Raw genomic sequence first — 72,089 nt, 5'->3', positions numbered from 1 at the left:
GGATGGGATTTTGTTTCTAGTGTCAAACTTTTGCTCTCAAATGCCTCAACAAAAGTCTATGTCAATGGTCTTATGACAAAACCCTTCTTTCTCAAAAGGTTAATAAAGTAAGAGTGTCCTCTTCCTCCCCTACTTTTTGCCATAGCAGCTGATTCACTAGGGTGGTTGTTGCTGATAGATCAAGTGGAAAAAGGAGAGCTCAAAGGTATAGAGCTCCCATCTGCTAAACACTAGATCACCTAGCAATTTGCTAATGACACAACACTAACTCCCAAAAGCACTACCTAGAATGTCTCAACTGTCCCAAAATGTTTGGATGTATTCTGCAATGCTTTAGGTTTTGTGATTAATCACACCAAATAGTGTACACCCTTTATGGGAAACAACATGCCACTCTTGCTCAGCTTGGCTATCACAATGTCCCCAAGGGCACTGTCTTTAGACTTTTGGGGATTCCCATGGGCTTTGAAGTCTCCATAGCAGGAAGAAGAATGGTCCTCAATCATTGCATTTGTCCTATTGCCATCTTCTACCTATTTTATTGGTGTTCTTCTATAATTGATCTTGACAGCTTTACCAAGCTATGCAGGTCCTTTCTGTGGGGTGGAAACAATAATATTAGAAAGATATCCAAAGCCAGATGGGAATTTTGTATCAAGCCAAAAGAGGAAGGGGGCTGGGAGTAGTGGACATCCAAGCCTTTACTCATAAACTAGTGGCAACTTGGATTATCAAAGTAATTTTGAATCTTAGTAAGGATTGGGCACAACATCTGTTAAGGAATCTCCCCTCTGTCAGACCCATAAGGGCTCCCAAATGGAAGGGATATCTCAAGCTTTCTACCTTGTGCAATCTAGAGCCTTGCTCAACCAAAGAAAGTCCCCTCTAGAAATCCATGTGGAAGGCCTTTTAGTCCATCAAAATAAACATTATATTTTTTGGCAAAGGAGCCTTAATGACTCTAGAATCAATTTGGGTTTCAACTATTATCAAAACTCCCTTCCTTTTGACCAGGATTTTAATAAGGCCAGCTTGTTATTCCAGAAGGGACTTCAAAGCTCAAGTCAAATCTGGGTCACAGGGATTTCAGATGGAAGACATGGCAGGAAATCAAAAGGGAATTTAGACTACAAACAAATCAAGGCCAACATCTAGTTATGAGCATGATTAAGAGGTGGGATGGGGATAGTGTTTGTAAGGGGGACACTATTCTAGTGTACTAGAAAATTCAGCTAGATCAACTCCCTGCATCTTCTACCTATACCGACTCCAAAGCAAGACATCAAGGAAATCTATAGAGTCTTAAACAAGAGATGGAACACCTCTGATAGCCAACTCAATGGAAAAGAAGATTTAGAAACATCTGGGATAAGAGGATACCTAAAAAGTTCTATTTCCTCCTTTAGTTAATACTACACAAAGTAGTTTGGACAAACAACAGGTCTCTTAGCATAGGCAAAGGTGATGGACATTGCAAAAGATATCCAACACATAAAGAGGATATCTTCCACCTATTTGTTTCTTGCCTAGCTACTAGAATGGTCTAGCAGGTAGCCTAGATACAACTAGGGAACCTATCAACTGGAAAGCAACCCTCCTAGGAGATGCCAAGAAAACTAAGCAAAACACTTGGATACTTGTTAGAGCACATGCATCGTTGCAATATTTGGATCTCCAAAAACAACTTGCAGTTTAACAACATTCTCATTAATGCAGAGGAAGTCTTTTGCAATTAGCTTAATAATTTAGTTCTAAGGATGGCTTGCCTTCATGAAAATTTTGTTTAACCAATAGGACTAACTTACTGTTGTCATGAAGAGGCATAGGAACAGTTGGACCTTGACAGAATGAACTATAGTGAAGCCTCTACTTCTAGCTCATCAAGGAGAGGGAAGAACATGAGAAGAAGCATTTTGATTGTATCTACTTCTAGATTGTAGGACAGAGCAGCAAACAACTTTTGATGTAATACCCTTCTTGGGTTTTTGCTGATATCTCGCCTTTGAGAATTTATGTGAAAGACAATGTACAAATCCTTTTATATATAATACAAATTACCTTTTCTACCCAATAAAAGGAGAAAAGAATTATTGTTAGACCTTCCTAAATGATAATAAGTAGCCTCTATGGGGTAATATAGCATCTCATATTCTCACCAAATACAACCAAGCCATTTGATTGAATTTTGCCATCTTTATTGATTTGTCTAGTAAGTCTAGAAGTTGAGAAGTAGCCAAACACCTCACCTTCCATAGAATTCAACTCCATCCACTGATTAGAGGGCTTCCATTTAGTATGTGAAAATAGCTCATTCCATAATATCATCAAATGAGAAAGGAGAGGTGAAGCCGGTACTTGAACCTATTGGGAACCATTCACTACATCCCGTGATGCAATATCAATCTTTATCTTATCGAGGTCTTACCATGCAATGTCTTGACCTCCTCTATGCATGATTTAGCCATTGCCACCCATGGCTCTTGAGATCCACATAGATCGTGGTGTAAAGGTCATATTGGAGCAGCCATATGGAGCATGTAGGCCACCCCTTTGCTCCTCTTTGGAGTAGTAACATGTTCCTAAGAAATCCATGTCTATCCTGATTTATTGCCTACTTTTGCCATATTAGAAATCTAGTGGGCAACTACATCTAATGCAAAGCTTTGGTGGACCATGGCAATAAAGGCTTAAAAAAAGAGATCATTCTAATCATAATGGATTGTGCCACTTTTAGCCAAACTTTCATAGGCCAACCCATAGATTTCTAGAACACAATCATGTCATTAGTCCTTGTAGAAGTCCATTCCCACAAAGCTTGTGAATCAATGTCCATGCTGATTGGATAGCCTAAGTGAGGTGTGATACAACCCCTTTGTATGACTTGCCCAATCCATCCCAATCCCAACAAATCACTCTTGGTATAGCTTATCAGAGTTGATTTTTGTAGATTAATGCATAAGCTTTAAGCAAGTGCAAAAGTATCTAGATAGCCATAGCCTTTTGAACATTATCTCTTTGAGCCTTAAGGAAAAGAAAATAATCATCTACCAAGGACTAGCTGATCATGTGCTGTCAACTGGGAATTGTAAGCCATATAACTTCACCATCCTCTATACTAGCTTGTCCAACCAAGATAATATTGGATACATAACAATGGCAAATAAGAGGGGGCTAAGCTGGAATCTCTGGCTAAAACCTTGTCAAATGAATAGGTTGAGTCACCCCACCATTAACCATAAGCTACGCCATTGTGTGTTCAGTAATAGTGTAAACCAAAGAAGACATGTGTAATCCAAATCCCATAGTCTACATAAGCTGTGAAAAAAAGACTAGCTAAAGTGATCATAAGGCCTTTCAATCTCCAATTGAGCCATAACCACGTCTTGCCCCACTATGAAGCTCGTGCATAATCAATTCCAATTTGTACATTTAGTATTTTATGCATAATATTTTGACCTTTAATAAAACCATATTGCTTGTGATGAATCACAATAGAAAGAAACTATTGCAACTTATTGGCCAAGGCCATTAGAATGATCTTATAGATGGCCACTGTCAATTTGATCGGGCTGCATTAATGCAGAGTAAGTGGGGATGGAACTTTGGCCAATAAATGTATAAGCTTGATATGCCAACTTGCAAGCATGATACCGATATACCACACGACTTGAATATTTCATACCACACGTCTTCAATGCCAAAACCAACCGTAAATTGAAACATCATCTGGGGATCAAATGATACAAGAGTTCTCTTTTGCACCTATGCACCACAATATATGCAAGCACAAAGCTATGATCTCTCTCTCCCTCATGAAGTGTGATATACTCAATAGGCAAGAAGAGATGCTAAAGAAGAAGAAAAGTCATGAGAGAGATTCCAAACAATAATAAGAGATGAGGCTAGATGATTGCAACATGGTTATACATTTTTCAAAAGTGCTTCTGAGGCATCTCATTCTTCTTTTTTTCTCCTCTTTTTCAAACTCATATGCCTCCTACATTTATATATAGAAGGAGTCCATACACTTTGACAATGAACCTTTACCAAAAGTAGGCCTCTTGTCTAAGATTACCACATCCAAAAGTGGGCACTTCTAGAAAGAACTAGCTGCCAAGACCTACATAAGGCTAGAGCTTTCAAGAAAGATCTAGCTATCTAAATAAGGCAACCAAGAGATCATATTCTTAATCTTATCCATTTTCCCAATATCTACATAATATCCCCAAACATGCAATAGCATGGTTTGGAAGCAATATCCTATAATAGTTCTTACACCAAGGACCAAATGCCCAATAGCAAATATTCCATACAGACTACTTAACCGACCAATCCATACCTTTAGGTTGGGCCTTGTGGATTTCTCACCTCTCCCAATGGTGAACATCAGATTAGGCACATGATTTCACACCCACACAGGGGAAATTTCTTTTACTTGGTTAGGTTGGACCTTCCACTAACCCCAATCCTCTTTGATGAGGGTTATCATTAGCTAGAACATTCAGGTATTGGGTGGGATCTATGCATTCCACAAGAAGAAGGACTAGCTTTGGCCATTGGTCACTCATGCATTGGTTGATATCCTTATTGCCAAAGAACACAAACTCATGGATAAGCAATGCACCAAGATAGGCAAGCTTTTACTTAGGCATACCTTTTTCTCTATAAGATCACTTCCAATATTTGATTTGATCCTTCCATTATTTTTACACATGGAATTTTGCTTTCAACTAGGGCTTAGAGGATTACCCTTCTTTTTGGGGTTCTACATTGGGCTTGTGTGTTTTTTGAGGGAGATTTGCAAAGGCAATTTTTCCATAGGCCAATTCTTTGATGAGGATTTGCAATTGGTTGCTTCTTTGGAGGGAGATTTGCAATTGGTTTCCAAAAGATAATTCTTGGAGGGACTGTGCCTTTTTTAAGGGAGATTTGTAGTTGGGTGCCATAAGCTAGCCTTGGATAGTAGGAAGGGACTTTAAATAGGGTTGTTATAGGCTAGTTCTTAGATAGCAAGAAGGGACTTTAAAATAGCTTGTTGATAAGAGGGAGGGAAAGGAAGGTGGAATCCTTCCTTCTAAAAGAGATGCATGGGAACAAATATTTTTAAGGATCAGAAGTAGAGATATTGACTTGAGGATAGTTCCAAATCAATGATGCAAGTCTTTGATACTCTTATCTAACAAGAGATTCAAGAAGACCACCCATGGTAGTCCCATGGTAAGATTAGTCTAGCAAGAGATTCAAAAGGAACGTCCACACAAGGATCAATCTACTTTACATTGACGATTGGGCACATTCATACTAGCAGGTACCAGCATGTTTTATCGTCTTCCAATTGTCTTCAAGGATGTTGTATGAATAGCCTCATCTCCTGTAGTATAAATACTTAACTTCTTATATCTACATGACAAGGATATTTGGAGCAGCTAGGATTTTAGAGATAGAGTCTAGGAGATGAGGATTGATAGACTACTATATATTTCTACTCCTCTTTACTCAATTGGATTGTCCACCCCAACTAAATGCAAAGCTTAGCATACATCTTTAGCTAGTTGAATTGTCCACCACAACTAGATGCAAAGCTTAACATAAATTCAAAGAGCACATGGCTAGCATGCAATATCAAAGAATAGGACAATTTGGATGATCGCTTCATGATATAGGAAGTCAAGAGATCAGTTCTTACTTTTTGGAAAGGAAAATGCCTAGGTGGTGATGAATCATTCTTACCTTTTCCATTTCTCATTGGGATATAGTAGGAGCTAGATACTACCACTTCATCTTTGTAAGAGATTTACCATTTACTACTTTGAGATCCTACTTTGCTACTATCACTACAAATTCTATCGTATGTCACTCTTTCATACTTTCTATTGTAGAGACTTTGCCTCAAATGTGTGTCGAAAGCCTTTTTGCAAAGGTGTTTGGCTTCTAGAGAGCAACCCCTATAGCGTGAAATCAAGGATGAAGTTGAGTGTGATGTTTTTTCTCCAAAGTTTGGCTAAGGTTAAAGGAGTGCTTCTTTTTGGACACGTGGCCTTTCAATAAGGTTGAAGGAGTGCTTTTTTTAAACATGTGGCCTTTAAATTTTATGTCCTTTAATGACAAATTTGTAGGGTTTTCTTTTTCCAAGTCACTTAAAGTGTTGACTACCGATTACAATCATTTTTTAGAGAAGAGAAGAATAGAATCTTATAAAGAAGCTTTATTTTTTTTCAATTTTTTCTTGAGCCCATACTATTTTAGTGTGTTCATACACTTAAGTTGTAAACCTATTGTGGTTATAATTGTTGCTAAAAGGATAGACACTACCAAGACATCTATAACCTTGTAAGACCTCCACACCATGGCAAAAGAACCATCTATGTGGACAAATTTACTGGCATTGGTTTTCACACATTACAAGTTTCCATTGGTAAATGCAACAAGGGCCTTAAGGCCAATAACAAAGATGACATTGATGATAGTGAGAAGGTGCAATTTATCATTGTGCTTCACCTCATGAAGGACATCATTCATCATGTGTATGATCTCATGTAGCAAGGAGAAGTAGGAAGCTCTTGATAACTTATATGGAGCTAAATGTAAAAAAGCCACAGTTTTAGTTTTCATGTCTACTATAAATGCTCATGGTTTTCACCCTTCCCTCTCTTTAACGTGGCTTGGCAGGTACCTAAAAGTGCATCATTAGATTTGAATGGTGCATACAAATTCTTTATGTAGAAATTATTACATAAATGTCTCTCAATGTGTTATAGAACCACCAAATTGATTGATGTTGAATAAAGATGTATGATGCATAATGCTTCAATAGAGGTGTCAAACATTTTCTATTTGCCTACCCAATTGATAGGTCGCTTTAGATTAAGGTTGAGAAAGCCAAGTTGAATCACGGTTTCTCATTTGTATGGGCCAATGGTGTATTCACTATTTAGCATGCTAGGAATAAGTTTAGTTTTTGCGAGAACATAAGTTGTCCCTCATTACCCCCTTCAAATTAGCCTTTGGGGTAGAGGCAGTAATGCCAATAGAGTATGTAGTGCCTAGCCTCTGTCTTGCCGACTGTAAGGGAAAGACTCACGGAAAATGCGCTAGCCGAAAGGCTAATCGACCTCAAAAAGCTAGAAGAGACAAGGTTGCGAGCACCCTACACTCTCCGAGTAGAAAAGTCCCGATGTAAAAAGTGGTTCGACTGCAACCTCAAGAACAAGGACCTGGGAGAAGGAGACTTGGCACTCATGTACAATGTTCGCAACACCAAATGTAAGCTTATGTACTGAGGTATGGGACCTTACCATGTAGTTGAGATCACCCCCCAAGGGGCATGCCGAATAGCCACCCTTGATGGGACAAAAATGGATGGCTACTTGAATGGAAGTAAATTGAAAAGATACTACAGACCAGTCACTATCCCTACCCTTTAGGCCATGCATAGAGAAAAAGAACTCAAGGTAGAGGTGGCTAGGATGAAGCACCAGGCCATCGAGGAAGCTAGAATCCGTAATGCTAAGATCCGACAGTGTAGACAAATAACCCTTTTTATGTCTCGGTTTGACAACTTACTCACTTGTCGATCTACTGAATTTTCTCACCACTGGACGTGTTTGCTTTGTTCTGTCAGCTTCAGGGAGAAGGTGCACCCTCAGGATGGCTGCTCGGCTTGCCTCCTGTGACTTTTTGAATGTGGCTAGTTGATGCTTTCACTCTAGCAAGACTGATGTCCTTTGTCCCCCACCGCAACTCCCAATTTTCCATCTTTGTCTTAATTGGATTTGGATAAAAAGGTGTGTTTTCCTTCTTAGCTTATATCCGAGCGTGTTGTCTTTGAAAGGAGTCCCTTTACGGTTAACATTTATGGAAAATGTTAATTCTTTCATATATTTTCATTGCATGTTCACTTTCATTTTTCTCGAGAGAAGCATTACCCTCTCTTTTTTCCCATCCGTTCTGATCAGCCTATTTTCATTGCTTTGCGATATGTCTACTTTGCATATATCATGCAATATACTCTTTCATTTTTCCCAGAGAGAACTACCACTCTTGGTGCTCTGATTGGCATAGGGATTGCTGATCCCTCCCTTAGGGACTCTCTTAGCTATATTCCACCAAGGTGGTTGTCACCTGGGGAGACAATTATCTAGGACATCTCCAAGCGATGCGAAAGATTGTGGAGATTTATACAGTGTGGCACTTGCAGGACTTGGCTAATTCTTACGCTGGGCCAGGAGGGAGGTAGCTAGATCCAAAATAGATGAGAGAGTGTACATCAACATCACGTACGATCAGGGGGGTAGTTATGCTCCTGAGGCGAATCCATTGTTTGATATAGAGGTACCAATAGGATCAAGCTTAAGTGGCACTGCTACTGACCTTCGAGTAGGGCTGAACCACCGGGCTGCACCATGGGTAGCTCCAAACCATCAGACTAGCCTTGCATAGCTCTACCCTTCGGTTTCCAATTTTTAGTGGCAAACTTTCAAAACAATTGATTCCCATCTATGAGCTTTAGAGGCTATGCCTGGCAGAGTCTGGTGATTTATAAATAAAAAGAGTAAAACTGGGTGACCTACCAACTTGCTTATCAAAGCCGCCTTCCTCTATCTCACCGACTAAGTAAACAAATTTAGCAATCAGTCAATAATGCCTCAGGACATAGTGCTTCAATTTGGCATGATGATTTAATAGTCATATTAAATTTGGACTAGTTTACGATGATACTTGGTTTCTCAAGTGGTGGTTTCCCATAGTCATAAGTCTAATCATGAAAATTGAGAGAGTTATTCCAGGTGTATTTTGAAAGCGTTTAGCTCAATTCAGTATGAATTAGATTGCAAAGGCTTCTTAGCAATGTTTCAATGCCAAGTTTTACTTAATTTGAAGACAATCCTCCATTATATTAGCATTGATACTTGAACATTGGCTGTAGCTTCTTTGGATCACGGCATCTTGCTTGCCAAACATGTTAACACTAAAATACAAGTCTTTTTAAAAGCTAGAAAAATTGCAATCACCCTGGCCTAGGTAGGAATGCTTTTCAAGGCAAAGCCTTGATCATAGCACGGCTATGCCTATAATGTATAGGAGTTCAGAGAGAAATATGAATGCTGTGCTATGTGTGGGGACAACAAATAAGGCCGTAATGATGGGCCTGAATAGTAAGTTGCATAGCCAATGTAACAAGTGCATAGCTAGGGCCTATAATGCCCTCTCGATCCTCAGTTCTTTATTAAATCAGCCTTAGCAGAGCATGATTGGACTCTTTAGATATTATTTGGTAGCTTGAAGAGCTTGATCGTAAGGAGATGCAATACTCATTCATGATCTATTTTAGATGTAGATGTCTTGCCAAGCTACTTCTCACCTTGATGGTTCCACTTTGTTTGTAGCAAAAGTTGGAGCAAAGAAAGTATTATCAATCGCTTGTGGGGTGATTTTATCGGCATTCGACTACGATTACGACTATTGACATTTAGGTAATATGCTAGTATCTTATCCATTTACAAGACTTATCTTGGCATTAATATTCTCGGCGTTTGTATTCTCGATGTTATCTCGGCACCCAAGGAAGGGACAATTCCCTCGGATTATAATTCTTTGGGGAAGGAAGCGTGCCGCCTCCCCGCCCACACTATGTGTGGTTATAATAATTATATATTACATATTATCACATTTTCGATCTGAATTCTTACAACATTCCTCATTTTTTATGCATTTCGCGATATGAGGGAGCAATGGGATGCAAGATCGAAAGATGATGACATAGTTATTCATATAGTTGTAATAAATTATAATATGGACATCACCAAGTCAAAAAAAAAATTGTAACCCCTGATATTTGCAGGGAGGATTGGGTCCTAAGGGACCCTATGTCATGTCTCATGTCCACATTTTTTGTCATTCACTTTTTTTCTTTAAAATGTTGATAAAATGCTATGATTCAAGTTCAATTTTGAGTTAGTAGGTACATGCCCCATGATGAAAACGCTGCCTACCACACCCTAGTTTTTTAAATTACGAGTAACCTGACCCATCTACGATGGGCTGGCGGCCCGCTTTGCTGGGTCTCAAGGATGGGATCCTTAGGTTCCTTGAAGTTCAAGGAGTATAATTTCAGATTTTAATTTACAAATCTTTGTATTGAATGCATTTCACAAAATTATCAAATTGGATCTTTAGCATTGCCTTTAGTGGGGGAAAATGTTTTTAGTAACATTGTATCTCATCTCTCTCTCTCTCTCTCTCTCTAAATTTGAAAGTTTATAAATCTCAATGTTTGTATGCTTGCAAATTTTCAAACCAAATCCCAATGAAGTCCTAACAATGCCTTTATTTAGAAAAAAAAATTTATACCAATATACTCTCTCTCTATATATATAGTATGTGTGTGTGTACGTGTGCATGTGCATGTGCGTGTGAACTTTTATAAACACAACAAACATACTAACATCTAAATTCAAGCGACATACTTTAACAAAAAATGTGTATACTTCATATGATACATCTGAGAGCAATGTATGAATATGCGAGAATATAATATGTGCATAAGTTTCCCAGAGACAAAACCCCAAAGCCCACATAGTCCCTGTATCCTGAAAAGAACATAGGCCCTTGGGGAACCATACCACAAAATCCTAAGTGTATCCATCCCCCAAAAAGTAGGTCGCAAATATGGACAGATAAACATAGAAATAGAGCCATATATGAGGTCCACCCATAAAGGGGCAACAAAATGAACTATCCTAATCAAAAAAGCTTGCATCTATTTTTAAGTAGTCCCACATGGAAGTCATTCATGGTTGTACTCTAGAGTCTCAAAAATCCATATCACATCTATGCAAGGCAAATAAATCAAGTTAAAGAATTACAATTACCAAACCAAAAGACTTTTGCAACTCACGTGTAGGAGAACGAATAAGGTGTAAGAATACTTATGTGTAGGAGAACAGATAAGATGTAAGAATCGATATATATATATATATATTCTCTGTTTTCCTCCTCAAAGAAAGCATTCCATCCAACAGAGCATGAATTCATCCAGTGGGTTTTGGACATTGGAAATGGGATAAACAGATGCACAAAAGAGGGTGATGTCATAATTCCATTAAAAATGTTTAGATACAAAGTCCATGGAAGGCCTTATTCAATGGGTGTATCAAGGACTTGCAAGGGTTATGGATTATGCACCATATTTTCGAGACCGCGCTATTCTACTGCCTCGAAACCTTGAGGTTGATGCACTCAATAATGCTGCACTGAGGGCAATGGCGGGGGATGAAAAAGAGTATCTAAGTGCAGATTCAGTGATATGCAATAGAGTATCTGAACAGCCTTGATCTTGGAGGTGGATACCCACCTTATCGATTGGTTCTGAAGATGAATGCTCCAATTATTTGTTACAAAATCTGAATCCTCGACAAGGGCTTTGCAATGGGACCCAATTGCATGTGGCTTTCTCACATGTCCGATCATCAAATTCTATTAAGGTATTCCTTCAAGGTGATGCATGTGAGACCAATGCTGATGGTGGAGACATGGTTTCTACCACCAACATTGTATACAAGGAAGTTTTGCAATTGGCAACAACAACAAGCTAAAGTATGCTATTTGTCTTTCAAACCCTCTTGAGACTTTCTTTGGTGACCAAATTCCATTCATATTGTCTTTATCGTATTATAAAGTGCATAGTATATTCTCTAAATATTATGGTTTGGCGATTCCAGTGGTTTTCTCCTTTGTATATGCTTTGACACTGTGTATCTTTATTGCAATATGGTAGGATGGATGAATCATTCACATTCACCACCAACTCAGCGGCGGCTACTTTCAGAGGTACATGTTTGTTTACTAGCTAAATACTTCTATGATCTATTTGATAATATATATTTGTTGACATTTAGAAATATACAGGCCCTAGGTATTGGTCAGCTACGGTGATACCACAACTGCTGATTGACTTGCTAGAGTTTGCATCTTATCTTGGGTGAATAAACTATCCTTTTTGTGGCTTTATTTTTTTTGCAATAAGTGAGATTGATTTCAGCTATAGATTAGTGTGTAAGATTGATATTATTTTTTCTTATAGATTCGTTCCCGATTTGAGTTTTTTGTTGGAACTCCAAGTCCAAGATCATGTCTTTGGGGGGTACATGCATTTAAGATACTATCGTATCCTTACTCAGTGAGTTGCGGGGGCCAATGGACCTCAGAGGATCTCTGTGCACTTTTTGGATTACGAAGAGCACCATTTTAGAGAACTCACATACTTTGTGTTAGATTTAATACCTTAATGTATCTCCATAAATTTGAGTGGCATAATGTAGCATTAACAATCTCCTCTCATCCCGCCTTTGGAACCACTAGCAATACCTGTCTAAAATCTCCTCCTAACAATACCACCAAGAAAGAAAACCTCACCAACATCTGCATATATCCTTGCCAAAATTTAATCAAATGCAACTCGCTGACAATGATTTAGGGCACTTTCTATCCGTTGGCCAATCTGTGCCTCTTTCTCAGCATCAAACATTCTTTTTTCTTCCAATAAATCATTTGTAGCTGACAAATATGATTTGTCGGGTATAGGAAATCCATCAAACTCTACCAACCTTCGTCCAAGCTAATGAAGAATGTGATCCAAGTGTACCAGTGCCTTATTTCTTGCCACTACACGTCGGTCGATTACATTCCCCAAACTTGCTTCCAATGCATGGAATAAATCATCTGAAAGATTGGAGGAGAATCTTTCCCACAAAAGGCCAAGAGACATTGGCTCACAAAAAACCAAAAGTGTGACAAAGAGGTGTCGCAATTGTACACTATTCTGATAAAACACAGCCTTTTGCATACACACAAATCATTCATCACCACTTTCCAACAAACCTTTGGCCACACATGCTGCCTTGAAAGTAAAAAAACTTGCCCATCAAAAGTGTGTAGCTCATCAAAAGGCTTGCAACCCTTGCAAACGTTAAGCAACATATGCATGAAGTAGAGCTCTCCAGTAGACGGAGAAATATTATACATTCGGCTAATGGTATTGCCCTACTTTCTTCTAGTCCACTTTTTACCACCTTTGTTCTAGACTAACTCGCCTGGAAAGTCACCATATAGTAAATTATTTGAGTCATTGTGTAATTGATTATAAGTGAACCATTCTGTGAGAGTAGTCTTTCTGTTCTGGTCTCTATCCACTATGTTTTGCAAATCATCATCATCCCGAAATATAAGGTTATTCATCATTGGCAGATGAACCTGCAACCTTTGGACATCTGGTTTTTCATCGTGCATAGAATACTCATAAATCTGCCAGCACGCTTTTGATGCTAACACATACCGTGCATCTAAGTAGCTACTAATCTCATCGATGCTACCATCACTTGGGTTGTGCATTTGTCCTTGTCCTTCCACATGATTTATCTGCATCCTAATGGTTGCTCTATCATGATCCTTGTATACATATTTATACAAATACTTGACTGTAGTAATTGTTGAGCAAATTTCAACATTGATATGTGCCTTGTATTTCATGGAGAGGAAAGGATTAATGGCACAATCCAATGATTATCTATTGTAGCCCCTTTCACCTGAATCTTTCTATGATCATCTCGACGCACGTAAATAGGATAACCATCATTGCCCACCACAGTTGATTGAGATAACACATGTGGGTAACCGCAACTCATGCAAGTAGCATAGGCATTGAGTGGACCACTGGGTCCATGAAGATTACACTGCCTAACAATCTCATGCAGCTCAAGAAAAAGTGTACTATGGGGTAGCTCTGTGCACACCAATCGATCATAGTGACCAAATCCACAGGTTTGAAGGCACCTTCCAAAATCAAGAGTATATGCGAGTGTGGCAAGCCTCTCTTTTGAAATTCAATCACGCATACGTATCTAGCTACTTTTCCAAACAAATCATGCTTTGTAACTGACTGCATCCAAATGTTTCATATGAAAAGAAGAGGGCCATTGAGCACATGAATGCCCACACAGGAAGAGAGAGTTTCCCTTATCGAATAAGAGTGAGCACAAGGGAGAAAAGAGGGATGACCAGCAGGGTAAGAAGCCCAAACCTACATTGGTCTTATGCCAAATGTCACTGGAGCTATACAGGATGTGGATGCCATGGAGTTATGCAGAGCATGGGGTAAAATCCATGATGACGAGACAGCTTTAATCTTCTTTGATCCATATGTGAGAGCCAATTTTATATCGATGGAGCTGGCTAGAAAACTGGGCATAAGGGTAGATGAGATGGGGCCACTATGTGACGCAGATATGGCTTGCCTAGGGCAAAGTGAGTCAGTTACACTGATCATTGGGAAGCTCTGCATGCACATTCAGAGGTACATGGACACTGAGGAGTTCTACATTATGCCATTGAATGGGTGTGATGTTTTTCTTGGAATACCTTGGCACCACAAGAAGGGAGCACTTTTGGATTCTAGAAACAGAACTCTAACTTTGCTTCACCGAGGGAATAGTTATGTTAAAATGCACGGGTTGTCAAATCTGGCCGATCTTGTGTAGTTTGTCTTGGGCTACTAGTAATAATCCTTCAGATATTTTAGGCCAGTTCAGATTGCAAGTAAATGTGATGAATAAATCAGGTTCTCCCTTTTTCCTCACAATTGCCATTGCATCTTGGTAAAATTGACACATATATCGTGGCCCTCCAGTGAAAGAAGATGGCAACATGACTCTACAGCCTGCAACATTTCCCATTACATTGTGTGCCCCATCAGTGGCATTGACCATGTCCATCAATCCTTAGTAAACCTTTGCACATAAAAAAGCTTGATTGTTGCGTATCCAGACTAACCTGGACTCTTCTATACTATTGTACGCATCAACAATGTATTGTTGCAACAATCTTCCCCTGCGTAGAAGACATGCATTTGTATCAAACCTCACCTATAAACGGTATGCATAGTACTCTCTTTGCGTAACACTTTTCTGACATTGTATCTCATGCAGTGACATGTCATTAGGAGCATCACTATACAAGATGTATATATGCTTGCCATCCTCCCCTCGAGGAAACAACAGAACAAACATGAGTGGCATGTATGATCGATGCAAATTAGATATTCTTTTGATATGCCCATTGCAGGTTAAAATTTGAATGTCCCGATTGAGTCATCCCCTTGCCCTAGCATGATAGTTATAACCTCGCTAGCTGTGGGAGCCAGGTACTTCCTAGAGGTTAAACGTTTCTCACATATCACCATCCTCAACTCTGCATGTGGATTTCATCTTAAAACTTCTCCCACAGCAACCAATGCATTGGCATATGGATTGCATGCATACATCATTCCTTGCAATAACCCCAAAATCCCAAGATCCAAACCAGGCACACCATCTAAATGGTTTTGCAATTCATGCTTCCTATCATATACATACAACTATGCAAATTGTGGGACTCCTTGTCTAGCTCTATCAGGCAATAAATTCCCAACACGATGATATATGCTACCATGCACTCGAAAGGCTTGTATACCTCTATTTTCAAAAAACATTCCATCGATTTGAGCACCCAATGAAATGAAGGCCATCATACTATTATAAGCTCTTATGTTCTGCTTAAATAGTTTACTTCTTGCATCATTGCCATTCAATAAAACTCTCAAATCCTTGGGTGGTTCCTCTAATGGAAATAGTGATACACACCCAACCTTACAACAGTGCTTTCCCACAATCTGATGCACATTTCCTCTCGTCTCTTGCTCCCACAACTGAGCATTGCAAAAACTACAAAAGTGATTCATAGTTCCAAGCGACTAAAGAGTAGGAGCACAAAAGACCATTGGGTATAAAGATGGGTGTCCCACATCATCTCTCAAGGAAAATTGGCGCAAAATAGAAAGGCATCTCTCTGCACTGAAAACCGCACGCATGTTGCTAACAGTGCGTTATCTTGCAACTAAACGTCTGGAAGACCTAGTTGTAACCAGTCGAACTCTTCTTATTACAGTTGGAGTATTTGCTTCATTCCTTTCTCCAAACGTATCTCGTCGCAGATTGCATGCACCATCAGGACAAAATTCCATAGTTTTCTCTATGTTTCTAGTAGCTTGTTTTTTGAACATTGTTCTTTGTCTAGCAAAATCAGGACGTGCCCTACGTGTTGAATGTAACATTTTTCTCCTATGAAGATGTATTGAATGTGAAACATGTTCCACCATCTCCTGTAAACAAACACAACTATGTATATATTTCTCTCTCTCTCTATGTGTGTGTGTGTGTGTGTGTGTGTGTGTGTGTGTGTGTGTGTGTGTGTGTGTGTGTGTGTGTATGTATGTATGTATGTATGTATGTATGTACGTACGTACGTATGTATGTCTATCTATATAACTATCTATCTATTTAACATACATATAGTTGATTCTTTGGATAAATGTGTGAGTGTTTCCTCAGTGTTTCTCCATTCATGTGTGAATGTGGTGCTGCTATATTTGTGTGTCTGTACATTTATATATAGCTATTTATTTTTTAATTTATGTGTGTACATATACAGGTACACACACACATGTTTCCTATGTGTGTATGAATGTGGTGTTGCATGATTTGTAAGTTAATTTTGCATGTGCTCATGTCTGTATTACATGTTGCACCATATATAATATATTTGCATGTGTGTGTGTGTGTGTGTGTGTGTGTGTGTGTGTTGATTATTTGGACATATGATTGAGTGTGTCTCTGAGTATGTGTGAATGTAGTGTTGCTATGTTTTCATGTATGCACATCTCTATCTGCATGAGCTTACATATATGCATCTTGACTCTCACCTACATGATTATAATCTTCTACTCATCCATTTATTTTTTTTGTGTGTGTGTGTGTACCTATATATGTATACATATGTTTATATGCTAATTCTTTGGACAGATGAGTGAGTGCATTTCTATGTGTGTGTGAATGTGGTGTTGCTATATTTGTAAGTTAATGTTTTCATGTCTATATTACATGTGGCACTATATATAATATATTTGCATGTGTGTGTGTGTGTGTGTGTGTATGTGTGGTGTGCGCCCGCACACGCGTGTGTATGTTGATTATTTGGACATATGAGTGAGTGTGCCTCTAAGTACATTTTCATGTGTGCACATCTGTATCTACATGAACTTACATATATGCATCTTGACTCTCACCTATGTGATTATAATCCGGTACTCATACATTTGTTTTATTTGAGACACATATGTATACATTTTTCTATAGAGAATAACTATATTTTAACTTTAAAGTTTTGTTCTTACAAATGAAAAGTGGATACAAAGCTTTGAAATAATTCAATACACCACTCATCCATTCAATTGATTTGAGACATGTAAACCTTTTCATACAGACAAAGCAAAAGTGGATACAAAACTTTGAATATTCCAAGGATGAGGCAACTTCGACCTCCAATGCAATATCAATACATACGTATCAATTCAATTGTCATGGGTTGTAACTTGGTCTAGCTTACGGCTCATCCGTGTCTTCAAAGCTGTCAACCTATTTAAACCAACTTTAAATGTAGACACCTCGCTGTGCAAAAATTTCACTTGTTCCTTTAGGGTATCTACCTGTAGACTACATCCTTTATCACAAACAATCGAACCTATTGAACCTTCTCCACCCCTTCCCAAAAGATCCTGCACATACTTATTTGTGGCCTTTATGCCACTCTCAATTCGGGAAATCCTTGTACTGATAGTGTCAACAGATGTTCCCATGTCCTCTCTCGTTGCTCCACCACCATTCGAATGGATTTCCCTCTATAAGGAGCTGAGATATGTTGTTTTCATTGAATTAGCATGTTCATTATGCTCGCACAACTCTTGAATAGACTTCAAATGCTCTGCGATAGCAACAACATTTTGGCTTGAAGAAGATAGGCAATCAGTTTCATGTTTAGGTGTATGGGTGGAAGGCCGTGCTCTTGTGAATCGTCTCATTGTTCGAAGACTTCGACGTCCACATATTGAGCCCAAACATTTTGCAATAGCAATAGTGTTTTGTTTTGAAGAGCTGTGTGTAGTTGCTTGCTTGGTTGCATAAGTGGAAGGCCCACCCCTTGCAAGTCGTTTAATTGCATGAAGGCTTTTTCGTTCACACATAGATGACACAACGATATTCGGAACGGCCTCTTTAGCATTTGGGACAGTGACCGAAGTCATAGTTGCAACTGCGTCCAAAATAACTTGTGAAAACCTTTGTATGTCAATGCATGTGAGTTTGTGTGTGTGCGTGCATGACTATACTAATAGGTGTGCATCAACTATTTTCTCTTGAGCCTCATATAGAAATACTATGGGTACTATGCATTATGCTAACATATAATTGCTAGGGAAGATAGGTCTAAAAGCATGCTTTAGTTTGCAAAAGAGAGTGCTTGGCCAAGAGTTCCTACAATTAAAACGTGCACGTTTGGTTTTCTAATTGTGTGCGCGTCATTGGTACATGTGTGCACATATATTAAAATGTGTGTCATGACCCCTACCCAAAGAGAAGATTTCTTTAGAAGTTTGCACAAACAAATTCCTTTACAAGCTTTAAAAACAATGTTATCTTTCAGCACATAAAAGAAGCCCAACTATGGACCGTTTTCAAAAAATTTACTTTGATTAACTTTCACCACTCAACTTTCAATGTCACATCTAAGGTCCCCTACCCATGAAGAATCGATTCTCTCAATAAATCCAAGAGATAATTTGAGAAGCCTTTTAAAAAAAATTAACTCTAGAAGCTTTAGAAATCTATTTTGGAAAAAAATCAACATCACCAACCTGATGTGTAGGTGGTGGAGGGGATGTCCCTGTAATGCGAACAGTTGCTGAGATCCACCGATTGGACTAGACTACCTACAATCAAGAAGCCCAACTACGTTTTTAAACATATTGCTTTAAACTCTTTATATCTTTGGAAAAAGTATCCTTAATAGGAACTCCAGCTACAACCATCGTAGTACACACACACACACACACACACACAACAAATTCAAGAGAGAATTTGAGAAGCAGGTAGCCATAGCTATTCGTGCATGTGTAAAGCTACAAAAAAATGATGACTAGCTTTCGGATCGTTACTTTTCCTCATTAGACATATGATCTTTCCAAGTAAAAGAAACTCTAACTACAACCATCATAGTATGTACACACACACACACACACACACACACAGAGAAAGAGAGTGATTGTACTAATAGGCGTGCCTCAACTATTTTATGTTGAGCCTAATATACAAATACTCTTGGCACTATGCATTATGCCAACACATAATCGCCAGGGAAGGAAGGCCCAAAAGCATGCTTCAGTTCGCATAGAGAGTGCCTACAATTGTGTGCATGTCATTGATACACATGTGCAGGCATATTAAAATGTGGGTTGTGAGAGCGCTATCCTTTAAGAAAAGAGTTCTTTAAAAGTTTGCACAATGTTAAATTTCAACACACACATTGACAAAGAGAAAGAGAGTAGCTATTAATCCTTGTTGGGAATTCTTGCACATCTAACATCCAAACTTCTCTTTCACCTTAAAGCCCTTGTGTGTGTGTGTGTGTTGATTGCTCATCCATTCAAAATTGCTTATTTTCAATTAGAATTCTTACAACATTCCTCGTTTTTTATGCATGTTCGCGATACGAGGGAGCAACGGGATGCAAGATCGAAAGATGATGACACCTTTATTCATATAGTTGTAGTAAATTATAATATGGACATCATCAAGTCAAAAATAAATCGCAACCCCTGATATTTGCAGGGAGGATTGGGTCCTAAGGGACCTTGTGTCGTGTCTCATGTCCACATTTTTTGTCATTCGCTTTCTTTCTTTAAAATTTTGATAAAATGCTACGATTGAGGTTCAATTTTGAGTTAGTAGGCATGATGAAAACGCTATCTATCGTCGCAACCTAGTTTTTTAAATTATAAACAAGGTGGCGATATCACTCTGGCCCTGTTCGCCTTCATCACTCACCATCTACTACTGTTGCTCCTGCTGGTCTTCTAATGCTTGTTGTGCAAGGCTAAGGGGGTAGGTACTAAGTACTTCCAATAAAAGAACTTGCTAAAACAAATTTAGTAAGATGTGGGTTAGTTCCTATTTGGGTCAAACATTCCTAACTAAATCATTAACCTAAGACCTAAACCTAGTCGGGATTAACCCAGGCCAAAAATGCGGTCATAAAAGGTGACAAAGATAGAATCCATATGGAGAGGTGAACAGAGGACCACAAGGATTAACCAACAATTCTCCAATTTATAGTCACCAAGAGCTGCAGAAGAGAGTGCAAGATTGATTGTACTTGAACGACATCTGAAAGAAGAACAAATCTGCTCACCAACAGCTAACAATGTCGTTCAAGAAGAACAAGTCTGCTGGAACTACAATCTCTCAGTATGCTCTTGCTTCTCGCGATCACACGAGAGCTTGATTTTGTTTGTTGCACCACCAGGGTGGCGCCGGATCCTTCAGCTCCGCAGCTTCTGTTTCACAAACACCCATGATGATGTTGATTATCATCCGTTCCTCAAGAGGCTGCTACGCTGCTTCATGCTCTCCAGACACCATCATTGAACAATGAAGATTGAAGCTTTGTCAGGAGCAGCTGCGCTCGATGGACACTAGGACAGTGTTCAGGCTTTTGGGCATGACGCATTCGCACAATCGCAGGTGCGAGAAAGGCCTGGCACAGCATATTATGTTGTGCCTCTTGAGCCGAGGAAGAAGAAATTTACTGTACACTGTCCGTGAATTGCACCCGTTATTTCATTACCATTGGTAACAGCGCCTTTGACCCTTGGGATACTCCCCGGGCCGGCCAGAGAGAGACAGAAGGAGAGAGAGAGAGAGAGTAGTGTGTAAGGCACGCGACGCGTTCCCCACGAGAGAGAGAGAGCGCGCGAAAGCGCAAAAATTTACTACCCAAGAACCATTTTACAGTCGTGGACTGATTCGCAACCGTTTGGCCTCTGCCCCAAGCTTTCACCAATCGATTAGTATTTATCATGCTCTAAAGAGCTCGTTCTCTGTTTAAGCATGGCGAGGGCGAAGAGTTCTGTCACAGATCGAACGCCACTTCTTCGTGGTTCACAAAAGGTGCTCTTCCCACCTTGTAGCTCACTCTTTGATAAAAAAAAAAGCCTTCGCTCCGTGCAGTATCCCGGCCCTGCAATTGTTGTTCGTCTGTAGATTTAAATGTTGGTTTGCCAATGCAGACCTGATTGCTCATTGCCCCAAGAATTTTGTGGATGCTATTAGGAAATATAGGAAACCTATAAAGACGTGCCCAAGGCAGTTACAGGCTCAGCTGCGGTTGGCCAACGAAGTCAGCTATGATTTTTATAGAAGATCCGTGGAAGAATTTTATAATGCATATTAATCATTGCAACATTACATGAGGGATGTATTGTTACTCTGTCGTATTCCTTTCTTGGTCGCAAGACAAATTCTAGTTAGTCGGTTCAGAAATGCAAGCAGATCTAGTTTTTCATATTGATTGCAAGCTAGATACTCGTGGATGAGATACCTTTGAGATTCCTTGACATGTGTGAATACAGAGTGCATTTCTAATGGACGTTTAAATAGTATTCCTTGCGGACTCGCAAGTTTTCAAGGACTTGAACCATTGGGTTCAACGTTCTTACTTTCGTTGTGATGCATTGTGTGTCTATTACATCAGTTCTTTTGTTTGCCATATTCTTTAGGATTTGGGGAAAGTAAAAATGTAATTCAAGAGGCAGTTCGAACAGACAAATAGAAGCATAAAAACAGCACTCCAAAAAAGTGGAGGGAGGCTAATTTTGTGAGGTCATTTAATGTCGCTCATGTTTGTTTTGTGCAATTAACAACGAAAACGTAGCATTGCAGAGAGGCTTCTATTGCAAAAAGAAAAGCATAATGCCATTTAACTGCGAAACATCTCATGATGATAAAACTTCTCTAATTTATCATAAATTTACAAGATCTAGAGGCCATCGAATTGAGAAATATCTCATGATGATAAAACTTCTCTAATTTAACATAAATTTACACTGACAAGCAAATGAAAAGATTGCATTTACACAATTTATGCTTATTGTCAAACTGCCAACAAAATAGGAAAAATGGGCCAAATATTGATTCTACCAGCAAACGAAGGGGTTAGGCTGTCCAAGAATGATGAGATTGGTTTGATGGACCAAATGACATTGTTTTGGTTAGCCATATCGAGGTGTGTCACACCACTTCTCCAATTTAGCCCTTATCACATCTCTTGGCATCTATGTCTACCCACATTGATACATTATGCCTTCACTCCTTATTTAAATAGCATGAATGAGTGGCATGAGAGAGAGAGAGAGAGAGAGAGAGAGAGAGAGAGTTTATTAAAGTCTACGAAAGACCGATGAGTCTATGACAACGAGCAGAAGGGTGGAGCTACTAAGCGAGCATCATCACCCACGCTGAGTGCTAAGTCCTAAGAAAATACAGTCATATATCGTCAGTAGTGGCATCATCATCATCCTCATCAGTATGATGCGGTCTCATAATGGTGTAGGTGTCAGGGGGAGGGCGAGGTCGTGTGGATGTATAGCCAGTGATGGAGCGCTGGCGGCTGTCTGTGGGCGCAGTCCTTCTCGATCTCCTGGCAATGACCCTGCTCCTAACCAGAGCTACTGTAGCTCCTGTGGGCTGTGCTCCAGGTTTGAACAGGGATGAGAGGTCACCAAGTGTAATCTGTGTGTCTGTCCGCTGTTGAGTATGGCGTGTCTCAGACTCTTGGTCTCTGCTGTGTCTCCCATCAGGGACTGTATGATCCATACGGTCTGAGTGAAAAAAGCCTGTCTCCGCATCCTGAGTAGGTGCTCTAATTGCCTCATGAAGGAAAGCAGCAAGGCACCCCTGGTATGGGTATGAAAGAAGCCTGGAGAGGGGCCCAAAACCGTCTTAGAAGAGACAGTGATATCAACCACAGATCTCAAAGTACACGGGGCATCTGAATGCGAAGTGCTCCTCTGACTCGACCTCTTGTCGATCACATAGCATGCATATGCGACACTCTCTGGGTATCCCCTCAGTTCGTCTGCTCTTGATACGGAGTCGATGTGATGACACTTGAAACTGCCCAATAGCGATCCTCAGTGAGTGCGGTAGGTGGATCCGCGTGTACTCTGGGGCCATAATGGAAGTTGAAACCCTCCTCCAAGATGTGGAGACAGTGGTCTCTGTAGAAGCTGAGCTTCACTAGAAGCTCCCTCGGCTCCAACCATGTCCTGAAAGTGTGTAGCTGTAAGATGTGTGCAACATGGGCTGGGTCCAACCTTCCCATGGGAGTGTTCGCTGTATTACACAACCAAAAGGCTGGAGCACAAAGAGAACCGGAGTCAGTTGGGCTGATGGTCTGACGTAGAGTACGTAAGTGCGGCAGAGGTTTGTTTTAGAGTGTGGGCTGATGGCCTCTTTTCTCATTGGAAAGAGGCCTTACAAAATGGTCCATTGAGAACAATGCATGTATTAAAATGCAGGGAGTAGAATCAAGTAGGGGGCATGCCCACTGCATCTCATAGATGATGCATGTTACATTTCTCTCTTGTTAAATTGAACCAGGGATTATAATAATTGCTAGTCGTTGATCTAACTTGTTTTATGAACACCCCTTTTCTTGCATGTTGAAGACGGATCTCTGGGGTTCTTGGGCATAATGGAGATGGTGGTATAATGGTGATGGAAGGGGAAGGGTATATATATATAATCGTGTGGTTTACTTAGAGACATCTTTAACAAACACCAAAAAGCAGAGGTTGCATGCGCGTAGGCCAACTAAAAATAGATATGAGGTCATTTTTGACATGTAGAGCTAATTTTGAATCTATTTGGGATCCCAAAAGGAGGTAAGGTCGTGTTGTTTTGGGAGGAGGTTGTTTGTGAGGTCTAAAAGCTGCTTTGGATCACTTCTTGGTGCAAGAGAGTAGTGGGATGGTATTTAATACATGTAGTTTTGTAGATAGGCGAGTGCTGTAGTACCATATTTGAAGTTGCATATCAGTTTTTTTCAAAGAAGTTATAGATAAGATTGAGAGCTGAAACTTTTTCTTTTATAAAGAATCAATCTGAATTTTGTATCAAATGTTATCACTTCTGCATTGAATGCTAGTGGGCTAATAGTTATTACATCTATAGAGAGAGAGAGAGAGAGAGAGAGAGAGAGAGAGAGATCTTCTTTGAGATATTCCTGGCTCTTGTAAACTTCTTGTAAAAGGCCATCTTCTCCTTTGGCTCTCGAATGGGCTCTTCTTAATGGTCACTTCTTTGCATAGTAGATTTGAGGCATCAGTAAAAGGCTATCTTCTACTTTATCTTTCACCAAAGTTTTTCCAACATTACCAGTTCTCTAAGGGTCACTCCTCCTTTGTATAGTGGCTTGTCAATTCTTCTTTGTATAGGAGCTTTGAGGCATCTATTCCCCAAAAATTCAACCTATCAAGTCCTGTAAATGAGCCTTTGTCATAATTCAGTTGCTTCAGTTGCTTGGAGAGAGAGCCTATCCATCTTTGCTGTTGGCATAATCCTAATGCATGCCTCTTTCAGCCAAAGAGCAAGTGAGCGAGAGAGAGCGAGAGAGAGAAAGGGGGGGGGGGGGGGGTGGCTCAAAGTAGATTAGGGATAGACTGTATACTCACATCAAATCTTGAGGTCTGTTATGGGCATCCACCACAGCACATGGAACGGCTGCCTTTGCAGGCAGCTCTGCAGCACTGCAGCCAAGCATTTTAGTAGTCAGCAGATGACAAAGCAGTCAAAAAACACAGAATTAATGCATTGACTTTTTGGCCGACTTGGTCAATGGTCGGCATAGACCAGCTGACTAGGGACGACCAGTCCAAACTAGAGTGGTTCTGAGCCTATAAAAGGCCACAAACCCCTCATTTAGGATGAGCCCAAACGCAGTCTTCAGCCAGCAGTTCAGCACCAGCCACAGCAGGTCCTCAACTTGAACATCAGTAGGGAGACAGAGCAGAGGAGCAGCCTGCCTCTCATTCTCACAGGAAGGGTGTCCCTTCATTCAGTATGTTCTCCACCTATAAGCAACAGTTGTATTGAGCCTTCTGGCCCAGCAATAAGATATTAAATACTCTCTTCAGAGGGAGGGGGGAGGGGTGCTGTTGCAAACCAATCTTGCCTCTCAGACACAATCACAACAAAGCATACGAGTATTGTTTGTCTTTTTCTTTTCAGTTCATGTGTAGAAGATAATAGGTTTGAGAGAGAGAGAGTTAGTCATCTTGCCTATTACATTGGTATCAGAGCTTCAGATTTTTTCTTGAGAGTGTGATGCACAGATCAGGGAAGGTAGGCTGGTTTATGGTACACACACACTCCGGCAAATCGACCATGAGTTCTGGAGAACCTTCCAACCCAGTTGACCCCACTCCTTAGTGAGAGCCTGTTCCATGAAGGTACTGTTCTCATATTTGCATGATTTTGAGAAAAAAAGCAAAGCCAACATACGGTTGGCCTCCATACACTGGTTTATGGTTTTTTTTGCCTAGGTTTAACGTGGTCCCCTTCCGTATATCAATGTTAAATACCCCTGATCCCCGTTACTAATTCAATCAAGCAGTAAAGCTATCACATGATCCATTTATGCAAGGTTTCTTTTCTTTCAGCATTATGAATGTATTTGCATGGGATTACACCGATTTAAAAGGGCCCCCCTTGCATTTATGTCAACATTGAGTAGCCTTCATTTCCAATGCTAAGCCAGCAAATAAGTAGAACTATCGCATGAATTATGCAAAGGCTCTTTCCTTTGTGTATATGGATGTGATTGTATGGGATTATACTGAAGTAAAAGGGGTCCATTCCCATATACGCCAACGTTTGATACCCTTGATCTCCAGTGCTTAAGGTTGTGTACGACCTCTATGCTTGTAGGATCTTCCATATTTCTGGTTAGCTGGTACCTTGTGTGAAGCAATAATCCCAGGATAAAGAATATCAGTGAGACAGGATGTTAACTAATGTTTGCTTGGAATGCTGTGCACAGCTGTGAAACAGCACGCATGTGACAATGCAAGGGTTCTCTCATTTCTCTACTATGGTGTTTTGTGTGTGGCAGCATATTGGCAAATGAATGTGTCATCATTAGAAAGCTTTGTATAGTTACGAATTCTAAGAGAATCTTTGAAGTTATTATCCTTTCTAGTAAATTTCCACAAATTTGATGCTTGCTCAACCAATCTTGTCCTTTGAGCATGTATTGTGAGGGTACTTTCCCGGAGAAAATTTGCTTGAATCTTTGAGGTTCTCATCATCAAATTGATGTGCCCTTTTATACAGAGTGGATGGACTCAAACTGGTTCTACAGATGTTAATGACAAGGTTGTCTCTGACCTTGAGGAGGGTAACGTTCTAAGCGTAAGTTTTTACAACTGATCTATTTCAATGTTATCCATGAATCGCAGGCGCTATGTTTTTTTGAAACATTCATATGTGTAACTGTTCTGTTTGGGGTGGGTTGGCTAGCAGCCAGCAAATGTCGGATTCTCTCGAATTTTGCGACTGGTATCACACTCTCTCTCGGAAATGGGGATGTGTACTTCGAAAACCAGAAACATACTCGACTCTGTAATTTTCTAGTTTTTCCTTCTTGAGTTTTCTGATGAGTACCTATTAACATGCCTAGGGCAATGCCTTCTGGTCTACTTGACAGGCTCGACCTGAGACAGGAATGCTGATTCTTGCTACCATCGCATTGTTTGTTTCTTCTTTATCAAACATATTGCTGGTAAGTGCAGATGTTTTACATTGATGCTTAGCAGTTTTCAATTGAAAAGTTTCCATGATACTAGTAATAAAGGACATATGTGCTGGGGCATTAAATACATGTCACAGCAAGTAAGTGCAACAAAAACAATGATTTTTTATTGCTTATGTTGTCTATCCTCTTCTTTTGGTGTGATTTATATAGCTGACACTACTAAACATTTGGATAAGCACGGCTACATAGATCTATACTCGTTTGAATATCATGGCGAGCTTCTATGGTGCGTCTTCAACCACAAGGCTCTAGCTCAAGTGTTGAATGTTGAAATTTAAGTATTGTCTTGCAGCCAACGTTTGCAGGACAGATAATAGATATTGTGAATGGTCAAAGTCAGACAGAAGATGGAAAGGCTGAAGCAATACGGGATGTTAATAACACAGTTTTTGAGATAGTGATCATAGTAGTCATAGGGTACTCCACTACTATCCCATATCTTGATTTCTTGCTATTGTATCTTGCTGAGAAAAATTAACGTTGGTATTGGGGTTTTCAGGTTTTTTTTAAAATGTCTGCCTTCCTAGATTTTGTGATATGGAGTATTCTGCCTGCAAACATCAAGGAAGGCTCTACTTTTCTATTCTGACGGTTCTAAAGAGGGCTTTTCGAATAGGTCGATAGCTGCAGCCATTCGATCATATTTATTCACTGCTGCTAGTGAGCATGTTGTAGCACGTCTGAGGAAGAATCTATTTAGCCACCTTATCAATCAGGTGAGGTTGCGTTATTTTTCTGCTTTATCATGCTGTTCTCATGAGGTATGATGTTATATGTATGCTTTCCTTCAACTACGGGTATTGAATATAAAATTAACTTCATTATGCAGGAAATAGCTTTTTTTGATGTGACAAAAACAGGGGAGTTACTAAGCCGACTTTCTGAAGACACTCAGATAATAAAAAATGCTGCTACTGTAAATCTTTCAGAAGCCATGCGCAGCTGCGCAACATCATTGATTGGTCTTGGGTTTATGTTTCAAACATCATGGCAATTAACGTGTGAGTGATTTCTACTAAGCCTGTATCTGTTTTCTCATTGAGGGAATCTTTTGATTACTTAAATCTTCTGTGAATTGCTAAGCAAAGATGCAGAGAACAGATTCTTTTCAAAGATTGCAAGTTAACAGTGGAACTCCACGAATACAGGCGCTCAGGGTAGACCACAGCACTGGCTCTCATGGCCTTATGCACAGAACCATTCGACCCTCTACCTCAAAGAGCGGATGATATTCACGAAATCTCTAGCATAAAACTTAGCAGCCTCAATGACATGATGGACCTTTTGGTTTGACCTTCATTCTCAGTAGTGCTGATATTCATTGCAGCATCCAACCTCATAAAAAAAGCCCTCCAAAATGGATCGCTAAATTTGCTATCCTGGTCACTAACAATTCCAGCTTGTGGCCCAGAACATGCTCCATGAATAGGTTTGCTAATTCAAGAGTTTCAAACTCCTCTTTGGTTGGAATAAATCAAGCCATCTTGGTTAACTGATCAACAATTACCCACACAAAGTTGTGTCTTCTTTGTGTCCTAGGTACTCCGACAATAAAATCCATGGAAATACTTTCCCATTTGCTAGATGGGATGTCCAAAGGTTGTAATAGACAGTCTATCTTAAGATATTCAGCTTTCTTGACCCGGTATTTTTTGGCACTTCGATACATAATCTAGACGTCCTTATTTATTCCAGGCCAAAAGAACAACCTTTTCAAAAGTTTGTATGTTTCGAGTTGTCCAGCACTGTGACTATCCTAACACTCAAAAAGAATTTGGCACCGTATGTCATTATTATTCGGGATACTTATTCTACCTTTGTAGAGTAGGTTCACCATGTCTCAATATTATAATTCTTCCATTTGAGTCCTTTCTTGCGAATCTGTGGTGTATCTCCATTGCCATGTAACTCCTGAATGAAAGCTTCTCGATCTTCTCTCAATAATTACTTTCCAAGTTTGAAAAAGTGAGGATCATGTTCACATTTCCTTGTAAGGACGAAGTCATTTTGGAATCGAGTATAGCTCAATTCATCCAGGTTGAATTTTCCCGTTCGGTATGTCAATTGGATATCAAATTCTTGTATTCGGCCCATCTAGTATGATATTTTGCCATTCCCAGTGAATGTGACAAATATGAGAAGTTCCCTCTATCAATTTAAACATCGACGGCAGTAATCATGCTTTTAAAAGTTCTTTTGAGCACATATATATTCAACATCTTCTCTCTAATACTGTGATGCTATAAAAAGGAGAGAAAAAATCATGTAAATTCATCATAACATTGTGAACATAAAAAGATAGGAAGAAATGTTGACCGAGGGTAGAAGATCCAGAGGAATAATTGCGCATGAAGAACAGGAAAACCGCAAGAGGAAAAGGAGGGTACATAGGATGTTACCGAATGCTCAAGTGTGTGTGAAACTATATGTGAGAGCATATGTTTTTACCATATCTACACCCACCGTTGTCCTTAGATGACGTTGGTGGGGTTTTCATAGTAGCTAGTCCTTGCTTTTCGTGATGGAGTTTATGGTTTTCAACCTTGTGAGTGTCTGTCACATGAGATTGAAACTGCACTATGTGTTGTGCTTTTAGGTGATTATCTTCATCTCGATATATGTTTCCACCGTATTAGTGGACATGCAAATTCACTTTGTGAAGTTTTCATCCATGTTGCTGCTTGCTGATATTCTTAAGTTGTGCATTGCGCTATTAGCTAGATTGTCTAAGCATTTTTTGCTTAGAAATGCTTCTTTGGGAGACACCAAAATGAACTCGTATAGTCTCCAGAAGCACTTGCAACTTGAAGGAGGATAATGTGGGCTACTTTTTGATTAGCCTTCTCCTTTAGTGCTTCACCTTCAGAGTGTTGTTTGAAAGTATCCTTTGCTTGCAGCTCACATTTTTTGAATCTTGCAACATGTTCTTAAGGCAACTTTATGATGGAAATCCTAATTGAGGCATTTCTTCTTGCTGCGAAAAACCCCATCTGTTGGAAGCCTTGAGAAAGTACAAATTCAGAAATCCATGAGGCCCTGATGCTGCTTGTTTTGTAGCCCGCCTCTCTTAGGGTCTCAACTCACTGCCAAGACCACTGTGCGGCGCGGAAGCAGGTGCCAATAGCTACAGAAGAGAGGTATACAATTGGCAGATACCTCGATCACCTGCACGCCAAGCCTTGCAAAATTGCTGCTAGAGTTCTCTATACCCTAAATGGCATGCTGAGTATAGATGATATCATGTCAAATACCTATGAGAGGGGTCCGCTGTTCCTCTATAGCCAGGCTGCATCTGGCTACCCAAATGTGCAAGGCAATGATGCCGGGAATCTCATCTCCCAAACATTGTCCTCCGTCAAGGGCTTTGAGTGCCATCAAGTAGGGGAGGCCTCAAGGATGTCCTAACTAGTGACTTGTTCACCATCAATGAGATAGGTTAGCGAGGTCATATTGATGGAGAAAGCATACCTCCCCTCTGTCAACCAAGCCACCATCTCCAAGGTGAAAATCCCACGGATCCTTTGCACCGTAGTCAAGCTCCTAAGGGAGCCCAAGAACGAGGGCTAGCTCCTCAAGGCCCCCATGGGCCAATAGCAAGAAAAAATAGATCTTCTTCGGGTGAAGGTTGGGGTCCAACGCTTGGACCAAATTGTAGTAATGACCTCCGTGGCAATCTAGTAATGATCTCAGTGGAAATTTGCTGCTCCACCCAGTGGCCCTCCTTGGATGGGTCCAAGTTGAGGGTCTCCAATTGTCGTTGTCTGCCGATTTGAGTGGTGTATGAAAAAAACTTCAATTTTGCTATCTGGATGACTGAAACCACCCCTCAAGGTCCCATTGAATCTCTTGAGGTGGACAACCCTCCCATAGCCAAAAGTACCATTGAAAGAAATTATTTGGGGAGGGAGAGTTCTCGGCAAGGCCTTTGGGGAGGACCGATGTCGGAGCTAACCCTTGAGTCAGAAGAAGGGGTGGGAGAGATGCAGATGGAAGAGGGGGTGCTTTGAAGCTTTTGTGGGGGGGGGGGGGGGGGGGAGGGGAATGGAGATTGGCTCCCTCTTCAGGGGAGTGCTCTAAGGTATCTCCTCCTACTATTCCTTGCCTTGAGATTGTGGAGGAGGGGAGGGTAGGTGTTTTCATGTGCTTCTCTCTTCTAACTCTGCTTGTTGCATTCTTCTTAGCATCATGCCTCTTTCTCCGGTTCTGGACTGGGATCCAAGCCATACTTGGGAAGGTAAAACCTGCATCCATAGTGGTGGGTGAGGAGGATGCTGGTTGGGCTTCTGCTACCATGGTCTTGACTCACCGACTTGCCTTGTCCCCCTCCACCAGCAACCTCGAGTAGGCCTTGGCTAGATGGCCACGCTCTCTACAACAATGATATTGTCCTAGGAGCCCCACAACCTCCACCCGTTGGAGCACATCCCCTTTGGAAAGGCTATCCAAAGAAATGTTAGAGGGTAGGGTGGAGGGGTCCATGACTACAAGTTGGACCTTTGGTACCACATCATCCATGAAAATTGAGACTGTTGTTTGGGGGCGATCACAAATTTGGCCCCAATTGAGAAGATGATACTCTTGTTCGCTTGTGGCATGCCTTGAAATCGCAGGGTCACTAGGTACCTCACGATCTTATGACATGTCTCCATGTCATCAACATTGAAGCCATGTAGCAAGGTATGAAATACAGCAAGTGTGATTCTGTTAGAAAATACCCAACAGAGGGTACACGCAGCGGAATACCTATAGTAATGCCCAGGAGCTCACACAATGTGGTGTGGGTGTGGAATCACAAACTTCTTTACTTATGTGCATTCAATAGATGTGCAGACTCATCAATAGACAATTAACCAACCAGATAGAGAAACCACCAAAATATATATATTTCCGTCCAAAACTATGGACACAATACAAGAGAGATCCATAGTCCCACCAATGGTGTGGTCCTCTGATCTTACCACAAGGTCCTTCTCCTATCAGCTGGCTATCTCTAGACTCGAGCCCGCGTGCTCCACCTGGAGCTTCTGTAGACTTTCCGTCCTTTGACCTCAGCTCCTTGCTGCCCTAGAAGACAGCCAAGGTCTCAGCCTCACACTGAGCTAAGGCTGCAGCAACACTGGTACTCCTTCAGCTTCTGGATGTAGGCCCCAAGGGTTGTGCTCTGCTTCTCCTTTCTGCTCTGCTGGAAGCTGTACTGCTGGATGCTGAAATGAGGCAAGAGCCTCTCCTTTTATAGGCCCTGAGGCCTGGCAAAAATACCGACTGGTCAGCCCTATTTTTGCCGACTCAGTCTGGCTGAAAACCGACCTGGTTGGCTGTCCCTACCAGCCCAACCAGGGCCCTATATAAGGGACTTCACTAGGCCCTTTTCAGCCTTTGTTCCATGCAGGGACCCAGCCCTCTTGACCAGCCTAACCAAAGCCTGGTTGGCTGGCTCAACCAGCCCCAACCAGCTCTACTGTTGGCCGACCTGTTTGCTGATCTGTCCCGCCATATTCCTGCGCCATCTTTAGGGTATGCTGCAGGCCATGTGCCTACCCACACACCTTGCCAGATAGCTTGCCATGTAGGCGCCTGTACACCGGGATACCCCGCCATCTCGTGCTGCTCCAGATATGTCTCTTCTAGACCAGATCTATGCCATGTATGCATCGCCATCTGCCATGGTCTCGACGCCATGTATTGCAGCCACTTTGATGCGTCCAGGTACTTTCCTTTTTCTCTCTTGGGCACATCCTGCCCTAGGTCTCCCTCCCCCATGCTCTCCTCATTTGGGGGCTTACAGATGGGGAGGTGACCTTTCCAACACCCCCTCTCACCGACACATCTTGGCCCAATGCCAACACGTCGATGACGATGCTCCAGTAACTCCCTAATCGTAGTCCTCTAGAACCTTTCGGTGTCGAAATCTTTTCGTGGCTTTTCATCCAGTGGCTCTTGCTCCACCAGGTCCGGTTCTGCTTCCGCACACCATCCTGGTACATAGGTCCACCATCTCTGGTAGCACCTCCTGGCACCACCCCCTTTCGTCACATTCCTGCCTTTGAATTCGAGCAACCCAGCCTCCACGATCTTCCAGTTGTCCCCTTCATAATGAGTGAACAACCTGGAGTCTTCCAGGCACCATGCTTTGAGGGTCTGTTTCAACCCGTCCTTCCTTTGGCAAGGTCTGCAACAAAAGTACATCTCCAGATCACCTGGACTGCGAACTTTAAACGCACCTAACTGAACCTGAGTCACCCTCCTTCTCGCAAGGGCATAATCCTCCAGTCGTGGAAGTCGATTCCCTAGAGCTTCTGAATCAGGGTCATCCTTCAGCAAGGTCCCTGCCTTCAGGGTCCCACACCTGTGAGCCTCCTACTTGGGCTCTGACACCATGTTACGAAATACCCAACAGAGGGTACACGCAGTGGAAGACTTATAGAAATGCCCAGGAGCTCACACAGTGTGGTGTGGGTGTGGAATCACAAACTTCTTTACCTATGTGCATTCAATAGATGTGCAGACTCATCAATAGACAATGAACCAACCAGATAGAGAAACTACCAAAATATATATATTTCCGTCCAAAACTATGGACACAATACAAGAGAGACAGATCCAGAGTCCCACCAATGGTGTGGTCCTCTGATCTTACCACAAGGTCCTTCTCCTATCAGCTGGCTATCTCTAGACTCGAGCCCGCGTGCTCCACCTGGAGCTTCTGTAGACTTTCCATCCTTTGACCTCAGCTCCGTGCTGCCCTAGAAGACAGCCAAGGTCTCAGCCTCACACTGAGCTAAGTCTGCAGCAACACTGGTACTCCTTCAGCTTCTGGATGTAGGCCCCAAGGGTTGTGCTCTGCTGCTCCTTTCTGCTCTGCTGGATGCTGAAATGAGGCAAGAGCCTCTCCTTTTATAGGCCCTGAGGCCTGGCAAAAATACCGACTGGTCAGCCCTATTTTGGCCGACTCAGTCTGGCTGAAAACCAACCTGGTTGGCTGTCCCTACCAGCCCAACCAGGGCCTTATATAAGGGACTTCACTAGGCCCTTTTCAGCCTTTGTTCCATGCAGGGACCCAGCCCTCTTGACCAGCCTAACCAAAGCCTGGTTGGCTGGCTCAACCAGCCCCAACCAGCTCTACTGTTGGCCGACCTGTTTGCTGATCTGTCCCGCCATATTCCTGCGCCATCTTTAAGGTATGCTGCAGGCCATGTGCCTACCCACACACCTTGCCAGATAGCTTGCCATGTAGGTGCCTGTACACCGGGATACCCCGCCATCTTGTGCTGCTCCAGATATGTCTCTTCTAGGCCAGATCTGTGCCATGTATGCATCGCCATCTGCCATGGTCTCGACGCCATGTGTTGCAGCCACTTTGATGCGTCCAGGTACTTTCCTTTTTCTCTCTTGGACACATCCTGCCCTAGGTCTCCCTCCCCCACGCTCTCCTCATTTGGGGGCTTACAGATGGGGAGGTGAACTTTCCAACACCCCCTCTCACCGACACATCTCGGCCCAATGCCAACACGTCGATGACGATGCTCCAGTAACTCCCTGGTCGTAGTCCTCTAGAACCTTTCGGTGTCGAAATCTTTTCGTGGCTTTTCATCCAGTGGCTCTTGCTCCACCAGGTCCGGTTCTGCTTCCGCACACCATCCTGGTACACAGGTCCATCTCTGGAAGCACCTCTTGGCACCACCCCCTTCCGTCACATTCCTTCCTTCGAATTCGAGCAACCCAGCCTCCACGATCTTCCAGTTGTCCCCCTCATAATGAGTGAACAACCTGGAGTCTTCCAGGCACCATGCTGTGAGGGTCTGTTTCAACCCGTCCTTCCTTTGGCAAGGTCTGCAACAAAAGTACATCTCCAGATCACTTGGACTGCGAACTTTAAACGCACCTAACTGAACCTGAGTCACCCTCCTTCTCGCAAGGGCACAATCCTCTAGTCGTGGAAGTCGATTCCCTAGAGCTTCTGAATCAGGGTCATCCTTCAGCAAGGTCCTTGCCTTCAGGGTCCCACACCTGTGAGCCTCCTACTTGGGCTCTGACACCATGTTAGAAAATACCCAACAGAGGGTACAGGCAGCGGAAGACTTATAGTAATGCCCAGGAGCTCACACAGTGTGGTGTGGGTATGGAATCACAAACTTCTTTACTTATGTGCATTCAATAGATGTGCAGAATCATCAATAGACAATGAACCAACCAGATAGAGAAACCACCAAAATATATATATTTCCGTCCAAAACTATGGACACAATACAAGAGAGACAGATCCAGAGTCCAACCAATGGTGTGGTCCTCTGATCTTACCACAAGGTCCTTCTCCTATCAGCTGGCTATCTCTAGACTCGAGCCCGCGTGCTCCACTTGGAGCTTCTGTAGACTTTCCGTCCTTTGACCTCAGCTCCGTGCTGCCCTAGAAGACAGCCAAGGTCTCAGCCTCACACTGAGCTAAGTCTGCAGCAACACTGGTACTCCTTCAGCTTTTGGATGTAGGCCCCAAGGGTTGTGCTCTGCTGCTCCTTTTTGCTCTGGTGGATGCTGAAATGAGGCAAGAGCCTCTCCTTTTATAGGCCCTGAGGCCTGGCAAAAATACCGACTGGTCAGCCCTATTTTGGCCGACTCAGTCTGGCTGAAAACCGACCTGGTTGGCTGTCCCTACCAGCCCAACCAGGGCCCTATATAAGGGACTTCACTAGGCCCTTTTCAGCCTTTGTTCCATGCAGGGACCCAGCCCTCTTGACCAGCCTAACCAAAGCCTGGTTGGCTGGCTCAACCAGCCCCAACCAGCTCTACTGTTGGCCGACCTGTTTGCTGATCTGTCCCGCCATATTCCTGCGCCATCTTTAGGGTATGCTGCAGGCCATGTGCCTACCCACACACCTTGCCAGATAGCTTGCCATGTAGGCGCCTGTACACCGGGATACCCCGCCATCTCGTGCTGCTCCAGATATGTCTCTTCCAGGCCAGATCTATGCCATGTATGCATCGCCATCTGCCATGGTCTTGACGCCATGTGTTGCAGCCACTTTGATGCGTCCAAGTACTTTCCTTTTTCTCTCTTGGGCACATCCTGCCCTAGGTCTCCCTCCCCCACGCTCTGCTCATTTGGGGGCTTACAGATGGGGAGGTGACCTTTCCAACAGATCCAAGGTATATGAGGGAATTCTGGTGCCGTCCTAATCTAGGCTCCATTCTCAGACTCGGTGGTTAGTGGGGATTAGGATCACCAGGTACCTATGATTGCTCTATCCTTGAGCTCCTATATTGCATTCTCAATCTGCTTCTTGTCGTCTAGTGTAAGTGTGATGTCAAAAGAGGTGGGCATTGAGGATGCTGCAAATTGAGCTCATCTAACAGACTTGGAGGGGTAACGCTAACATTGAGGTGCGAATTGCTCCACAAAGAAGGAAAGTATGAAAAAAGGAAAGAAGGGAGGGAATGGAAGGCGAGAAAGGAGGGGGAAATTGAAAGAAAGGAGGGATGGGAAAAAGAGGGATAGAGAGGCATGAGTGAAAGGAAAGGGAAAGGGAAGGGAGAAGAGGGAAGGGAGGAGGAAAGGACTGAGGGGTGGGGAAGAGAAGGGAGAGATGAGGGAAAGAGAGGGAGAGGAAAGGAGGAATCTAAGGGAAAGGCGAGGGAAATGATAAGGAAAAGAAAGGCCATGGAGAAAAAGGGTCAAGGCGCCTTTTGCAGTCCTTTCCAGCCTGGAATGGCACTATTGAACAGTCTGTCAAAAACAAAAGAAATCCCAAGCACAATGAGCTGCTGTATGGCCCCTTCATGACACCCATTGAGACAGGGGGATGGGTTGCCATGCGAGCTGTCACCAAGCTTGACGGGGAAGCTGCTTGTGCACCGAAGAGCAGACTACAAGCACCACAAGGGTTGTCGCATTGCTATTTGCTCAGCCAGAATGGGGCTTTGGTCAAGCGGGTGGAGAATCCACAGCAAGGGGTGGCATAATACCTTGAAAACCCCACTAACGGTGGTCCAAAAACCGAGATCTGAGGCATTTCTTTAAGAGAAGCCCTGTGAAAAAGGAATCGTTGCTGAGGTTGTGCTTCTGTTATGAAAGGCCAGTAGCACAAGATGAACCGGCATTGACACATTTATTTGAGTCCATTTTGTTGAATGTTTTGCAATAATCTAAATACATGGTTGACATTTTGAATAGTTGGACATGAGAAGACCCATGTATATGCCGAAATAAACACAGCACTTTTGGAGGATGGAGTCTGATACTGTTTAGCTTGTTAAATCCTTGCTATAATGTGTTATATTTTCCAGTGCTTGCTCTGGCTATAGTCCCTGCTGTCTCCGTTGGCATAAGAGCATTTGGTCGTTACCTCCGAGAGCTTTCACATAGGGCTCAAGCTGCAGCAGCAGTTGCCGTATCAATTGCAGAGGTGTTTTTTTGCCACCAGTGGAGTGAAATTGCCTTTATGTTATGTTGGGAAATATTGTGATTTAATTGCCTTTCAATTCTGGCAGGAATCCTTCGGTGCACTCCGTACAGTCAGATCATTTGCTCAGGAAGAATTTGAATGCTCCCGTTATGGCGGAAAAGTATCAGAGAGTCTAAAGCTCGGGCTTCAGCAAGCTGTATGGATGCATGATTATTTGTGTTTACAGCACTTTTACTTAGTTTCCAAATTTTGTATAGTGTCTGTAGTTTGTTGATGTTTTAGGCACATCTATCAACGGTTGCTGCATTTGGTTATTTTGTGCAGCTTGCAGTTGGATTTTTCACAGGGGGTGTTTCTGCAGCATCGACTCTCTCCATTGTGGCTGTAGTAGTTTATGGAGCTAATTTAACCATTAATGGGAAAATGACAACTGGTTCACTTACTTCTTTCATATTGTACAGCCTAACAGGTTTGTGGCCCATTCAGGTTTAAAGTAGCTTTAGAACTTGACTCTTTGTGTGTGTCTCTCATTCTCTCTCACACTATTGTTTTTCCAGTTGGAATGTCTCTTGCTTCCCTTTCAACCTTATACACGACGGCTATGAAGGCAGCTGGAGCTAGTCGGCGTGTTTTTCAGCTCCTAGATCGTGTTTCAACAATGCCTAAGTCTGGCGACAAGTGCCCACTTGGGTAAGAGCTTTGCAGTTAATACTTTTTTTTCGAGTGGAAAAATGGCAGGGATAGCATCCAAGGTTTGTTGGTTTTGCTGTTGCACAACTTTGAGATTAATAAATGACAACAATAAATATAATTGACAATGGGGTGTCTTAGAGGTATGAGATTGAACTAAGAGATGGCATGGGGATCTTTTATGCGGCATTGAATTGACACCATGAGCTATGATGCCCTATAGGATCCGTCCGTAAACACAGTTCAAAACAGAATCAGCAAAACAATAAGACAATCAATAGGCAACTCACCTCCCAGCCACCCCCGAGCACATTGGCTAGAGATCCGACTCCCACAACCTTATGCCTCTAGCTCAGGTGCCCCATAACAGTAGAACCCATTCCAAGGCAATCTTAGGCACATCATCTTGTACCACTCTTATATTGAAGAGCATCCGAATTTATCAAGCATCACTAGCTAAATATAGCCAATTGCCCTTTGCTATGCCGTCTAGCTTGCTTAGCTTCTCAAAGAGCAAGGTCCTGTCAATGGTTTGCCGTACCCACGAAAAACTTGCAAAAGTTATATTCTAGTCTGCAACATTTTGATAAACACAGTTTTGCGCAAGCATAGATTAGATTCAAAGAGAGAGATTGACGAAGAAAAGAGCTCACTCTTGTACCTTGTTCCTATAGGTACTCCGAATTCTGGTTTGTCGTCGCTAGCCAAAACTCGGGGAAAGAAAGCCAATCTACAGGTTGAAGGAATGTATATGAGGAGGCAACCGAGAAAGAGAGAGAGAGAGAGAGAGAAAGAGAGATAGAGAGAGAGCTTCTTCAAGCCTTTGCTCCTAAACAAAATTGGGAAAATTTTCCTTTTGCAAACTAGCAATTGAATCCCAAGTTGAGTCTTCCTCAAACCTAACTCCAGATTTAACTTATTCCTAAGTTTCCATTCCCTGAAATTGATAACTCTTTCAGGTCATGTGGAATATAGGTCAAGTTCTCAACCACCATTGAGATATAATTTTTCCAATCGGAGGCCTCTTGGAGACATATGGTCGAAGCATATCTTCCAAGGCTAGATTCATACTCTCTGTTTGGCCATCATATTCATGATGATCAACCGAACTCATACTCGGAGTTTCCTATTTCCAAAACACTTCCTGCTAGAAGTGCCCATAGAACTTCGGATCTCTGTCATTGACTATGTCACAAGGAAAACAATATAATCTAAACAATTGCTCAACAAACTGGTAAGCTTGCTCAACAACCTTTACAGTTATCTTGGTAGGTAAAAGCCTTGCAATCTTTGTCAACCTATCCACCACTGCCTAGATAACATCATGCCCTCGACGAGTTTATGAAAATCCGACAATGAAGTCCATGGAAATATTTCCTATTTACGTCCAGGGATATTTAGATGATGCAACAACCCTTCAAACTTTAGGCCGCCTTGTTCACTCCACACTTTTGGCATTTTACCACATAGTTGGTAATCTCAGCCTTCATCTTAGGTGAGTAAAATGCCTGTTTTACTAAGTCATAGGTTTGTTGAGTTTTTGGATGCCCTGTAGTTGGAGAATCATGACATTCATATGAGATCTTTCTCCTAACGTCGGCATCATTAGGAACACAAACCATTCTGAATACATAATTTACTACCCGCCACTTGAGTAGATGGTTAAATCAGGTCAGCTCATATCTCTGTAAAACTCAAAGAGTCTACCTCATTGATGCGACTCAAAGCATCGACTTGTAACCATGCCGATACCTAATCTCCATGTCGAATTCTTGCATCAACTCAACCCCTCAACTCAAGTTTATCATAGATGCACTTGATAGACTCATGGTCTATCAATACAACAAAATTGATATGAGTATCATCTAGCTTTTTACTTTCAAAAGGTATAGTCGGTTCTCTTGGAATAAAGTGAGCCTCACAAATGATAAGCTAGGATTTGGTAAGGCTAATACATGTGATTCTTTCACCTTAAGCTTGAGAGATTGAAAAGCATCATCAAGCTTTTCATTCTAGGAAATGGGACTGTTCGACCGAAGTCCACGCCCTTTAAGGAGGTTTGGTTGTCAAAGAGGAGGTTTGGTTGTCACGGACTTCCTTGAGAAAGATAGTAAATCCTAGGAATGCCCGAGCATTTGAGAAATAGGCCTATCCAAAACCTTTTAAATTCTTTGATGATCAACACTCATGCCCTCTCGGAAAACTTGTGTCAAATATACAGGGAGTTCTTTATGAAAGAACTCACTCTTAGACTCCTTTGCGTACAGCTCTTGCCTTAGTATCTCTAATACAATGTAGAGATACACGACGTGCTCGTCAAGATAGTGACTATGTACAATAGTATTGCCTAAGAATACCAACGGAAATTTCTCCAAATACTCTTGAAAGATATCGTTTATCATCAGCTGAAATGTTACAAGAGTGTCCAAAAGGGAGTACTAGGTTTTTATAATGTAGACATCTTCCTTACCTATGCGTAGCTAGTGATAACTAGAAAGAGAGTAGAAAGAGAGAGCAGTATCTTTACAAAAGGGTCATCCAGTGGCTTTTGAAAGTAAAAAGTTACACCATCCTCAACAGAATTACTTGGCATATGAGAAGGAACTATATGCTATAGTTTATGCTTTGAAGAAATGGAGGCACGATTTGTATGGTGCCAAGTTTGAGATAATTTTTTATCAAAGAAAGTATTAAGTGGATTTGCATTTTGATAGAGCTTAAAGGAAGAAAACCTAGGTGGCTATAGTAATGCAAGAGTTTAATATTCAATTGGCATATCGGAAGGAGATATTTAATGTGGTAGTAGATTCCGTGAGACGAAGGCCAATGGTTAATGAATTGAGTCTTACTAAATTCCAAAGTGGTTTCCTGGAGCCCTTAAAATGAAAATTTGAGTTTGATTTTTAATTTTTTGAAATATGAAAAGCAATTATGAGGGCTCCAACAAATCGATGAGCTTTCATTGAGGAGTCACATGGATATGGCGGCACACTACCGATGGGTGATAAAGGACTCAAGTGAAAAAAATATACTGTTGAAGATGACTACTTGCTCTACAAGGGTAGAGTATGTGTCCGAGATAATAATGATATTAGGCACAAATTCTTTTGAAGTGTCATGATAGTTTGAGTGATGGATACCTGGGAATTCAGAAGACGTACGTGCTCTTGTAAAGACCATACTTTTGGCCTAGGACGTCCAAGATTATATATTGAACTACTAAAAAGAGTTGATAAGATTTAATGCCTTCTTAAGGTAGGAGGTCTCCTATATCCCTTGGAGATCCCCTCTACCAAATGGGAAAGTATCTCTATGGATTTTATTGTTGGATTACCTAGGACATGTATAAGCAAAAGGAGAACTAATTGGAACTTTATTTCTCCATATGTGAATCTGCATTAGACAGTGCCAAGCATTCAGCTATAGGTTTTTAGTCCATTCATGTCAATGTATGGATTTCAACTTAGAGTCCCAATTACAGTGGGACTCGAAAAAGAGAAGAGTCAAGCAACAAAGACTTTCTTGAGAATATGAATCAAATGCTAAAATTAGTTAACTTTAGAAATAGAAAGGCTTACGATAGGTATACAAATCCACACCATAGGAGGTTGGAGTTTGAAGAAATCTATCTAGGGTGCCCGAATCCTCACAATCCCTAAAGACAGGAAAATATTCAAAGTTGCCTCCTAGTTATTGTGGACGGTTCCTAATACTTAAGAGAATTGGAGAGCTTGCTTATAAATTAGCTTACCAAAAGGATGTAGAGTACATCCAGTTTTTTATGTAAGTAGGCTAAACATGAAGGTAAGAGACGATCACAATCTCTTTGGAAATGAAGTCCTAGTTGCACTTATTGAGCCTGCTACTTTACCACATGAACCAAAAAAAAAAAAGATAGACAAGGAAAAAGAACAAGACATACAGTATATCAAGAATGTGTAGGTAAGTGGAAAGATAGACGTGAAGAGAGTTCAGCATGGGAAAGGGTAAGCAATCTCCAGAGGAGGTTTACCAATTTTGTTTTCAAGGACATAAACCATTCTCAAGGCAAAGGGAATGTCACGTCAACCATAACCGTAGAAACGTGCAGCTTGGATATGGTTAGGTGAAAAACCAGAGGGCTCGAAAGCGCTTGTAGATAGTGGGGCTTAGAGGGCTTGGGTCTAGGTTTATTCCTAGGCGAAGGCATTGACGAAGAGGTGCAAAGGGAGCCCATGAGAGGGCTTCCCATGAGAGGGCTTTCCTGATAAGGTCCCTTTTGGGGAACGTGGCACCATGAGAGCAAGTACTGGGCTAGAGGGGGTTTCTAGAGAGAGCTCCACTTGAGAAGAAACTAGACAGAGGGAACTCGAATCAGTGTTCACATACAATATAGAACGGAGCTCAGGGAGACCGGTTGCTAGGTGGAAATAAAGCCTGGAGCCCTCTTAGTTAGCTTAATAGATCTTTAGAATGGATAGTAGCTTCTGCTAGCTTATGTTAGATCTCTAGAGTGGATAGCAACTTTTGTAGCTGTGCCATGAGTTTATGGAGTTGCTGGTTTTTCTGTTCGAGGGTCCCCAATTTGTGTTGCAAACTGAGAACCTATGTGTTTAGTCTAGTACAAGATAGTGAGGGGGAAGCCACCACCTGAGCAAATGACTTTACTTCTTGCCACTCATAGTACCCATGTAAACGAGGTGCAAAACTCAAAGCTAAGAAGTTGATTTGACCGTCCAAAAATAAATTGCAAATGGTCAAGTTGGAAATGTGATTGCTACAGAGTGTCTCCAATGTCAAGGTCAACTATTGGCCAAGGAAGCATCAATGGCTCTAGTGAGCTCAGCTTGGTCTATGGCAGCAAGCAGAAGAGCTATGGTGTGAGCTCGGACTATGACAATAATGGCAAAGGCTTAGGGCAGATAATGATGTTGGCTCTGGTGGAGTAGAAGAGCTATGGCATGAGCTCGGACTATGGCAGCGATGGCAGAGGCTGAGGGCAGATGAGATGAGCTGTGGCCGGACCATTTACCCTCCTTTCCAGCTGACCTCACCTTCGCCAACTTAGTGTCATTTTGCCTAAGTTGAGATCTAGTAAGTTCCTTTGCTATCCATACCTTTATATATTATGTAGTTCTAATGTATAATTAGAGTGCGCTTCTAGGAAAAACTCCTATCATAATCTCAAAACGTTTATATTAACATTGCTAAATTCTCCTCTTCATCCCAAAAAAAAAAAACATTTGCTAAATTCTCCTCTTCATTCAAATCTTCCCTCTCTTCTTAACTCAACACTCGTCTTCATGTCCTCCGTCCAATGGCTCAAGGGAGTCACATGCATGGTGAAGAAGCTGCATCCAGTAGAGCAACGTGCTTTCACATGATATGGCCTCGAGATGAAGAGTGAGATGACATGGATATTGGTGAAGACACCAAAGAGTAACACGCTGAGCTAAAGACATATTTTGAACGCAGCTGAAGGAGTTGAATGGCATGTTCATGACCCAAGAAACACGCCTCAAGACATGAACCAAAACAATTGTGGTATTGCAAGCAGTGTCACCAAAAAACGTGTTTTGGGGCACCGAAACACGAAGAAACGTTTCTACCAGAAACGTTTCTTAGAAACGCCCGAAACGGCCTATTAGGGTGAAACGCTTGGCTATCAAAATTTTCGCTGCGACGGGTTTATTTCGGAATTTGGCCGCCGTTTCTGTTTTTTGGCTCCTCTCCCACGCCGCTCCATTGCTTGCCTTGCTTCTAGTGCCTACCATCTACTCTACCCTCTACTCTTGCCAGGCTGGAGCGACAGTGCTACCACTCCCACTTCCAGGACCCGCGGACCAAGTCTCTCCTTTTTGATTCTTTGGTCTGCCCAGCAGGCATGTACGGTAGCCCTTGGTGGGGAGTTGACCTTTCAGACACAGAGTGGGCTCGAGTCGAGCGCCTACAGATACTGATGTTTGCTCGGATGATCCGCAACAAACCATCGGTACCACACCAGATCATTCTAGCAGAGTTCGGCGTCTCACCCCTACAGCTTGATGCAGCTTTTCAGGCTATCACCTGTCTTCACAGAGTCAGGGATTTCAGCTCCTCCGCCGACGGTCGCCTCCGCCTACCTTGGCTAGCCCTATCCTCCTCTATGGCCTTAGCCTTATCTGTTGATGGGGAGCAGCGATGTTGGTATAGTCGTCTTTCCAGTTGGTTCACCTGACTGGGCCTCGACTTAGACCGGTTGCCTCCTTTTCAGTACAGCCTCGACGCTCCACCATCTCCCCTCTCCCCCACTGACCAGGAGGTCAACCAGCTCATTCGAGCGGATCTGCTCCAGCTCCACACCTGGCGGACATGGTTTCTTCACTCCGAGCTTCTTGTGAAGCTCGACTTCTACCGCCGACACTGCCTCCAGATCTCACAGGAGGGCTTCATCACACCTCCGGGTTACACACAGCTTCATCTACCACATGTGCTCCGGATCTCCCTCGGTCAGTTTAGGGTCTCGTCACACCGATTACGGATCGAGAGCGGACGCGTAGAGGGTATCCCACGAGAGGACCGCCTTTGCCCACTTTGCGACTTGCAGGAGATCAAGTCGGAGGAGCACTTTGCTTTTAGATGTCCTATCTATTATGCCATTCGAGGCCGGTATCACTGCCTCTTCCGCGATGGATTCGGCTCCCTCCCACACATGCTGCAGTTCCCGGATCAGTGATGCCTAGCCGCTTTCTTACATGAGATGACTCGCCACCGAGATACCTCTCTCCGAGCACGGCGACACGAGCAGCACACACAGCGTGAGGACACCCAGCGGCCTATCACTGACTTCTTCGAGTCACAGGATACCTCTTCTCAGTCTAGCGGACGACGCGGACGTGAGCGAGAGCCAAAGCCACGACAACTGCGCCAGCGGACAGACTCACACATTTAGGTTCATGACATCTCGTCTCTGCTCTCTGCCCGCCCCACCGGGGTTATCGTTGCCCTCATCCACAGGGCCACCCGCCGCCTTCGACGACTGAGCTCGACTAGGCCGTGTGACGTCAGAGGCCAATCATCTATCGCAGGGTTTTTTCCGACCTCCCATTTGACGGCCCCTCTATGATTGGTCTCTGACGATCACCACCTGCACATGTATACTGTATCTCCCCCCTCTGCCCCATTTTTGGTGCCTTCCCCTTCTTTTTTGTATCATCTGGAGGTAGACACATATTTTTTGTATCAGGACTAGACACAGAGTCCTTCATAACCTCTTTTTTGTAGAAACGGTTGGCTGGCCCGTTTTGAGACCGCCACCATTATGCTCATTGTATCAGTTATCTTTAGTCTCATAGACCTTCACGGTCTCCCGAAGACTTTAATAAACTTTCTTTCTTTCTTTCTACTCTCCTCTACTGTCTACTCTCTACTCTACCCTCTACCCTCTACTCTACTCTACCCTCTACTCTAGTCTCTACCCTCTACTCTCCTCTACCCTCTACCCTCTACTCTACCCTCTACTCTCCTCTAGCCTCTACTCTCTACTCTATCCTCTACTCTAGAGTCTACCCTCTACTCTAGAGTTGTTAGCAGTTGGCTTGCAGGTGACAGGCTTTGATTATGTATACAGTTTATACCATACAGTTACTAGTATATCATTAGGGCATGTTACATGTATGATGTAAACAGTAATACATAATCCATTTTGTTATATTTTGAATCTTGAATCTTGAAATTTGATTATGAAATTTGAATATTGTTTGAACTATGGGCCATGGGCCATGGCATATGCTAGCAGCCATATGAACTTGCAACTAATTAGTTAATAGTAATTTGTAAACTGTAAGATCTATGTCTTTGCAAACCTCCATCTATAGGCTGCGTGACGCATCTTTTTACTCTTTCAACTGTGTAATATGTGTGTGCATTGTGTGCACAATATGGATATCTGAGAGCTCTTTTGAGAGAGAGAGAGAGAGAATCTGAAGACAATTATTTATGAAGTATATATAACTTTTTTAAATTATAATATTTTTAGGCGTTTCTAGACGAAACGCCTGTAAAAGTCTAGAAACATTTCTTGTGACATTGATTGCAAGCCGCTCGCAGTTATGAGCTTTGCAGTGTGAGTTGAAGGGATTGTACCTGTAGCAGTGTCTTTCACACCTGAGGCTTTTGTAGGTGAAAAAGAAAGTCCATATACCTGAGTGCATAGATACATGGTTGAACGGAGGGTAAATACACTTCTCGTTCCATCCCTTTTCGATGCACTCAAGATTCAGATGGCTCAAGGGATGTTGAAGGGAAAAGCATTGACTTGGTGGCGTGGGAGAAAAAACTTGAAACCTAGGATGAATTTGAACTAGTGTTTGAAGAGGAGTTTCTTCAACCCAAGGATGAGTTTGACCTCATCTTCAAGTTCGCCACACTAAGTATGGCAAACTTGTCACTTGATGCATACCTACAACGTTTTTAGAGAACTGCAATCAAGGGCCACATATATGGATCCAACTACCTTGTGTGGATGTTTTAAAAATGGATTGGCGAAGGAAGCAAGGGGAGAATAATCATAGTGAAAACTCTGAGGATGCTAAAATTGTCCTACTAGGGCTACACAGACTCAAGTCTCCCAAGTCCTTGAACAAACTTCAACTGAAGTGACTGCAAAGTCCGTCCAAAAAGCAAACTCTTCAGTTCATGAAGGAGGGTTGTTGCTTCATTTGTGGACAAAAGGAACACATGCGGATGCATTGTTCGAAGTTAAAGACCAAGTCAAAGGGTGCAAGTTTGATTGAGGTCAAAGGAAACACACACTATAGCCTTATATCTAAGTCTTTGCAGCAAGGATTGTAACTTTAACAGGTCCAGCCCAATGACCTTGTTTGCATGTATGGATCAGTCTTGGGTATAATAATTCACATGCTAATTGACTATCGTCATACTCAAATTCATGAATTCTAAACTTGTGTGGAAATTGGAAGTACTAACGCAGCTGAGTGACCATGTCTATGAGCTGGACATGGCGCATGTGACATAAATTCCTATTACCATACAAAATTACAAAAAGTGTGATAGAGTGGATGTAATTTGGGAAAGAATGGTTGGATAAGTCCAATGTTCAAACTGATTAGGAGATTCATGCATAAACTTTTGTTAAAGACAATGTACCCTATACTTACAAGGTGAATTTGATGTCCCATCCTATATCCTTGTAAACTCGTTGAAAGTTAATAATATGATTGCAAATTTTGAGCATAGAGTGTATCGGTGTGTATTGGGTAATTTTCATCTAAAGTGGATAATGTTTCTATATCTTCTAAATTAGATGCATGGGAAACATGAGCACTTGTAGAGATTAAGAAAAAATTTGCAGCTGTCTTTCCATCTCAGTTGCCACTTGGTTTGCCACCAATTAAGTCAGGAGATCATGGGATACAATTAGTTGTAGAAGCTCAACTTGTAAGCATGGGGCCTCATAGGATGAATCAAATGGAAGAAGATGAGGTATCTCAATCGCTTGGGTTAGATTAGGAAAAGCAAAACTCCTTGGGATACTCCGGTGCTATTAAGCATGAGAAGGACCAATATCTCCCAAAAGAGAAGAGTGACTTTTCTACTCCTAAGGAATTTTTAGAGTCTCTTCCATAAGGATTTTGTAGATCAGTAGAAATCTCAAAACTTCTCCCAGTGAGGTGCTCTATTGGGCTTCTAGCCTCTAAGGCTGAGCTGATATCTCCTAGCTTACTATGGAAAGAAGGGGAGTCTCTTCTCTTGGTGCCCTGCATCAATCCATTTCCACTCCCCGGGGTACCACTATAAATACTTTATGAGGACCCCTCCATAGAGCCAAAGCCTCCATGAGCCCAAGGAAATCTCACCTGGGTTAGGGTCTAGATACCATCCTGATCCAAAAAGCACTATTCCACATATCCTACAACCTTGATAGGATGAAATACAGTATGCATAAGAATATGATCCATACATCTAGACAACCTCCTCCCAAAATGAACATCAAAGACCAAGGCATCCCCATTAGACCTAGTAAAATATTTATCCCCTTGCAATTGATCAAAGAGAATACGAGGGCAACATAGTGAAATGAGAGAGGGTGGGACTTGGAGTCCACCCAGGCAGGCACAGTAGCAATTTCAGCGACAGCAAGTGGAGTCCGGGACTCCTTAGGTGGATCTCTCGGAGGGAAGATGGACCAAGGCAGGGAAAAAGAAGAGGAGCAATGGGCAAAAAAGAATCAAAGGCATCATGCCAACTGCATGAGGAGAGCACATGCAACGGCTTAGGCATAGAGAGATCATGATGGTGAGCCGTAGATAGGAGTATCACATGACCCAGAGAGAGTGCCTTCAACTTCGGGACATTCTTCGGGCACTTTTGGAGGGGAGACTCCTTGCCCGTCACAGGACCCGTCAGGAGCAGGCATCAGAGACCCCCAAAGCACCAGTGCCCCTGGTCCCCCCTCAGAGACCGTAGGTGCCACCACTACAACGACTTCTACGCCTTCTACTGTGACAGCAGCTGACCCCACCTAGCTTCCTTTCCCACCCCCCAGGATCCAATTGCCCCCTCTCTACCACCTCTTTCTGCCCTTCCCGATCTCAACCTTCTCCGCTCGCCCGTCCTACGGTGGTTACCCTCATCATCCGCTCTCTCCCATCAGTTCCCTCTCCCTCCCTATAGACAGCAGCAGTAGCCTCGCCCAGGGCCTCCTCCTCGGACACCCCGCCAAGCCCGGCGATGGGCTCCTCTTCTGTGGGTAAGGGAAAGGTACCAGCTTCTATGCCAACCTCTCCCAGGCTGCAGTCCACTCAGGATACACCCGGGGAGGGGGGCTCAAAGACTGAGCCCTTAGACCTTCCCATGCAAAAGGTTCGCCGTTGGCGAGGGAGTTTTGGTGACTGGGTCCCTGGAATTATTTGGAGATCTCGGATACGTACCCTATGCCCCTGAGCTGACCATTCTGATCTTGCAGCCCCAAAAATGGGACATCAGTGCAGTGGGTTCCCGCACCCATCCAGTTCGAATCCTCCATATTACCTCCATAGGGAAGGAGAAGTGGGCCCTAGAGCTTTTTGATGCAATGATGGAACATCAGGTATTGGCAACCAGCCTTGCCTTGTACCTATCAATGGACCCATCTGGCTTCCGTTTCACAGTCATACAGACTGTATGGGATGGCTACTGGAGGTCACAAGCTGGAGCGGGATGGAGGCTGGAGGACGGGCAGGAAGAGCCTGCTCTGATACTAAATTTGAGAGCAAGGGAGAGTAGAGAGCAAGAGTGTGAGCAAGAGTGAGCTAAAAAACTGAATAGAAGAATTGAAGTACAAGTGAGAGTGAGGGGTTTTGTCTAAGTGACATAACCCTTATCCTATCCACTAACCGTAGTTAGGGATTGGACTGTGGTTAGGGGGAAAAACCTCTAAGAGGGAAAAGTGCCCCTAACCTACTTATTACAATACATTGGCCACTGCCTAACACATTTATCTCAATTTTCCTTGAAATTCTCTCAATAATTTTGAGCCTATTTCAATTAAAACATTTTTCACTATATCATCAAACTTCCGCTTCAAAAAACTCATTGAATCCTTCACTAGGAATATAGCAATATGTAGCATCTTCTCAACTTCATACCCTCTAATGCTGTCATTCGAGAAAATGGCCAAGTTTCTCACCCTCCAACTCCCATAAAGAACAACAGCTCTTAGCATCATCAGGTTAATGTGAGCACTGAGGTTAGATAAGGATGCACATATTTCCATTTGGGTGTCAACGTCAACTGTTCCTTCAAATACCCTCCTAATGCCCTGCTTGTATAGTTCCAGACATGCCATGCATATCGACACTTCCAAAACAAATGCCTCCACGTCCCCATCCAACTTTGGGTCTCCCTTTGACTCAGGCTGGAGAAACCCCCTGGTCCCACTCTGTAATGCATGTGGTGGAAGGCTGTCAGTTTTACACTTCTTGGTCCTTGAATCTCCAATTTTTAAGAATCTTTTTTGGACTACTTGAAGGTGCTGTCTTGGCAATGCTCTATTTGCTTCTTATAAGACACATTCTTCTAAAAAAAAAGCAATGTGATTCTCTTTGTGCCTCTTATTGAACCTTTCAGCTCTAGTTTTTTGAAAGTGTTGTCCCACTAATACTATATTTGCTTCTTATAGGGAGAATACTCTCTCAAAAACGTGAATGCAATTTCTTTGTGCCTTGTATCCAACTGCACAACTCTAGTTTCAATCTGAAATTTTCTTCACTCTTCTACCTGAGTATATGAAAGCTCTATCTTCAACTAGGCTTGAAGATTTCTAGCTTACCATCCAATGTTCAGTGATTATAGTGTTATAATTAATTGATCATGTTTCACATTACTTGAAATACTAATTCTGATTCCTGAGCTCATATGCTCAAGCCCTTTGAAAAAAAATGCAGATACTTGTTAACTGCTGTCCAAACAGTAAAAAGTGAACGAGATTAAATGGCGACAGTACCTCATTGGAGCTTGATTGAGCTGAAACTTGAATTGGACCTAGTTGCAGCTTGCACATATATCCGCATTTTGTGCTGTATGGACTAGGGGTTTGGCATGTGGGCATTTATTGAAATTGTCAAAGCTTGATTGAGCTGGAACTTGAATTGGAAATTTATTGGATCTAGTTGCACATATGTCCTCATTTTGTGCTGTCTGACTAGGGGTTTGTCATGTTGAAATTGTCAAAGCTTAAACGCTTAAAGTTTAGAATGGCTATGTTAAGGAAAACTACAGAAAAAGATAGATGTCTGTATGGAGGATGGAAATTTTCAGACACATTAGAATGTATTGTCAACTGAATTTAGTGACTAAACCCTTTGTTACAGTGATGGAGATGAAGGGGAAGTAGTAATGGAGGACGTTTGGTTTTCGTATCCATCACGTCCAAATGAGGCTGTATTACAGGTATGTTTACATGCCATATAGTGTATTTTGTAAAATTTCTCTGAAGGGATATTTACAAGGCATTGCTATTCGGAAGAAATAGAAGGTTTGATGTGTACTCTCCTGTGCTTTGTCCTTAGCTTTCTGGAATGGGAATGGGACCTTATGTTCATCGCTAGACAACTTTGTGTAGTATTTTCGGGGGAAAGATTTTGTAGTAAAACCAAGCCACACCAGAGCCCAAAGAGGAGGCTGCCCATAGCACATGGGCATACATGGCTGTCCACATAATAATCAGAGGTTCGCACGGAGGGAGGAGTGCGTGGATCAGGGGGTGTGGCAGTTCTCATCCTCTTACACCTCCACACCTTAAGACGCACATCCATCATGGTCATAGACACAAATGAGCGTGCTGGCTACTTTCACCACAGACATCGGATTACACCATGATTGCCTCTGGGAGTGGATGGGTTTCATCTTTCTTGGCACTTTATGAGGTCATCTAGAGATACATATAGCTGGGGGAGGTCCTACTCATAGGGGACTTCAATGCCAGGACCAGGGACATGTAAGGGGAGATCTAGTAAAATCCTCAGGATGAGCATACTCCCTGCAGCACTGCATGACCCACCACTCACGGGCATGAACCCTGGATAAATCATCATCTCTGGCTCTCTCCAACCTGCCTTTAGACTGAACGAAAATCCAAGGTATCTCCTTCCTGCCATAAAATAACTCACCTGGAGGAGCACCCTTGATAGGTGCTTCTCATTTGGTTGTACGGGTCAAGTGTGGGTTTGGCCCTATTGATCTCAGAACAATGGCAATGAAAGCCATTTGTGACACCTATTTGGTTTTGCCAACCCCCTCTGGAGAAAGCAAGCATGCAGATCTCCAAAATTTTCACAGATTGGGCAGCTCTGCTATCACATACTGCACACTAATTGTGAGACCTATAGTTAAGCATGCAGACCGAGGAAAGTTGTCAACATTCTTTGGGACTTAACCCCTGGTCCATTCCACATAGCAGGGTAGTATGTCCCTGCCTTACAGTTCTAGAGGGTTCACTCCAAATGGCTCATCCATGGATGATCAGTTTTGCTCCATCATTGTCCTTTCGTGTTGAGAAGATTGGGAACATGACAGCATATGCTATAGAGCATCACCTCATTTGTGCATTTGATACTTTGGCAACCATTTCTGACAAAAAACAACACAGTATCGACGTACGATAGCTTAGCAGAGGGGGGAGAGCGATCTCCATCGTAAACCTCCACAAAAAAACCCACAAAAACCAACACAAAAGAGGTGGAGAGAAAACACTGAATCTGTAGCCTCTCACCTGCTCATGAGGTTGGAGATGAAGGTCAATCCCAATCCTCACGGCAGTTCAACGAAAAACGGCTGCTCCTCAAAGAAAGATAGGCATGTTGCCAAAAAATTGCCCCGAAGGCCTATGTAGTAGGGGGGCCTGTTTTTCTGCAGCATGATGGGCCCTTAAGGAGCAAACAATTTTTGAGTAGCTTTCCTCCAGCTTTAAGTATCCTAGGTGGATCTAGGGTTTTGGCCAGGGTAAATCCAGTGGTCTTGGAGAGAGTTTCCATTGGCCTGCATGGTATTCTTCTTAGAAAAGGTGAAATAAAAGTAAAGCTGGAGCAGGGGAGAGATGGGGGACTGGGAGATGGGAGGAATGCTTGAGACGGCGGAGCAGGACATTCTTGTGTTTGTATTTTTTTGGGAAGATTGCTTTTGAGGCTTGTTTGATCATTGTGGTACTGAATCAGAGTTGAATACCTCTTGATGCTTCTTGAAAACCATTGTCGTCAGGGGTTCCTTCACCTGTGCACAAGTTAATATCTGCTAATTGACATGGTGAATTGTGAAGGCAGGATTCACAACATCGTTTTTAAAATTCATAACTGTATGTTTGCTGGAGTTGTGCATAGGGAGTCTCTCTAAGATTGAAGCCTGGAGCAAAGGTGGCACTTGTTGGTCCAAGTGGGGGTGGAAAAGTAAGCTTCGATATGCTCTTGAATGAGCTTGGATTCAATGAAATCAGTGCATGGCTGTATTTTATGTTGACCAATTGTTCTAAGAAACACATATGTCTATATATATTACAGACTACTATTGCAAACTTGCTGGAAAGATTCTATGATCCCCAAAAGGGGAGTATTCTATTGAATGGGGTGCCTTTACCAGAGATATCTTACAAGCACCTGCATGAAAAGGTTATCAGTTTTTGCAAGAATACACTTGAAAATATCTGTAATTCTTTGCTGGATTCATATGGACAGTAATCTTTATGTGCAGCTGTTAAACTCATGCCCAGCTGTTTTTATATAACCTGATGGTTGAATTTTGCAGGTTAGCATTGTGAGCCAAGAACCTGTGTTATTCAATTGTTCAGTTTCAGAAAATATCTCATATGGAGTGAAAGGCAAAGTCCTTTCTGCCGATGTGGAGAGAGTGGCTGTAAGTAACACAGAGCCTAATCTTAAATGCATGTGTGAGATAAAGATGCAGCTTGTTTCTGATATGGAAGCTTGATTATGCAATATGTTCTCTGTAATTGCAGATAATGGCCAATGCACACGAGTTTATTGCTAGATTTCCACAGGGCTATGAAACTCACGTAGGTGAACGTGGTGTGCGGTTATCTGGAGGTCAAAAACAACGCATAGCTATTGCTAGGGCACTTTTGATGGATCCTCGTGTGTTGCTACTAGACGAAGCTACCAGTGCACTTGATGCAGAAAGCGAATATTTAGTGCAGGTGGGGAATTTGTGGATATTCTTGCTGACAATTCGTTCTATATCATGTCTAATTAAACTCGTGGTTGTTGCTTATACAGGATGCAATGGATCGTCTCATGAAAGGACGAACTGTTCTAGTAATTGCTCACCGTCTTTCCACTGTCCAGAGTGCTGATACAGTAGCTGTTGTGGCTAGTGGTCAAATTGTTGAAAGTGGTAGTCATGAAGAGTTGCTGCATGCAAATGGTATCTATGCAGCGTTAGTGCAGAGACAATTGCAAACTTCAAACAAGAATACGACGTTGATGGAAAGTGACTTTCCTTTGTTGCAGTAACTTGTTGATGTGACTTGGATTCCACAATTTTGTTGATTCTCCTTGTCGTTAGCTCCCCCTCTCTCTCTCTCTCTCTCTCTCTCCATTGTAGACCTCCTTGTTGTTAATCCCCCCCGTCTCTGTGTGTGTGTGTGTGGGGCGGGGGGGGGGGGCAAGGTCGTGCCTGCATGTGCGTGTTTGCATCTGAATAATTGCATCATGAAAATTACACATAGCCAAATCTGTTAGAGATCTGTTAACTCTCTAACACAGTTTTTTTAAAACCCAAATTTTGATGTCCTCACACACATAGTTGTTTCACTATATAAGGGTATATAAAATTAACCTACAACATGAATAGGGAAGTGTGGAATGCCACATGAGGCCTCACAGGACAGAGGTCCGAGATTGCCTTTTATACTCTTTATAGATAACAAAGTTTCAAGACAACACTCTCAAATGCCTCGGTTTTGCATTGACGTTTTTACCCTCCCTTTAAAATAGGTTAGGGTTTGAGGTCTTCGTTACTCACATCCATTTTAAGAGGGGAAAAGTTTTCACATGAAGTATCGTATCACAATGGTAATGATTATAGGATGATCCTTCATACACCAGGAAATACTACTTGAAATGATTTAAATTATTGAGAAAGTAAAGGAACCATGGTGGCCCATAGTTGAGTGTGGACCAACCTCCCAATATTTAAGTAATATTTTTCGTAATGTGTGTATATTACTAGGGGATGTTTGGACTCAAATAAGTACTTCATATAGGAAGTTTCCAATAGTAGCTACGTAGATTTATCTTCACAAAAAGATTGTATGTTGTTATCTTCATTGTTCCTTCTCCCCTGATTTCATTTTCGTAGCTTCATTTGCTTGTTTGCACCAATTGTTTTGGTAAATCACAATAATAGCACAGTGTCTCCTAGTATGGCATGTTGTTTTTGAAGGCTATAAGCCTCCTTGACCAAATAGTTGGTCTTTGTATTGCCTCTAATGCTTCCAAGACACCTTATTGTCTACTCGCCTATTGGTAGGAATTGTGTTATGGTCCCTTTAGTCAAGCTTGCCTTGCATGATATGTTGGAAGAAGAAGTGGTCATGTTAGAAGGGAAACCCGTCATGCTTGTCTCACCATTGTTGAGATTGAACCACCTTGCATTGTGTGCTGGGAGAGGAACCAATGAGATGCTTGTCATAGTTGCTATGATTGAAATTTTTCTTAGTCCCTTTCCCCCCATCACGATTCTTCCCTCATTGCTAGTGACCATTTTCCATATATCTTTCACCAATTCCATTAAGGATGACTTGAGCTATCTCTACCAACTTCATAGTCTCTCTTGTGGTTGAAAGTTGGTTGTTGATGTCCTCGACTCTGAGTCTATGGGCATTATCAAATGCATTGCTTGTGGAAACTTTGGTTTTTTGTGGAAGCTTTGGATTTTGAGTGTCGAAAATTCTAGAAGTGTTCTTAGACTCATAAAGAGTGGAGACTAGGATATTTTTGACATCCTCAACATATTGCTTCATTAATTGGCCTACTTGTCTTTCTTATCCCATTCCGCCTATGCTTTGGTAATGGCAGGTTCGATGTGGGGTTGCTACATGATTCCCATCTACATACTCCCATTTGTCTTATACAACAAATATGGCCTTCATTTGAAACTTCCAAGTATCATAGTTGTAGTTGTCTAGCTTAGTAAATGCCTCAATATTGCTTGTGAAAAATGCTACCTTGTAAATTGCAATCTACTCTACTAGTGAAGATGAAAAATATAATCTAATTTAAACTATTACAAGGCTTGACATGTTCCACAAGTTTTTGATTTCTTTACAGTTATGTATAAAGTTGGGGTTATAACAAAACGTGGGGCCTAGGGAAGAGCTAGCTCTAGCAAAGCCATCTAGTAAAGGACAAGTTTTGATCTTTTTGGTAGAGGAGGAGAAAATCTACTCCACTTCATTGTCATAGCCATTTTATCTTTGAAAGAGGGGAAGACCAGGTTCTGTATAGTCCAAGGGATAGTAGTTCAATAAGGGGAAAAGTAGGATGAGGTGGCAAGCATCTTTGTGCTAGCCCTCCACTTGTCCTCCTAGATGATTGTGTATATTATAAAAGTTGGGAAGAAGCCATGGGATATTTTAGACTATGGATATGGGGGTTTCATTTATGTGGAAAAACCAAGCAAGTTGTTGTCACACACAATTGAGAGCGTGTAGCCTCCTGGGTCACATGGAAGATGCCTCAACTCACACCATGCATGTGAAAGGAGCCATAAATTAAGAGAATCCCCTTCCATTTGGATATAAAAAGCACTATTTCTTGATATGACACTCTCCACTATTAGCCTACTCCATGTATTAGCCACCATGCTCTTGAATATAGCTTTATTTCCATGACCCTTCCTCTATTGATGTCCATACCATTCCCCTTCCTTATCCTCCCTCTCCTCCCTATTCCCTTTACCATGCTATTGTATGTAGCTATATTTTCATGGCATCTCCTCTATTGATGTCCGTACTATTCCCCTCCCCCCTCCTCCCTCTCCTCTCGATTCCCTTTACCCATGTTAGCGTACTGCTTCCCCCCTCTCTTCTATGGATATAGAGTGTAAGAATGTGACAAGTGCACTGGCTTGGGAGGATGGTTTCACAATCCCATCATAGTGTGTCTGTTTGATGGATTTCAAACTTTGCACATTTTGATCAAATATCATTTGCATGGCTGAGCATGTGTATTTCCTTGTTCGTTACCATGCATCATGCATGAGAGTTAAAAAATATGCATTGGTGTGCTTAGCTTATGTGTATTTGATGAATATCATAGTTTGCATAGGCAATAATGTGAGTAGGATCCATGCATTCAAAGATTTTTATGTGAATCGGATATTATTTGCATGGTTGTCCATGCATATTTCCTTATTTTTGACCATGCATCATATGTGAGTGCACATCCATGCGCTCGCAAAGTTTGAAGTGTATAGGATATCATTTGCATGGTTGAGCTTGTATTTCCTTGTCTTTTACCATGCATCATGCATGGCTTTTAAAAATATATTCATTGTGTGCTTCTAACATATGTGTGTGTGTGTTTGAAGGGTGTTATACTTTGCACACATTTTAATGTGAGTTAGATCCATGCAATAGAAATTTCCATGTGGATCCAATATCATTCGCATGGTTTGGCATGTGTATGCATATTTCCTTGCTTTTTACAATGCATCATGTGCATGTGTTAAAAAATATATGTGTTGGTGTGCCTCTAGCATATGTGTGTATGTTTGATACGCATGATACTTTGGAGAGGCCTCAATATGAGTAATATCCATGCCATCAAAATTTTGATGTGGATCAAATATCATTTGCATGATGGGCATGTGATTTCCTTGCCTTTTACCATAAATACATGAGTCTTAAAAATATCCATCGGTGTGCTTGAGATGTATGTGTGTGTGTGTCGAATGGGTATGATACCATGGGTGGTCATTCATAAACCTGTAATATAGTACGTTCGTGCAGAGGGGAAATTTTCAATAGAGGGACTTACACGTTTTTTACATGCACGAGGGGCCTGATTTAATACCAAATTAATGTAATTTATATGTGTACATTTAAGGAGAGGGGCCTATCGTAGAGACCGGAAGACTTCTAGAATTGCTCAAGAAAGCTTATGCAAAAACCTAGAAGTTCAAAGGCCAAAAGCCTATGTGAGAAAATTTCTCACAACATGTAAGGACAAAGTCACATGCCTTTTCACATGACTTTCTATCATTTTTAAAAGATGCAACTGATGTGTGATATAATCGATTTCCCTCTGATTATTGAATCATTGTGCTTGGTGAGCTAGTTACATTAGGGAAAAAGGAAGTTCATTTTGGGTTCTTTTCGCCAAAATGAAAAATAGCTCTTAACCAATGTCCATAGCTCTCTCTCTCTCTCTTGATCGCTTTCTCATACGCGTTTCTTCAACTCTAGATTGGGTTGTCTTCTGCAAGTTTTTAGTGGTGATGGCAAATTAGTAACTCGAAGTACCTCTAGGAGCAAGGTACAAGACTGAGATCTTTACTTTGTCAATCTCTCTCTTTGAATTTTTAGAAATTGGGTTGGATAATATTCTTTAAGTTGTGATGAACAAGATTGTGCTTTTGCGAAATGGTGTGTTTATGAGAATGCTGCAGACTAGAATATAACTTTCGCAAGTTTTTTGTGGGGACGACAAACCAATAATTGGACCTCGCTCTACAAGAACCTGTGTATATCATGATGTCGAGCATCAAGGTACAAGAGCGAGCTCTTTGCTTTGTCGATCTCTCTCTTTGAGTCTTCAAAAGTTAAAGTTTTAGGTTGGGTAATATTTGTTTAGTTTTCGATGAACAAGATGTGCTTTTGCGAATGGTGTGTTGATCAAAATGCTACAGACTAGAATATAACTTCTGCAAGTTTTTAATGGGATGGCAACCTTGTAAACTGGACCTGGTTCTACGAGAAGCTGTGTTGATCAGGAGCAAGGTACTAGAGTGATCTCTTTGCTTTGTCAATCTCTCTCTTTCATAATATTCTTTAAGTTTTCAATAAGAAGACGGTGCTTATGCGAGATGGTGTGTTTATATCAAAATACTGTAGACTAGAATATAATGTGTGCTCCTTGACATGTCCATTGAGTTTTCAAGTCGGGTAATAGTCTCAATGGCATCCATTGATAATCATGACCGTTCTTGTGCAAAACATCGTGTTGATCAAACTATTGAGGACAAAGCTATAGACGTGAGCTCCTTACCTCACTGACCTCTTTCCTTTATATCTTCTATTGAAGTTGCCAACAAAGTTAGTGTGGATGGTTGCTGGCAAAGACTGACTATATCAAAAGGAAGTTGGGTGCTCATGCAACCAGACAGAAGGAAGAACCCACGTTCAAGTAATCCCTTTTTGGCATCTTGGAAGGGTATGTTGAAAGATTTTAGAATCAAGGAGGGTATGAAATCAATAAAGGAAATATCGGTTTAACATTTATACATTCATAGATAGCTTTTATTGTGGGACAATTATCCAAATTATCTTCCACAGCACTGACCAAATTGTAAGAGACTTCATTGCGAATTCATAATTCATAATCAGGGAATTTAAGATTTATTCTTGGACCTCAATGTTTGATTTTTATTTTTAGATATATACCCTTCATCTTATGAGCAGTTGTAGCCTACCGAATGCATTTTAGGATTCATGGATGTGTTACACGAGTCCATAGGAGAATTGCAATATCAAGATAGATCTGCAATACTGTTAGCTCAGCCAAGAGTCTTTTTCTATGATCATTTTTACCAACTATTGGACAAAGCCAATGGTGTGTTGAAGAAACTAGCTCTTCCCGCATGGAATATCATTGATTGGCCAAGTCCTCATGGTAGTGTAACAGAGTCATATAGAGCCAAGCTATTTACAGAAGTAAAATGATATTTACGGCTAGGGATTGCTAGTAGAATCAGCAAAATAAATATTTGCATGCTAATAATGGTATTTGTAGAGCTATTCAATAAATTTTCTATTAGGATTTGCAAGACATTGCTTGCTTATAATGCAAATGATGCTGAAAGAATTCTTGACTTCTTGGATTATGGTTGGGACATGAGAACATTCAACCAAGTATATTGTGAGGTTGTGCACAACTCCATTAAACCTAAGTACATGATTGCCACTCACACAAATTCATTCTCTGCTTTTACTATAGACACAATAGAGTGATTGAGAACCAATTGGTTTCAATGGATCAAGATTTAAAGTCTTTTGGTTCTGAGAATGAAGCACTTGATATTAATGTTAACGAGAATGGAAATTTATTGGGAATTATATCACTCAGACAATGCTGCACACTCACCCAATTATGCCACAACATTTAGGTGGAGACTGAGGGCAGTGTTGTAGAAGGATTCTATTCATTCTAAATAACAAGAAAGCAAACCAAGAGTTTTATGTAATTCAATGTTTTTTGTTTGTAATTGAACGAAGAAGAGAGACTACATGTTTCTATGTTTTAACGAACACCATTGTTTACCACTACATGTTTACAAGTATTGCAAAGAAGGGAAAGTATAATCTATGTAGAGACATCCCAAATGAGATTATTGAGATAATTCAGAACTCATGATTATAGATATTGTCTAAATACATCATATAGGCACAAAATGATTTTTTACGTAGTATACAAATGTGAAGCAGCAGATGAAAAACATAAGTATACATTATAATGCCAAACAAATAGATGATTCTTAGGCCATTAGGGGAGAATTAAAGTCTCTAAAGGGCCTCCAATTAGTGTTTCCTAATTTCAAGGGATTAGAGAGTGATTTGAGGTATACCAGTGAGAGTGCTAGAAGAAGTGGCAATGGTATATTGAGGTGGAGGGTGGGCAAGCCTGCAGAGAGCCCCTATTGGTTGCTCCCCTTACATTAGGGACCACCCAAACCATCCCCCCCCTCTTAACGCATGTTTGACCCTCCTACCAGGTGCATCTCCCCCACATGAGCCCAAAACTGCATTCAATGGGATGGTAGGGTCCAAATGGTGAAATTTTCTTCTCCCTTCCCTCTTTCTAGGGCCTCTTCCCCCCACTGTTCTGGTCCAGCTTGCCAAATCACTCAGATTTGAACCAAATCCCATGCATTTTTCCTCTTCCCCCTCTTTCTCTGCTCCCTCCTGCTTTGGCCTGCTTGTTGCAGCTCCTCTCTCTCTCTCTCTCTCCCCTCTCCCTCTCCTGTGCCTTTGTTGGAGCTGCTCTACTGTCCCTCTCCTTCTCCCCCTTCTGTGCCTCTGTTGCTGTTACTTTATCCCTCTCCTTCTCCCTCTCCTGTGCCTTTATTGTTGTTGCTCTGTCCCTCTCCTTCTTCCTCTTTTGTGCCTTTTTTGGAACTGCTTTGTCCCTCTCCTTCTTCCTCTCATGTGCCTTTGTTGGAACTAATCTGTCCCTCTCCTTCTCCCTCTCTTGCGTCTCTATTGTTGCTGCTCTATCCCTCTCCTTCTCCCTCTTTTGTGCCTCTATTGGAGCTGCATTACCTTGTGTAGGAGTCCCATTCTTGTTGTTGCAACCTCTGCAAGCATGGTGAGGAGAAAGGCTACAAGACCACGCAATGTTGTGACCTCTTGTGTCTTCCATAACACCAGAAATGCATTGGATGAGTGGATCCCTTGCACCTACAGCTTAAATGATTGGATAGTGATGAAAGGATCGGCCAAAGGTCCATATAAGCTCCCCAAGAGTAAGAGAGGTGACATCTTGCATGAGTGGAAGGGGCGCATCTTGAAGTTCAAGTTTGGGAAGACATGTTTACATAGGAAAAGATATGCGGCTTCCTCCATCATTCAATCAATCTAGGATACCATCACATTGTGAGCCTTTCTATCTATGTATCTTTTTCACCTATAAGTGTAATGAGTCCATTTGGAAATTTTGTGTTTGGTTTCTAAGAGCTCTTATTCATGGTGGCAGATGTTTTCCCTTCGGACCTTGAGGAGTGGGAACCAGTTGAATCATTCATAGGCAAGTTCACTGGCGATTCATGAGGATTTAGGTAAGCAAATGCATGCCGGGGAGAAGTTGGCCTCCTTGCGAATGAAGAATGTGTATTGGTATAATGCAACATACATCACTCCAATGACATCATCAAGCTATGGCCGTCTGCAAACCATTGCACCACCACAACTTCAAGACATGGATTGCAGCAATGTGGACTCGAGGACATTGCAATCGTACAAGGACAAGATTGCAAAGGATGTGGGCATGGCCATGAAGTTTACATTTGGATCCAAATGGGCAAAGTTATCTTGGTTTATGCCTCTGCACATTTTTGCTTCTTTATTTCAGAATATACATATGCATAGAATAAAAACTATGTGGTCTTGCAAGCATATAGATGAAAATGCTCTTGAAGATTTACTTGGGATGAATTGGGGAACCGGGTCAGGCGACCAAAAGGGTGATGTGTTTCAATGTCCCGCATGTAAAGACAATGTGGTTATTAGATACCATTTGTCATGCCAAATGTTGTATTTAGCTTTTTAGTATAGGCGCTGGAAGAAAATGAATGGCTGGTGGCTTCCCCTAGAGTCTAATGATGAAGACAATATGGGGGTAAGTTTGTCTATTGATGTTGAAGAGGGAGATGTCAAGAATGTGAATGTCACATCACAATGGACTCTAAGGGATGTGCGAGAACACCTATTGGTCATGGAGGACGGTGCAATTTGGAGGGTTGGGCATTTCCCAACCCTTCAAATCGCATTCTTTGTACATTTATTTTGGGTGAGGGTCTACACAAAAGTGTACAAATGAATGCGATTTAAAGGGTTGGTGGGGATTCCCCAACCCTCCAAATCACATTCTTTTGTACACTGCCTTGTGTTCCACATAGGAGCAAAGAAAGGGGGGAGAGAGAGAAAGAGAGAGAGAGAGAGAGAGAGAGAGAGAGAGAGAGAGAGAGAGAGTTGTTGACACTGACATATGCAATTTATAGTGCTCTGAAGAGACTAACGATTGCACTTTTCATTGCCCACAAAATACATCTAAGTTGGGTGCAATTGAACCACTGCTCTTGGATGTAAGATAGAAAATCATTTAGCCTATCAATACTTTTTTAAAGTTAGTCTAAAGATTTTTAAGCTTACAATCTCCTGGATGGTTCACAGACACCACAACAATATGTTATAAACACCAAGTACATTTTTGAGTCTTATTTGTCAGAGGATACATTACATAAGCATCATTATTCATCTATTTAAATTTCATATATAACATTAAGCTTAACACTAAACTTGAAACTAAATTTTGTTTGTGTTTGTGCAGATGACTGAGGATAGCTATGATGATCAATATGTGTTCAACTTCAGAGCTAGGATGATCGTAGATCTCCTTCGATATGCCTCCTCTACACCACAAAAAAAAGAGTGGAGGGAAAGCTCTAAGAAATTAGATGAGGTACAAAACTCAAAAATGATGGAAGACGAGCAAGATGAGGACTCTCAACCCGGACCTAAGACCTCAAGCCCTCGACCTTAGAAGCCTCCACCATCCCTTGAACTTCCTACGTTAACTATTGAGTTTGGACATGAGGACCCTCCTCCAACCCCTCAAACTACTGAGCTTGGCTTCCCCATCCAAATACTGAGCATGGACCTACTTCTAAGACTCCTATATGAGTTGAGACAAATTGTACTCTCTTGAAAGTTTGTAATACATTATGACATCTTCTGAAATTCATATGTTCATGAGACTCTAGTTTGTAATACACAGAGAGAGAGAGAGAGAGAGAGAGAGAGAGAGAGAGAGAGAGAGAGAGAGAGAGTTGACTCACGAATATAGATCTATCTATTACAAATTGTTACAATACGAGAGAAACTGAGTTTCCATTGTTGTTTGTAAAATGATGAAGGAGGATAGTTACAATGCAGATTCTGGCTACAACTTTAGAGCTAGAACTATTGTAGAGCTTCTCTAACTTGCTTCTTGTGCACCGACATTGAAGAGTCTAGGAGAACAGCTAGAGAAGAGGCTATTATGGCATAGATGCTCGATGAGGACAAGGTATAGGAGGTGGTGGATGAGGAAAAGGCACAAGAGGAGCAGCTCGCTAATCAACCTTCTTTATAGGATCATCCTAGGGCATTGGATGCTAACCTTTCACAACGTTAGTCCCATCGCCTCGATAGCCTCCATTCATTAGGGAAGAATTGGGGTCTCAAAAGGGCCTCATAAGCAATGGATTAAGAAATGGATTAGTCCTAATGAAAGGGCCAAGGTAGGTCTCAAAAAGTCCTAACTCCCCCTCACCTAGGTGGGTTAAGCCCAAAAGTGACCCCACCTCTCACACAACTCTTCCTCCTAGTTGGGAACCAAAAATTTTAAAATTCAAAATTCAAATTTTGAATTCCCTCCCTCCTCTCTTCTCCCTCCCTCCCTCCCCCTCCTCCCTCCCCCTCCCTCCTCCCCCTCCCCTCTCCTCCCCTCCCCCTCCCCCTCCCCCTCCTCACTCCCTCCTCCCCCTTCCTCCTCCTCCTGCCCTCCCCCTCTTGCCCTCCCCCTCCCCCCCTCCTCCACGCCTGCTCCTCCTCCCCTCCCCCTCCCTCCTCCTCCACCGCTGCTCCTCCTCCCCCCTCCCTCCTGCTCCTCCCTCCTCCCTCCCTTCTCCTCCACACCTACTCCTCCTCACCCTCCACACCTTCTGGTTCGCCCCCCTTTCCTCCTCTTCAACTACTGGTCCTCCCTCCCCCATCCCTCCTCCTCCTTGCCATCCCTCTTCCTGCGTGCTGCTTCTTCAAGCCTGCATCTCCACACCTTCTCCTTTTCTACACTCCTTTAGTCATGGCACCATTCAAGGATGTCTCCAACAAGTACCAGGTTCACTTAGAGTTGGAGGCTGAATATGCAAGCACACGCAGTCTAGGATTGAGGGGAGCTTCCAAAATCCAGAGTCTTCGTTTGTTGGGAAAGAAGCATCTTAACCTTTGGGTAGAAGGATCCTTGTATCCTTTAGATCCTTCCAACCAAAAGAGCCCTCCTTTCCATACAATGCATGAGCTAGTTTAGTTTGTTGGAAATGGACATGTGGGGTTGCTTGGTTATTGCAATCAGTTAAACAATGCTCAATTAATGGCTATGCAAGCAAGCGAGATGCGTAGAGCCCAAGTAGAGATGCTAGCACATTTAGGAAATAGCACCATTGTTGCAATGCATAACTCTATGCAGGATCTCCAAAGGAAGAACCAGGATCTTCATGATAAAGCCAAAGCATTGGACTTGGAGCGACATAAATTAGAATAGTCACTCTGTAAGCTAGCTGAGTCCAAAAAAGGCTTGGAAAGATCTATATACAATCAAGTTCGATGAACCGTAGAGAAGGAACGAGTGAAGGCAAAAGAACGAGTGCAAAAGATGAAAGAAATACCTTTGGGATTAAAGGAGAGGAAAAGAAGGTACTTACATAACATGGATGCATTGGCACCCACTGGTGGTGCTAGAAAGAGGAGAGTCCGGGCTACAAGGTTGGTTATCAAATGTTCCAATGAGATTACACTCTTTTGTGCTACACTATTTGTGACTAAGTTTATATTGTGTTCTTCTTTAGGAACTTCATGGAAGATGTGATGGGAAGAACGGATGGGGATGATATTGACAGTTCATATGCTCTAGCTAGTTTATTAAAGTCAAGCGATGTCATTGGGATACTAAGGGACCCAAGACACAAGCACCTACGTGTGCAAGTTGCTGAAGAGGTGATGAAGGACTTCAAGGATATTGTGGATGCAAAGGAGATGCTTGCAGCTTGTGATACTGCCGGTGCAAGTCGTGAAGCTTACACATCTGTTTTCAAAATTTTCAAGTCTGCTATTTTTGGAAAGTATAAGAAGTCTACAGTGCCCCTACCCACACCTTGTTCTATGAGACATGCACAGTGAGAAACAAACCAATGTGCAAGAGAAATGCTTGGAGGGTACCATTGCATAAGGGGCACAATGACTTGGAAGAGTAAAAATAAATTTGGCTTGCAAACCTTTGAGATGAATCCTTTCAACAATGTCTACTTAGATGTTGAGAAACTGCAACAAGCAATGGTCAAATTCTATGGCATAAGAGAAGATGGTAAGAGGAAATCCATTATAGCATTGCACGTTACTTCGTTCATTTCCTATATCATGTTTATCCTAATGATTTTTCTCTTTTGTTGTACAGATTGCAATGGAAAGCTCATATTTTTCATCAAAATGGATGAAGCTCAATTGGTGAAAGAACACAAGTTAGAGAGAGTCATCATTTGCATTATGAATAAAGCCTTAGCCTTTGTCCAAGGGGACGAAGAAGTAGAGCAAGATTTCTCAGTGCAATCAGAGAAAGATGTATGGTGGCTTGCAGCATTTGAGACTTTGAAAGAGTGCCATGAGACATTGAAGTGGGTTCTAGATAGAACAGGAATCCCATCAATGATCCGAAGATAAGAGGAAGGGCAAACATTGACAGTCGATGACCATGGAACCTTTCAAGTTGAATGGCATCTTGTTGGTGATTTGAAAACCCTCAAGTGCTTGCATGGTTGTGATAAAGGGGCAAATGCAATGAACACATGCCTTTATTGCATGTGTTTGCAACGTAAGCAAAAGGCTGGCTTACAATGGGAGAATGGCATTCTATCTTATAGCCAAACACAAGCTCCCAATCGCGATAAGAAGGATCCAAAGTGGGATCCCATCTTGCCCATCCCACTTGAGAGAGTACACATATGTACTTTACACACACAGAACTGCATGTACTTGATAAGTGGTATTTGCATCTTGTTTATGCTTGGAATTTAATTCAGCAAGAAGTATCCACACGGTGCATTACAAAAGCTGAGAAGTTGCTGTCAGAGATGGGATTCCATGGAGGACATGTCAAACTTAAGGAGGATAAGAAAATGTCTAGGGCAACATAAAATCTTTCTACAAAAGTGTCCATGGGTGGAGGGAAGGCAAGGAGATTCCTATCGAACCACAATCTTGACAAAGACAAGCATACATTGTCTCAAAGTAGTTTGGGTTGGGAATACTGGAAAGCATTGTGTGAATGCACGACCAATAAGGCTTCTCATCCTCAAATAGCAAATTTGAGAGCTAAAGTATAGACAAAGGTAGATGCATTGATAAAATTGCTTCGCCAGGTTCAAATCGATGAGATCTATTATGAAAGGTTCAGGATGGCTGTGAAAGAGTTTATGCAATTAATGGTGGTGAAAGCATGGGGGGACTCGTACATTATGCATTACATGGTAATCTTAGCATCGTCGAAATATTTAGCACTTGCCTTATAAATAGTTTTTGTTGCTGAAATGATTCTCATCATGTTTGCAGCATATTCTCTATGCACATGGACCATGGTTTGTACAAAATTGGGGTCCTTTGTCCATTTTGAATACACAAGGCATGGAGAAGTCGCACTATAGAGCCAAGGCAGCCTACTTCAAGAAGTCAAGGCATGGTGGTGGTGTCACTCACAGTAATGCATTGCATGAGACGTTCGACTGGTTTTTTAGATGTTTACTAGGAAGGACTTTGAAGTCTGAAAAGGCAAGGGCATCAGAACTTGCAAAAGCAGTTCAAATTGTATCAAAGAATAGAAGGCATAGTGCTTGGAAAGCATCCATAGGGAGATGAGGAGTCACATATGCTGGTTGCAAGCTAGAGTGAGAGACATGAGCAGATGGGTCCAACCACCAATAGAAGCTATGGTGTAATTGTATACAAATATGAAATAAATATATTGCTTATTTTGACCACAATTTGTGTACTCATGCTTGAATATCTTGCTTATTTTGACCACAATTTTTGTACTCACATGACGTTGGGAAAAGTGGGGACATGGTGAAGGAGGGGGGAGAGAAGGGAGGGGCATGGGGTGGGGCAAGGGGAGGGGTGGAGTGGTAGCAAGGGTGGGGGGAGGGGGGGATGGGGGAGGGCGATAGGTGTGGGAAGGGCAAGTAGGGGGAGGGCAATGGGGGGGAGGGCGATGAGGGTGGAGGGGGTTGGAGGGGTTAGGGCAAGGGCAAGAGGTCTCCCAAGACTCTCGTGAGCCCTCCCCCAACTCTCTTGAGCATGAGCCTTCCCCTCAGCCTTCCCCCCCAGCCTTCCCCTTAGCCTCAACCTTCCCCTTAGCCTCAGCCTCAGCGTTAGCCTCAGCCTTCCCCTCAACCTTCCCCTTAGCCTTCCCCTCAGCCTTCCCCTCAACCTTTCCCTCAGCGTTCCCCTCGGCCTTCCCCTCCCCATGAGATCCCTCTCCTGATTGAACAAAATGTGTTTGATAACCTCCCGGACATAGAGAGGCTTCCTGAGGGCCAACAGACTGCCAGGAAGAGCACCATCTTCCCTCTCTTGGTGATACAACCCATCGCAGAGATGATCCCTATGCCCATGAGGAGGGTAGAGCAAACGTTGAGAAAGCCCCATCACAAAGAAGGTTAAAGCTCAAGATGTCAGTGAGAGGAGGACTCGGAGGAGGATCAACATAGACAAGAGTAGCAAAAGAAGTTCAAGGCAGACAGGAGGTTGTGGGCTGGTGTTCGAGTACCTGTAAGGCCCCCACCAAAAGTTAGGAAGCTGTACAGAGCAAAGCCAAGAGCGTGGGCCCTGAGGGAGATCAGGCAAATGTAGAAGACCACCGACAACTTGATCTCGTGTGCTCCCTTCCAACATGTGGTACGGGAGATAGGACAGGGATATAAGAACGATGTGCAATTCAGCACATGAGCTATGGGGGCACTCCAAGAGGCTGCAGAGCAAGTAACCACCGGCCTTTTCGAGGTTGCAACTTGTGTGCCATATATGCAAAGCGCGTCACGGTCATGGACAAGGACATGGCTTTGGCGAAGCGGCTATGGAGTGACCCAAGTTTGAAGCCCTAGATTCTCTTGCAACCCACTCTTAGGACTTAGACCACCCCCTGCCCTTGAAGGCACTGTCTTGTATCTAAGGCCCAAGGGCCCATTTTTTTATATAAAATATATTGACATTCTCTACACTATCGCATTGTTGTGTATTTTCCATTTTTATGACTGCAGTACAACTGATCATTTTAATGTGAGTTTTGAATTCCATCAAATCTTGAAGGAATTTCATTGTCGTGTAGAAGGGAAAAGTGTCTGGCACATCACCAAGACCCCAGAAAGACCAAAACCCGCCATGGCACAAATTTGGGCATTCTGGTAGGCATGTCGCCAGGACCCCAGAAAGCCCAAAACCCACCATGGTGTGAATTTGGGCATTCTTGAAAGCCCAAAACCCTCTTCTTGGCGATGTGCCTACCAGAATGTGGATTTGCGGATTTTGGGCTTTTTGCGAATTTTGTGCTTTTTGGGGTCCTGGTGACGTGCCTACCAGAATGCCCAAATTCATGCCGTGGCGGGTTTTGGGCTTTCTAGGGTCCTAGCGACATGCCGAACACTTTTCCCTTTTGCATGACAGTGGAATTCCTTCAGGATTTGACAGAAATGAACTTTTGATCCCCAAAATTGGTGAAAATGATGCTAAATTGGCTAGAAATGTATTAAATTAACAAAATAATGGAGAAAATATATCATCAAAGACTTAAACAAAATACAATGGAATTCATGACGAGCAATGATAGCTTAAAACAAATAATAAAGACATGTAGTCATGTATCCATTGAAATATCCATTTAAATATATGTTTATATATACAAAAGGCCTCACAGGCTATCTTTCTTCTTGGCTAGTTTGAGTACATCGAGAATAGGGGTCTTTGAATCCCCTAGTGGATTCCTAGATATAAATCTAGCCGCAACATCACTAATATCCTCCTCTCCTACCAAAGACATAGCCGTTGCCGCATCAATGCCCTGCCATGAATGTTTGATCCAAAGGCATTGATAGGCATTGATAGCAGCCAGGCGGTGTACCAAAATGACTTTGTCGGCATTCCGAGTAATGTTGGAGTATCTAATAGCGCGCGATAAAGCCTTACACTTCAGTAGCTCTGAAGGACCTCGAGGAGAAAATTTGCTGTGAAAGACCACGATATGCTTTATGACTTTGCCAAGGTAATGGGCCAAAGAATGATCCTGCCCAAATGCACTATGAACATTACCCTGTCGAGATGAGAATTCATCAAGCTCAAATGCATCCTACAACAATGCAACAAACATTAGAAGACCGACAAAACAAATAATACTGAAAGAACATCAAAATAAAAAATATTGTTTGAACTTACCACTACAACGGCGTCAGCTTCTATCCCTTCCTCATTCGCAATGTTGATGGAACCAGATGCTATGTGATGTTCCATTTGGGAGGTGGATGCTTTCTCCTGACTTGTGTTGGAGGTGGAAGCTTTTGCATGAGAGGGTTGTGCATCGTATATGGACCAGCGTCGTCAGGAGAAAGTCTTCCATTGTCTAGTCTTCGACCGTACCTAAAACCCTAGGATCTTTGACACTTGTGTCAACATCGACAAACCCTGATAAGACTCCGAGTGCCTCATCCTCTCGTAGTCCAAAAAGAATCTCTATGTCATGGAGGAATACGTACTCTTCTCCATCGATGATGAGGGGGGACAAGGACCATAATTCAGAGTCTAGGTCAGCGGTCTCCGATGTAGATTCTTGCTCTACTAGGGGCTCTTGAAGTAGGCTCAATGCTTGAGCTGCTTCCATCTCCTATATTGGATCATCTAGACTCTCTTCCATGTAGATGTCCGAGTCTAGTCAACCAGATCAACAGTTCTACTAGAGGGGGTGCTAGACGATGAGGCTTCTTCCTCTAAATTTCCTTCTTGGAGAAGGAAGATGAATGCCATCTCCCATGAAAGGAATTTGGTGCCTATATTTCTAGTGATCCCCACGTCTAGGATGTCTTGAACTTCGACTATCCTAAACCCTTCATTTGTCAGGTTGTCACAAAAGCAAGCCAAGCGCTTTACAAACTTGGGTTCCTCTACGAATAGATACTTTATGTAATCTATGGGAACCCATCTCTTTGAAGAGTGGTCAAGTGTATAGGCAAAATTTGAGAAATTATCTTGCATGTAAAGGATGAGATCTGAGAAGTTATCCTTGGCTCGCATATATGTGCCTAGGACATCTAAAGTCCTATCAAACACTAAAAATAGCTCTTCCTCACAATCTGCAAATGTAGTTCATGAGATGAAGTCATGGAACGTAGTTCTAGCTGAATCCATGTCAAATAGCAGTTGATGGAAGGAGTAACTTCTGAGAACGGGAGTTTCTATGGCTCTCTAAATGTGGAGTGAGAATGTGATGTAAAAAGGGCTCTTACCCCTCAATATATAAAAAAACCCTAAAAATTAAAATTAATCATAAAATCCCCAAATTTTTTGAAAAACATTTACCATGAACTGAAAGGAGAAAACATTAAAAGAGATAACATTTTAATTTTATTGTCCATCATCTTTTGAAGCAATAACTAGGATTCGGTAGACAAAAAATTAAATGCTGCACTAGTCAAACACATTGTTAGCAATCTTCAAAGTTGCAGGAGGAATGAAATTGGCACTATGCATGCACTTCTCCACATGGCGGCTGATCTTACCACCATTTAAGGTAAAGTAGAAGGACTATGACCTCCTCAAGCTCTTGAGGATGCAAATTTGCTTCAAAATAAGAAACACCAAAGAGTACAAAAGAATGTGCCCTCCAAATCGCATTCTTTTGTACACTCTTTGGTGTTTCTTATTTTGAAGTAGATTTGCATTCTTTTGGACACTTTTTGGACTGCAAATTTTTGGCCTAGGTTTTGTGTGTGTGTGTGAGAGAGAGAGAGAGAGAGAGAGAGAGAGAGAGAGAGAGAGAGAGAGAGAGACTCCAAGAAGGTATCACATGTCCTCTCTCTCTCTCTCTCTCTCTCTATGTATCTATCTCACACATGTCCCCAACTACTACTTACTAAATAGAGATTTTTGTGATATTTTAGGGATGACTGCCAGTTCCACTACTACTCTTTTATATCTCCACTCCCTTTTGCACTAGCACTACCATTGCTACTTCAACTACCACGTCAACTGTTGCTTCCACTGCCATATAACTTTCCCTTCAACTGTGATTTTTCTAGTTACGTACATCTCCATTATGAGCAGCTATCAAGACTGCAAGGGTCATCAACAAAGAGTTTATTCTCTTGACATGTATGCATCCCTGTCTCTCTCTCTCTCTCTCTCTCCATTTTGTGTACTAGAGAAGCAAGGGAAGAGCAATTGAAGCATCTCAAGTGTATAATAGAGCCACCAAACAAAATAGAAAATGACAAGGAGAGGCACGCATGATACAAAGAGAAATTGTGCCTATAGAGTGACCTCCCAGCAAGAAAAAGACTTGGCAACCATTAGTGTAGAAGACATAGAGATGGAAGGTGGCGGAGACCAAAGAGAAGAGGAAAGAGGTGAGAGGAGAAAAGACTACCAAGATGAATGATGGGAGAAAAGATGTGACAATAACAAAGAGGAAGACAATTGTGGTGATTGATTCGGCCAAGACAAGAAAGAGGATAAATTTTGACACGTCAAATAGCCCACATGAAGGAGCTAATGGAGCCCACTAACCAAAGATCATGATGAAGTTTCAAAGATTCAAAGGGAGCAAGGGAGAATCCCCATTCTCATGTTCAAAATTTCTTGAAAACAGCTACAATTGTGTGAGAGGAGGAGTACTTATTATGCTTCCCCACCACACTTGCTAGTAAGGTGATCAAATGGTACCACTAATAGCA

The 72,089-nt window shown here is 42.1% G+C and overlaps 1 protein-coding gene across 1 annotated transcript; it reads left to right on the top strand.

Moving 5' to 3' along the window:
* Window positions 1–20,615: 20,615 nt before the first annotated feature.
* Window positions 20,616–53,860, top strand: LOC147896706 (ABC transporter B family member 25-like). Its single transcript, XM_087381450.1, has 17 exons — window positions 20,616–21,089; window positions 26,313–26,390; window positions 26,499–26,537; window positions 26,686–26,760; window positions 27,086–27,210; window positions 27,410–27,509; window positions 27,623–27,794; window positions 37,072–37,190; window positions 37,276–37,386; window positions 37,515–37,659; window positions 37,748–37,880; window positions 50,711–50,789; window positions 52,715–52,780; window positions 52,892–52,999; window positions 53,136–53,243; window positions 53,347–53,544; window positions 53,624–53,860. Exons 1-17 carry the CDS (start codon window positions 21,030–21,032, stop codon window positions 53,858–53,860), a joined length of 1,953 nt encoding a protein of 650 aa, XP_087237576.1. The 5' UTR covers window positions 20,616–21,029.
* The last annotated feature ends 18,229 nt before the right edge of the window (window positions 53,861–72,089 follow it).

This window comes from Dipteris shenzhenensis, chromosome 11, assembly GCF_047967505.1.
Source record: "Dipteris shenzhenensis isolate YYH24624 ecotype China chromosome 11, Dip_SZ_1.0, whole genome shotgun sequence".
Classification (NCBI taxonomy): domain Eukaryota; kingdom Viridiplantae; phylum Streptophyta; class Polypodiopsida; order Gleicheniales; family Dipteridaceae; genus Dipteris; species Dipteris shenzhenensis.
This window is presented reverse-complemented; position numbering and strand designations above follow the sequence as displayed.

Excerpts from the sequence above, each read along its gene's own strand:
- LOC147896706 (XM_087381450.1), top strand. The coding sequence starts at position 21,030 with ATGGCGAGGGCGAAGAGTTCTGTCACAGATCGAACGCCACTTCTTCGT. Across the intron at positions 26,391-26,498 it reads AGGAGGGTAACGTTCTAAGC|CAGCCAGCAAATGTCGGATT; the intron begins GTAAGTTTTTAC and ends TGGGTTGGCTAG. Across the intron at positions 27,795-37,071 it reads AACATCATGGCAATTAACGT|TGCTTGCTCTGGCTATAGTC; the intron begins GTGAGTGATTTC and ends TATATTTTCCAG.